The sequence below is a fragment of the Triturus cristatus genome, chromosome 4_2, assembly GCF_964204655.1.
Source record: "Triturus cristatus chromosome 4_2, aTriCri1.1, whole genome shotgun sequence".
NCBI classification, from domain to species: Eukaryota; Metazoa; Chordata; class Amphibia; order Caudata; family Salamandridae; genus Triturus; species Triturus cristatus.
The window spans coordinates 950,678,658-950,750,746 of NC_140586.1; the positions used below are offsets into that span (position 1 = coordinate 950,678,658).

The 72,089-nt window shown below is 46.9% G+C and overlaps 1 protein-coding gene across 1 annotated transcript; it reads left to right on the forward strand.

The window, feature by feature from the left end:
- The first annotated feature begins 3,407 nt into the window (after nucleotides 1-3,407).
- Nucleotides 3,408-59,457, forward strand: LOC146839070 (uncharacterized). The gene is made up of 3 exons (XM_085603071.1): nucleotides 3,408-3,636; nucleotides 26,924-27,065; nucleotides 51,627-59,457. Exon 3 carries the CDS (start codon nucleotides 52,480-52,482, stop codon nucleotides 54,550-54,552), a length of 2,073 nt encoding a protein of 690 aa, XP_085459197.1. The 5' UTR covers nucleotides 3,408-3,636; nucleotides 26,924-27,065; nucleotides 51,627-52,479; the 3' UTR covers nucleotides 54,553-59,457.
- The last annotated feature ends 12,632 nt before the right edge of the window (nucleotides 59,458-72,089 follow it).

Consider the following 72,089-nt stretch of genomic DNA (forward strand, 5'->3'; position numbering starts at 1 on the left):
CATCCGCTCTCGCAAATTTCTCAATATGGCCAGATTAAATGAGCCATGTTCTGGGAAAGCTAAAACTCCGTCTTCCTTTGTGTACTTTACCCAGTTGTCTAACCAAATACAAGTATGATATCCATATTTCGCAAACATGAAGGATGCAGGCGATTTCGCCGGAGGAAGTAACTGTCTTTCCCTTGTCACAATCTCCTTGTCTTTCACAAACCACCCCTTGATTTTACTGAATAAGGATCTTTTCTTCTTTTCGCCTGAATGATAATATATTTTTCTATTCTCCGTGAGTCTCTAGTCTCCTTTTCAACTGTACGATCTTTTAGTCCAATAGCAGCGTGACTCACACTAACGCACCAATCCTGGAGCGTCTACGTCAATGTAACAATTCCCAATCCCAGCGCGACTCACACTAACGCATCAATCCTGGAGCGTCTACGTCACCCTGTACTTCTTCCAATCCGTGCGCGGCACACGCTAACGCACCAATCAGGGCGTCTTTGCTGTTCTAACCCACTGTCCAATCCCAGCGCTGTCTTTCTGACGTCAGTAGTCGCTGCAGCAGCTCCTGCTCCTGACTTCTGTCTCCCGTCTACCCCTCTTTTACAAAACTATTCCTTCGTAGACTTTGTTTCAATTTCCACAATCGTGTTAGTTACAACATATAAACATCTCCATTGTCCGCTTCGCTAACCAAAGAATAGCAATAGACCTTTCTCACGAGAATTCTGCCTTTCCCGAGAGTAGCGCTCACTTCTGCCCTACTACAGAATCGTTACTTCCGTTGATAAAGTAGCACATCCCTCTACTTCACCCTTCTATCAAGCATCAATTAACTGTTTCTCCAGAATTAAGACACATGGTTGGAAACGTAATGCTCCTGAGAAATAAAACCAGAGTTTCGCAATTAACCGGAATGCCTTTTCCATTCACGCATTTTCACACAAGAAAATGTAGTACATTCACACAGAATTCTGTCTTTCCCGAGAACAGCGAACAGTCTGTCCTACTACGGAATTATGACATACGTTAACAAAGCAGCGCTTACCTCTGCCCTGTCCTTCTAACAAGCTCAGAGAGTACCTATTACCTTTCCAGTGATAAGCGTTATCGGAATGCCAAAAGGATCCCTGGTCCCTAAGACCAGAACTTCACAGGTAACCTTCGCTATCAAACACACTTCTCTCATACAGAAAATGTCTCTAATGGCAACACACGGCGATGTCACCGAATCGAACCCAAACAATGCGACGCGCAACTTCAATTGTTACACGTTTTTCCCCGTGTACCTACAGGGCAACAACAATTCCGTCTTTCCGAGAGCAGCGCTTACCTCTGCCCTACTACAGAACTGTTTACCGACTTCCTACATCCCAGAAGCCGCACAGACTACATAGAACTCAACACGACTTCAACATATAGTGTTAGTACACATATCAATACCAATCAATAATCAATAAGCTTACAGGCAAAATCATTAAATCAAAACAATAAAAACCATCATACTGCTACCAGAAAAACTGATGCAGATCGAGCTACTCAATCTCCCTAGGCTTCCACAGACAGGATGATTTCACAGTCACACGCACACACACACACTACACGCTGGTGGGGCCCAGAACACCAACATTCATTCTTATCAAACTATCCGTACTTAACCTGAAGGAGACTCTCTGGGGTTCTCCGATCCACACTTTTCTTTAAGATGGAAATAACACCTTCCCTTAAATTACCTTTCTATTACCTCCATCTATCTTGGGGATAGATCATTTAGTTGGTCGGGTTTAATGACTACTTAACACTCTAATATGTACAAAATACACATTTCAATGAAATAAGAACCCGACACTTGAATTTAAATCAATATTTCATTTTATCTAAATCAAAAGCAGGTTAAATCCTAATAAGTCAAATTCATCTTTGTCATATTTACCTATTCTGGCTATTTGCCGTTTTCTAAGTCAGAACCGTCCTCAATGAAAATCGACAGAGTCCCGTTCTATCATGTAAGTCACCGTCCTCTCCGTCAGCATAACATCAGGATACTGGCATGACGTTCAGTAGTGACGCGTCAGGAAGCTCTCAAATCGACGACCCTCTCCAAACGACTGTCCTAGACCCTCTCTAGTCTACCAATATTTATACTAAAATTTACATACACAATGTTTCATTTGTCATTTTCTTGATTCATGATTGGCTATTCCAAATACATCTAAATTCCTTAGGTTACATGGAGAAATGTTCCCATCTAGGGAAAGTAACTTTTATTTAGGAAAGTTCATATTCAAACTATAGTTCGATACTTTTCTTCCTCATTCAGGGGCCTTGGCATGGTTCCCGGATGACCTTCACACGCATAGATTCTCCGGTCACACAGGGGACACGGTTGCTGAAGTCATTACAGGCACCCTTCTCCATTGTTTCATTGGTGTCGTCATAAATCTAGTTAGGCTTCAGTCGGCAGCCATCTTGTGGCAGGCCCAAATGGTCAACTTAAGCAAAGAAAACACAAAAACGTAATTAATACATTGAAATGATTATAACAGTGTTATTCCCTTGTTAAAACCCATATGTGGATGCTTTTATCTAGCCATATGCGACATCCAAAGCCATTAATACTTGATTATTTAAGCGAAAATCACAAATAACATCACTTTAAGCAACAATTATTATTTTAATATGCGTACAGCTTAGTACACTAATCATTTTAGCCATGCAATTGCATTCCCACGTGTATTCTTCCTGTTGATAAGGTTGGTTAATATCAAACCATAAAATCATTAATCATTATAATTAATCATAAGTAATTTTAATATAGACATACGAAAATGGATTGGGTATATAAAAAGAAAACAAATTACCCGCTCCATCACATGTACAAAAGGTGGTAACTCTAATAAGAGCCTGTATGCAGGAGTCCGACATTTGTTAGTGCTGGAATACCCTCTCCATCCTCAGACCCAGCACCGTTCACTCATTGCCGTGGTACCATCCACTGAGTGATAAATCTGTGTGAGTCAAACCTGATTGTTCTGTCTAATGAATTTATTGATACTGCAATGTACTTTATTGTGTTTTATAAGTGAAACTTTGGGGGGAGTGAGCGGGTAAAGAATTCAGACAAATGCAAAACGTAATGTGGGGCAAATCATTGGAAAGTTGTTTAAATATACACAGCCCTATCAAATATAAAGAATTGAACACACAGAGAGGAAAAATAGAAAAACGCTGTCCAGTTTAATTCTAGCAGTTTCTTACATTTTCATATGTTTAATGAAATACAGGCTGTCATTTCCAATTCACTCTTAGAGACTGGAGGTGGCGGTTCCGTCAGCGGCCATGAGAGGGCGCTCCTCAATGGCTGATGAAACCCACTGAACTGCACATTGGATGAAAGAGAGAAGGGTTTCCTCTTCCGGGTTAGCTGCGGCAGAGACAGCACCAGCAGCGGCTACTGACATCACTTTCGGCCTCACCTCGTGCTTTGAACCTGCTGCAGAGGAGGAAGGCTCCGTGTTTGTCTGTGCAGTAACCTCCATCTTCAGAAACCCCCCCCCCCCAGACCCTAAGCTGCCCCCGACCACCCTATCCCCCCTCACAGCCTCAGGGGGAGGAGAGAGCCTGGACATATCTGCTCAGGTAGGAGATTGTCAGCACCTTCTGCTGTGTTTGTAGAAATAGACTGAATAATCCTGGAGGGAATCTCTGCAGGAGCCGGGCTGAGCTGGGCTCTTCTATCCGGGGTCCTGGGGGGCTTTCCTTCCGCCCTGGGGGTGTTTGTGGGCATCATGGTGTTAAAGAGGGGATCTGTACACTGCACTGCTTCTAACTGCATTGTGAGAGATCTGTGCACACTGCGCTGCATCATACTGCACTGTGAGGGATCTGTGCACTGTATCATACTGCACTATGAGATATCTGTGCACTGCATCTTACTGCACTGTGAGGAGTCTGTGCTCTGCAAATTACTGCACTGTGAGGAATTTGTGCACTGCATCTTACTGCACTATGAGGAATCTGCACTGCATCTTACTGCACTATGAGGAATCTGTACACACTGCATCTACTACACTATGAGGAATTTGCGCACTGCACTGTAACATACTGCACTGTAAGGAATCTTTGTCACTGCACTGCATTTTATGGAACCATGAGAAATTACTGCCAGGAGCTGGGCTGAGCTGGGCTCTTCTATCTGGGGTCCCCTGGGGGGCTTTCCTTCCAGCCCTGGGGGTGTTTGTGGGCATCATTTGAGTTAAAGAGGGGATCTGTGTGCACTGCATCTTACTGCACTATGAGTAATTGTGCACTGCATCTTACTACACTATGAGGAATCTGTGCACTGCATCTTACTGCACTATGAGGAATCTGTACACACTGTACTGCATCTCACTGTACTGTGAGGAATGTGTGCACTGCACTGTATCTTACTACACTGTAAGGTATCTTCGTCACTGCACTGCATCTTACAGAACTATGAGAAATCACTGCCAGGAGCTGGACTGAGTTGGGCTCATCTATCTGAGGACTTGAGGGAGGGGGAGGGGCTTTCCTTCTGGCCCTGGTGGTCTTTGTGGTCATTTGTGTTTAAGGGGGAATCTATGCACACTGCACTGTATCTTACTGCACTATGAGAAACCTGTGCACACCACTGCATCCTACTGCACCATGAGAAACCTGTCCCACTGTACTGCTTTTAACTGCACTGTGAAAAATCTGCACACTGCCCTTTATCTTACTGCTCTCTGATGAATTTGTGCACACTGCACTGCATTTTACTGCACTAAGAAGAATCTGTTCACACTACCCTGCATCGTACTGCACTATGAGTAATCTGTGAACCCTGCCATGCATCGTACCTCACTATGAGGAATCTGTACACATTGCTCATATTTTTACTGCACTTTGTGGGACATTGACATAAGAGGGTGTCTGTGAAAATGGCACTGCTTTTTGCTACTTTGTGAGAAATTTGTGCTCTGCTATATTACTAATCTCTGTGAACCGTTTATCGTACGTTGCATTGCTTTTCCCTGCTCTATGAGGGCTGTTGACAGGAAAGCTAATGCGTGCGCTCTGCATTGCTTTTTATTACACTGTGAGGGGGATTTAAACAAAAGAGGAAATCTGTGTAGACTCCTCTGCCTTTGACTATTCTGTGAAGGGTGTTTAGAGCACATCTGTAGTCTGCAAACGGAATCACTTTTTACAACAGTTCAAGGGGTGTTTAATAAAGAGAAAATCTGGGCTCACTGCACTGCTCCTTACTCTTCACTGGGAAAAAAACAGTCCATTCTGCACTTCCTTTTACTACACCTAGGGGCATATTTATTCAAAAAATCATGCAGCACATTCCTGTTTTTCCCTGCGCAGGCGCACAATGTGCTACATAGCGCCAAAGCAGGCACCTTTGCACCATGGTGCAAGCGTGCGTGCATTGTAAACAGGATTGCTTTTTGTTCAAGAAGGGGTACCTTCCTGCACAAAAGCAATCCCCTGAAGAATTTTCCTCTTTCCATGTGTGCTGCAGAATCCAGCAAACATAGAAAGGAAGGAACAGGGAGAAATAATGATATTTATCCTCGTTACACCTTTCATGGGGATGCATACCATTTTGATGCACTCCCAGGTCTACCAATGTTGGTAAATCTGGGAATGCGCCAAAATCTATGGGGTGATGCTTGGGAACACCCCTGCCCCATGGAACACCTCACTGGGCCAGAGTAACGCAACGCAGCGATTTGCTCTGCCTTGCTTACTGTAGATTTATCAGGCCACACAGGGCCATGCAAGGTGGGCTTGCGTGGCTTGATAAATCTAACTTAAGAGTTGTGTCACTCTTGCGCTTCATTGTGTGGCTCAAGGGCGGTGCAACTCTTTGATATGCCTCTAAGTGTGGTATTTTCAGAAGAGATGATCTGTGTGTATTGCTTTGTTCTTTACTACATCACCAGGGGCGTTTACAGAAGAGGAAATCTGAGCACTGCACTATTTTCTAACTGCACTAGAAGCAGTGTTAGGACTACAGGAAGAAATCTATTTTACAACCGAATGAGGGGTGGTTATAAAATAGTTAATCTCTTCACACTGCACTGCTGTTTACTACATTACGAGGGGGTTTGCAAAAGAGAAAAGTTGCACTATGCTGTCTTTTAACTGCTCTAGAAGCAGTGTTTACTGCTAAAGGATGACATCTATTTTACAACAGAATGAGGGGTGGTTATAAAATAGTTAATCTCTTCACACTGAACTGCTGTTTACTACATTACCAGCGGGTTGTTTACTAACACTTCGAGGTGCCTTTACCGAGAGCATCTGTAAGTACTGCACTGCTTTTACCTATACTATGAGGGGCAGTAACAGGAGGAAAACGTTGAGCAGTGCATTGCATTGCTGTTTATTACACTGCCAGGGACATTTACAGAGGAAAACTCAATGAGGGGTGTTTTCAAAAGAGGAAATCTGTGTTCAAAGCACTGCTTTTCACTATATTACAAGGGGTACTTATCGACCTGTAAGGTGCATGAATGTTTACTTACACTTCGAGAAGTGTTTAGAGTAGAGAATATCTGTGCACTGCTTTTTAATCACAGTACGAGGGGGATTTACTGTGGAAACCTTTATAAACTGCACCACTTATTACTGACACTCATGGGCTTTAAACAAACAAGTGAATCTGTGCACATTGCACTGCATTTTACTCACACTGTAAGGATTGCAGAAGTCAACATTGCTACACTGCACTACTTTTTACTTTACTTCACTTTGAAGAGGCATTTGCAGAATTAATCTTTCCACCTGGTGCTGCTTTTTACTGTGACAGTGGATGAGAAATAAGGACATGAATAATCTCTGTTAGATCTAGATTCATTCTGATATCCAGTCTTTCTGTTACACAGACTATTACCAAACTGCTAGTTTCTGGAGATTCACTTTGTATATATTCCCTTCTATAAACACTAGGCTGATTCACTATAATTCCACCAAAGGTTTCCAGACTCACCTGTGCTGAATGCTTCAATCTGTGTGACTCAGAACCTCGTTTATCTTGTAAACGTCTAAGAGGAAGAGGACATTTGATTAGTTCCCACACATGAGGGTCTGTCTCTGTTCATGTGGCCTGCTTCAGAGCAACCCCTGGTAGCTTCCCTGAGGAACCCCCTTATTGTTTACTAGATGTCTGGCGTAGGGTGTGGAATACACATCCGGCCTCCTGTAGCCTGTTCCAACCCATTTGCCTCCACGTCGGAGCCGAAAGCCCAGCAGAAGTGAAACAAAAATATCCTCTTTTCTTGCTGGCGACTGCTCCAAATTACAAAAAAGCTCCCTAGCTGATTGGAGACTGGTTGAAAGGCAAATTCAAGAAAGGTCCTCTGGTTTAGCTTATTGTAGAATCCTGCCTGTTGCACCTTGTGTGACGATGGGAGAGGGTGTGATGGACATAATTTCACAGAAGAGCTCAGACCGGCAAGTCCAGTGCTTGGTATCTGAAGAACCCATTTGAGCCCTGAGCAGAGGCATCCTTTTTGACCCAGTGAACTAGCGCCACTACAGTCTAGTGGAGCAGAAAACTGGTTGGCTTAAACTATGTAAAGATACCATGACTTGGTTTCGAATCTGTACCTATAATATATAGAGCTAGCCTCTGCACCGGAAATTACATTGTTTGTGTCAGATCCTCCTAGAGCCTGGGCTGTGTTATTTCATTATTTGCATCTTTTTCTCCTAGTACCTGGCCTGTGTTATAGCACTGTTTGCATCAGAGTCTTCTAGTTCCTGGCCTGTGCTATTGCATTATTTGTGTCAGATTCTCCTAGTAAACGGCCTGTGTTTTTGCATTGTTTGCATCAGAGTCTTCTAGTGCCTGGCCTGTGCTATTGCATTGTTTGTGTCAGATTCTCCTAGTAAACGGCCTGTGTTTTTGCATTGTTGCATCAGATTCTCCTACTGTCTGACCTATATTATTGCATTGTTTGAGTCAGATTCTCCTAGTACACGGCCTGTGTTATTGCATTGTTTGTATCAGATTCTCCTAGTACACAGCCTATTTTATTGCATTGGTGGGGTCAGTTTCTTCTAGTTCCTGGCCTGTGTTATTGCATTGTTTGTGGCAGAGTCTTCCAGTGCCTGGCCTGTGTCATTGTATTGTTTGCATCAGATTCTCCTAATACACTGCCTGTGTTATTGCATTGTTTGCATCAGATTCTCCTAGTGTGGCTCTCCGACTCTCATAGGGAATACCTATCAATGCCTATAGATGAGCACGATGTCCGCGACGCTATTATCTCTCTTCCCAACAAAAAGGCCCCCGGGCCTGATGGCCTGTCGGCCGAATTCTACAAGGCTTACGTCGACCTACTTGCCCCACATCTACTGGAACTCTATGCTGAGGCGCATGAGACTGGCGTCTTGCCTCCGTCTCTGCGACAGGCCATGATCATAACCCTCCTCAAAAAGGATAAGCCATCCTCCAGTTGCGACTCCTATCGTCCCCTCTCACTGATTAATCTGGACGCAAAAATACTGGCTAAGATTCTGGCCACAAAACTGCAACCGCTAATGACCCGGCTAGTGCTCCCCGATCAGTCCAGGTTTATACCGGAACGGTCCATCTCTCTCGATCTACGGACTATTTTCTCCATGTTCCATATCCTTAATCCTGAATTGCCGGCGGCTGCTGTCATGCTGTCAAGCCTTCGACTCCGTAGTATGGCACTATATGTTTTACATACTACGTAAGATGGGTTTCCCAGAGGTCATGATGCAGTGGATTCGGCTTTTATATACGGACATATCGGCGTTGGTGCGCGTGGGTAACCATACGTCTGGGCCATTTCGAATTGCGAGAGGTACGAGGCAGGGGTGCCCGCTGTCCCCTTTGCTGTTTGCCCTTGTTCTCGAACCACTGGCTTGTAAGATTCGGCAATGTCATAGGGCATCTGCCCTCAATTTTAATCACCGGCCAGTTGGAATATCAATGTACGCTGACGACATGGTTTTGTTCGTCAGACATCCTCAAACGCATTTAGCTCCGGTCCTTCGGGAATACATTAAATTTGGTCTGTACTCTGGGCTCACAATCAACTGGGACAAGTCAGTGGTCATTGCACTCACGACGATAACGTCCCAGCCCCCAATGGAATACCCCTTGATTTGGACGACAGACCCAGTGAAATATCTCGGGGTGTGGGTCCACCGTGATCCCGAGGTAGTGATCAGGGAAAATTACGGTAGGGCTTACGACACACTGGTGCGGCAGGTGGACGGCTGGCTGCGCCTCCCCTTGTCCCTGGCAGACCGCATCGCTGTGATAAAAATGGTTGTCCTCCCACGCTTTCTATACTTATATTGCAATATACAGGTTAAACTGACTCAACAATTTTTTACACTGCTGCGCACCCAACTACTGCGCTTAATTTGGGGGGGGACGACATCCTAGAATTAGCTGGAAAACACTGACCTTGTCGTACGAAAGAGGAGGATTCGCGGCGCCACACTTTTACGTGTATTATCTCTGCGCGCAAGCGCAATATGCGTACTTTTGGTATGGACCACATAACTTCATTCCGCACGTGGCGGTGGAGGATGGGGACGCCCATCCCACCCCGAGGTATGCTCACGCACACTACCCGACATACGCCACGCACTGAAATTAACTCACTGGACATGACTATTGCGGCCTGGCAGGCGATTGGCCGTAGGACGCAGAGACTGCCGCTATATGCGCCGGCACTACCCTTGGCGCACCACGCTGCCTTGTCGGTCATGCGGGAGGTGGGTCCTCTAACATCGCTTAAAGAAGCTGGTATCACTCATATGCAAGACCTGTACACACAGGGACACTATCTAGAACAGAATGATCTAGCATACATACAAAACCCCACGCCTTTGTTTGTGTACACTTGCCACCGTCTCAAACGGGCCATGAAAGCTCACTACCCCTGTTTCCCTGCTGAATCCCCCACACTCAAGGCCCTGCAATTGCTGTTGGTGGCTCCATCTAGGAAGAAACTAATCACTAACCTATACAGGGCTGTGCAGGAGGAGACGGTTAATGGCCCTGATGCCAGTCTCGCAAAGTGGAATAATATACTAGATCCCCAGCTCACGGGGGCGGAATGGGAGCGGATTTGTCAGCTGACGGGCCGCCTAATCCCCAATGGCAACCTGCGAATTATCCACTTTAAATTCTTGCATCAAATATACTATACCCCGTCCAGGCTGCACAGAATGGGGTTGAGGGAATCGGCTCAGTGTAGGCGATGTGGGCAAGGGGATGCGGATTTTCTGCACCTTGCTTTGAGCTGTGTGCCAGTGTTTGGGTACTGGGGAGAGGTGCTGTCTCACATTCACAAAATGACGGGGGCTCTGCTTCCATGTGTGCCTGCGGTGTGTCTGCTGACTTATGTGCCTCAGCTGAAGGGCGTGGTGGGCAGATTTGCGAGGGTTGCTCTTCTGCTGGCTAAACGGCACACTCTGTTTACATGGGACAGTGTAGCTAAACCAAAATTAAGTAGGTGGCTGTCGGACATGGTATACTGCAGGGAAAACTTAGAACTGTATGCAGAGGAGTTGCCCGCCTCTTCCCAACCGAAGGATATTTGGGGGCCGCTCAGACGTTTCCTTGCTGAGGCTACACCGACTGATGCTGAGTGATTTCTGTCACGCCACATGTGATGCTACGGTTGCCGCTGCGCTGCTGTCATTGCGGCGGGCCCGCTGCGGGGCGCGCGCCGTGTTTCCGATGTGCACTTTGTAATTTGTGAATCTGTCCGGAACTGTAATGTTGTTATAACGTTTTGTTCCTCTGTACGCTGCTCACAGATGATGACAGCGAAATGTACTTTATTTCAAATAATAAACAGATTTAAAAAACAAAAAAAACAAAAAAAAAAGATTCTCCTAGTGCCTGGCCTGTGTTATTGCGTTGTTTGGGTCAGATTCTTCTAGTACCTGGCCTATGTTATTTCATTGTTTGCGGCAGATTCTCCTAGTGCCTGGCCTGTGTTATTCCATAGTTTGCATCAGATTCTTCTAGTGCCTAGCCTGTGTTATTGCATTGTTTGCTTCATATTCTCCTAGTGCCTGGTCTGTGTTATTGCATTGTTTGGGTCAGATTCTTCTAGTTCCTGGCCTGTTTTATTGCATTGTTTGCATCAGATTCTCCTAGTGCCTGGCCTGTGTTATTGCATTATTTGCGTCACACACTCCTAGTGCCTGGCCTGTGTTATTGCATTGTTTGCATCACAGTCTCCTAGTGCCTGGCCTGAGTTATTCCATAGTTTGCATCCGATTCTCCTAGTGCCTGGCCTGTGTTATTGCATTGTTTGCATCAGATTCTTCTAGTGCCTGGCCTGTGTCATTGCATTGTTTGCATCAGATTCTCCTAATACACTGCCTGTGTTATTGCATTGTTTGCATCAGATTCTCCTAGTGCCTGGCCTATGTTATTGCATTGTTTGCGTCACACTCTCCTAGTGCCTGGACTGTGTTATTCCATAGTTTGCGTCAGATTCTTCTAGTGCCTGGCCTGTGTTATTGCATTGTTTGTACCAGATTCTCCTAGTGCCTGGCCTGTGTTATTGAATTGTTTGCGTCACATTCTCCTACTACCTGGCCTGTGTTATTCCATAGTTTGCATCACATTGCCCCCGGCCTGGTTGCCCCCATGCCCCCACGCCCACTGCCTGCTGCCTGTCTCCTTCCAGCTGCCTACCTGCCACCTGCTGACGCCTCCAGCCCGGCGCCCCAGCCGCTGCAGGGCCGCCCGCCTCGATCGCCGATCCAGCCCGGCGCCCCAGCCGCCGCAGGGCCGCCCGACGCCGATTTCGCGCCGGTTTTTGCCGCGACCCCGCCCCCACGCCTGCTGATAGGACCACGCGCTCCCCGCCTCCCAGCTGACCCGCCCTCCCGGCTCCCTTCTTAAGGGGACCCCGACCCAGGTTCCACAGCGACCACTGTGCCCCCGGCCTGGTTGCCCCCACGCCCACTGCCTGCTGCCTGTCTCCTTCCAGCTGCCTACCTGCCACCTGCTGACGCCTCCAGCCCGGCGCCCCAGCCGCTGCAGGGCCGCCCGCCTCGATCGCCGATCCAGCCCGGTGCCCCAGCCGCCGCAGGGCCGCCCGACGCCGATTTCGCGCCGGTTTTTGCCGCGACCCCGCCCCCACGCCTGCTGATAGGACCACGCGCTCCCCGCCTCCCAGCTGACCCGCCCTCCCGGCTCCCTTCTTAAGGGGACCCCGACCCAGGTTCCACAGCGACCACTGTGCCCCCGGCCTGGTTGCCCCCACGCCCACTGCCTGCTGCCTGTCTCCTTCCAGCTGCCTACCTGCCACCTGCTGACGCCTCCAGCCCGGCGCCCCAGCCGCTGCAGGGCCGCCCGCCTCGATCGCCGATCCAGCCCGGCGCCCCAGCCGCCGCAGGGCCGCCCGACGCCGATTTTCGCGCCGGTTTTTGCCGCGACCCCGCCCCCACGCCTGCTGATAGGACCACGCGCTCCCCGCCTCCCAGCTGACCCGCCCTCCCGGCTCCCTTCTTAAGGGGACCCCGACCCAGGTTCCACAGCGACCACTGTGCCCCCGGCCTGGTTGCCCCCACGCCCACTGCCTGCTGCCTGTCTCCTTCCAGCTGCCTACCTGCCACCTGCTGACGCCTCCAGCTCGGCGCCCCAGCCGCTGCAGGGCCGCCCGCCTCGATCGCCGATCCAGCCCGGCGCCCCAGCCGCCGCAGGGCCGCCCGACGCCGATTTCGCGCCGGTTTTTGCCGCGACCCCGCCCCCACGCCTGCTGATAGGACCACACGCTCCCCGCCTCCCAGCTGACCCGCCCTCCCGGCTCCCTTCTTAAGGGGACCCCGACCCAGGTTCCACAGCGACCACTGTGCCCCCGGCCTGGTTGCCCCCACGCCCACTGCCTGCTGCCTGTCTCCTTCCAGCTGCCTACCTGCCACCTGCTGACGCCTCCAGCCCGGCGCCCCAGCCGCTGCAGGGCCGCCCGCCTCGATCGCCGATCCAGCCCGGCGCCCCAGCCGCCGCAGGGCCGCCCGACGCCGATTTCGCGCCGGTTTTTGCCGCGACCCCGCCCCCACGCCTGCTGATAGGACCACGCGCTCCCCGCCTCCCAGCTGACCCGCCCTCCCGGCTCCCTTCTTATGACGCCCCCTCAGCGACCGCGCAGCGGACGCGCGCAGCGGGAGCACCGAATGAGCGCCGAAGGTGCGCCAAAGGTAAGCCCGTCTACGCCCGTCCGCGCCTGGACCGCGCCCAGTGCCAGGACCCTGGCCCCCGCCGGACCTACGACGCCGCCACCCTCATCGCACTCAACGACGGACGAGTCCCGGGATGCTACCGTGCCACCCCGAGACGCACCCACGGACCCTTCAGCTGCCGCACCTGCAAGTTCACCTGCATCCGGACCCGCCCCACACCAGCACCCGCCAAGCCGAACACCAGCAGCAACCACCTCAAGTGCATCCTGCTCAACACCCGCTCAGTCCACAGACACGCCATCGAACTCTGGAACCTCATCGACACCACTGCTCCTGACGTTGCCTTCCTCACGGAGACCTGGATGAACGCCTCTTCAGCGCCCGACATCGCCATCGCCATCCCAGAGGGCTACAAGATCACCCGGAGGGACCGCACCGCCAACCAGATAGGAGGAGGCATCGCCATCATCCACAGGAACACCATCCGCATCACGACCTACACCGACGACATCCTGACTACCGCCGAACACCTACACTTCCGGATCCACACCGACCCGAAGACCACCCTCAGAGGCACCCTGATCTACCGACCCCCGGGACCACGCACACAATTCAGCGAAGACATCGCCGACTTCGTCAGCCCGCATGCCCTCCCCTCCGCTGACTACATCCTCCTGGGGGACCTCAACTTCCACCTGGAGAACAACAACGACCACAACACCACCACCCTGCTCGACAACCTCGCCAACCTCGGACTCAAGCAACTGGTGACCGCCCCCACCCACCTCGCCGGACACACACTCGACGCCGTCTTCTCCTCCAGCAAAGACATCGCCTTCAGCCACGCCACAGGACTCCACTGGACGGACCACAGCTGCGTCCACTTCACCTTCAAAAGAACGACGACCCACCACCACCAGCAACCGGTCGCCCGCAGAAGCTGGAGCAAGATCACAGCCGACCAGCTCGCCGCTTCCCTGAGCCAGCACCCTCCCGCCAGCTCAGCGAACCCCAGCCAGGCCGCCGACAACCTCACGAAGTGGATCAGCAACTGCGCGGACGAACTCGCCCCACTGAGGACCCCGCCCAGCAGACCCGGCAGCAAGAAGGCCCCATGGTTCACCGACGAACTCAAGAGCTCCAAGAAGAACTGCCGAGCCCTCGAGAAAGCCTGGAGAAGGGAGCCAACCCCGGACAACATGACCACCCTCAAGCTTGCCACCCGGAAGCATCACCAACTGATCCGCGACACCAAGAAAACTGCATTCAAGGACCGGTTGGATAACAACGCACACAACAGCAAGGAACTCTTCAACATCGTGAAAGAGCTCTCCAACCCCAACGCCGGAAACAACGACACCACCCCATCGCAAGAACTCTGCAACTCCCTCGCCTCCTACTTCCACAACAAGATCGCGGACATACACAACAGCTTCAACACCCTACCGACGAACGCCACGTCCAACCCGACCGAACCACCGCCCCCCACCTCCACCCGCCGCGCCTGGACCCCGATCTGCACCGAAGAAACCGTCCGCATGATGAACTCCATCCACTCCGGATCTCCGACCGACCCCTGCCCTCACCACGTCTTCAACAAAGCCGACGCCGTCATCGCACCCCACCTGCGGGACATCATCAACACCTCCTTCACCACCGCCACCTTCCCTGAGAGCTGGAAGCATGCCGAACTCAGCGCTCTACTCAAGAAACCAACAGCGGACCCCACCGAACTCAAGAATTACCGCCCCATCTCGCTGCTCCCGTTCCCAGCCAAAGTCATCGAGAAGACCGTCAACAAGCAACTGGCCGCCTTCCTCGAGACGAACGGATCCCTCGACCCCTCACAGTCTGGCTTCCGAGCCAACCACAGCACCGAGACCGCCCTCATCGCTGCCACCGATGACATCCGAACCCTGATGGACAACGGAGAAACAGCGGCCCTCATCCTCCTAGACCTCTCCGCGGCCTTCGACACCGTCTGCCACCGCACCCTAGTGCAGCGCCTCCGCAACGTCGGAATCCAGGAGAAGGCACTGGAATGGATCATCTCCTTCCTCGACGGAAGAACACAGAGAGTCCGTCTACCACCGTACAAGTCAGAGGCCACCAAAGTCATCTGCGGCGTCCCTCAAGGATCCACGCTGAGCCCAACCCTCTTCAACATCTACATGAGCCCCCTCGCGGCCATCGCACGCCAACACAACCTCAACATCATCTCCTACGCCGACGATACCCAGCTGATCCTCTCCCTGACCAACGACCCCGCCGCCGCCAGAGCCAACCTTCACGAAGGAATGAAAGAGGTAGCCGAGTGGATGTCGACCAGCCGCCTGAAGCTGAACTCGGACAAGACGGAAGTCCTCATCCTGGGATCCTCGCCCTCCGCCTGGGACGACTCCTGGTGGCCCCCCGCCCTGGGCACCGCACCCAAACCGACAGACCACGCACGCAACCTGGGCTTCATCCTGGACTCCTCCCTCTCCATGACCAAGCAAGTCAACGCCGTCTCCTCGTCATGCTTCAACACCCTGCGCATGCTACGGAAGATCTTCCGGTGGATCCCCACCGAGACCAGGAAGAATGTCACCCAGGCACTCGTCACCAGCCGACTGGACTACGGCAACGCCCTCTACGCCGGAACCACCGCCAAGCTCCAGAAGAGACTCCAACGGATCCAGAACGCCTCAGCCAGACTCATCCTCGACATCCCACGACACAGCCACATCTCCGGACACCTAAGAGACCTGCACTGGCTCCCGGTCAACAAGAGAATCACCTTCCGTCTCCTCACCCACGCACACAAAGCTCTTCACGACCAAGGCCCGAGCTACCTCAACAACCGCATCAACTTCTACGCTCCCAAACGACACCTCCGATCAGCCAGCCACGCCCTCGCCGCCGTCCCCCGCATCCGAAGAACGACAACAGGAGGAAGATCCTTCTCCTACCAGGCCGCCAAGACCTGGAACTCCCTCCCGACCGACCTGCGCCTGACCCAGGACCACCTCGCCTTCAGGAAGAAGCTCAAGACCTGGCTGTTCGGGCAGTAGCAGCACCCCCCCCCCCCCCCCCCCAGCGCCTTGAGACCCTCCGGGTGAGTAGAGCGCTCTATAAATGCCTATGATTGATTGATTGATTGATTCCTAGTGCCTGGCCTCTGTTATTGCATTGGTTGCATCAGGTTCTCCTAGTACCTGGCCTGTGTTGTTGCATTGTGTGCTCTGCGTTTATTATGTTATTATTCTAGTAGTTGCAGCGTTTCTAACAAAGTACCTTTTATCCCAATAAAGTGTATCTTACTGCAAGGATACTGCATGGTGCCTGCAGCAGTAATCCATGACCTATTTATGTAGCAACAGGCAGCACAACATGTCTACCAGAGATTTCTTAAGGTCAGAAACAGTAAACAGCTAAGTAGGTATGATGTAAAACAAACTGGTGAGTGAGGTTTTAAATGAAGGAGCTGTTGTGATAAACAGACACCAAAACGTCCATGTTGAAACAACAGAAGTAAGATAATGGTACATGTAATGAAAAAATGGTTGATTAATATACAGTTCTGTGCGGTGTGTCATTATTTGTTCTTGTCTTCCAGTCTATTGGGATTTTACGAACTAACTTTGAGCGTGGAGCTTCCACGAATCACAGAGACCGGCAGTTCCAAAGATGGTAACAGAGAACGTTGAAAGATTTGAGTCTAGATGCTGGTAGATGGTTTTAAAGATTGGAGTCTGGATTGGATTACCACGTGCAGGTAGATCGATTGGTAACTCCTGGAGGGTGTTTAGTTGGTCTGTGTGTCGGTACAGCTGTCCAGGGGGTGTAAGAACATTTCAGAATTTTGCAGAGGTCTGGCTGAGGACTAAGACTGCCCAGCTTTATGCAATATGGACTTCAGGGTGTGTGTCTGCGCAGGATTAGGTTCTGATGGCAAAATGTATTACCTTGTCCAAAGAGGATAGATGTTACCAAGGATCACCATCTTCAGTTACAACAGATAGAGAAAGTCAATGTACCTCGAGGTTCTTGAAAAGCTCTCTGCACTGTGCTGGTACAGTCGGCATGGTCACTAGTTGCCATTTTCAAGGGGCTGTTCAAAAAGAGTAGTTGAATTCATCCTTGGAATTGTATTTCTAGCATCAGCTCTCGGAGTCTTGCAGTATGTGGTGGATGCGGTAGAACTGTCTCAATTTTCCACAGAGCTCAGAAAATCCAGATTGCCCTTCATCTCACAGCTTGAGCTCTGAGGCTTGACCAGTAGAATTGCAATAAAGAAGGTGACCTAGACCAGTTGTACCTCACCCCACCTTTGAACTGATCATTGACGAAAGAAGCCCGTGCCTGGAAGGAAGATCTGCACAAGGCACAGCTGACAGAAGTCCTTGCTGGCGGTGGCCTCAAAGCAGTGAGTGACCCACAAACCACAAGATCCTTCAAGCCCAGCTGGCCACAGTCTCCAAAGCAACAACAAACTTGATCCAGGGTCCTGGAGCTGTAGTAACACGTTACCAGCAGAGCGTACCTTTGCCACAGTGGTCATGGCCCTGGGGGACCAAGAATAGACTGAAAGAATTAAAACAGGCAGACAAAGTACAAGCTAACAGAACATCACATCAGCGGAATAAATATGTTGTCAAGTCGTTCCTGAAGCAACTATGACTTTAATGAGGGAAGGGTTGAGTCGAGGGACAAAAAGTAGAACATTCAGTTTGTGATACCAGCTCTCACGGAAGGTCTTCCACCCTCATCCAGTCCTCTGGAAGTGAGGACAATAGTTGAAGCCTCAGGTCACTGAAGGTTCTCCACCCTCATCCAGTCCTCTGTAAGCGAGGACAATAGTTAAAGCCTCAGGTCACTGAAGGTTCTCCACCCTCATCCAGTCCTCTGGAAGTGAGGACAATAGTTGAAGCCTCAGGTCACTGAAGGTTCTCCACCCTCATCCAGTCCTCTGTAAGCGAGGACAATAGTTAAAGCCTCAGGTCACTGAAGGTTCTCCACCCTCATCCAGTCCTCTGGAAGTGAGGACAATAGTTGAAGCCTCAGGTCACTGAAGGTTCTCCACCCTCATCCAGTCCTCTGGAAGTGAGGACAATAGTTGAAGCCTCAGGTCACTGAAGGTTCTCCACCCTCATCCAGTCCTCTGTAAGCGAGGACAATAGTTAAAGCCTCAGGTCACTGAAGGTTCTCCACCCTCATCCAGTCCTCTGGAAGTGAGGACAATAGTTGAAGCCTCAGGTCACTGAAGGTTCTCCACCCTCATCCAGTCCTCTGGAAGTGAGGACAATAGTTGAAGCCTCAGGTCACTGAAGGTCCTCCACACTCATCCAGCCCTCTGGACACGAAGACAATAGGTGACGCCTCAGGTCACTGAAGGTTCTCTACCCACATCCAGCCCTCTGGAAGCGAGGAATATGATTTAGGGCCCAGGCGATGGGTCTTAGAAGTCATGTAGGAGTAGTGTGCGGGCACTAACACATCAGGCCAGGAGGTTGGACCACCTTTGTACTTTGTAAGACGTCTGATGAATAAGACAGAGGAGTTTGAAGTTGACCTGTTTTTCATCAAGGAGGCAGTGATAGGACATGATGATAGTTCTGCACCCTAACTCTGTCATTGCCAGCATATTCTGAACAGCATATTCTGAAAGTGCAGCTGTCTTCCCAGTGCAGCCTTCCACAAGCTGAGGTAGGTAGTCTAGCCAAGAGAGAAAAAGAAGCTCTTACCCCCCTCAACTCTTTTAGGAGTGGGTGGTAGTTTTGTTGAATCATTCCAGTAATCCTGTTGTAAAACTCAAGAAGACCAAACGTTTTTGAATTTGAGGAAGAAACCGAACATCGCGGTCAAATGTACTTCCAAGGTTTTTAACCTATTCAGGCTCAACTGGTGTGGGACAAAGCTCTGGCTTTCCTGTTGAGAGTGCTCCAGCAATGAGTTGAAACTTCCTTTTTAACTCTATTCATCTTTATACATTTAGTAGTCATCAGGAAGTAAATGGCTGTCAAGCACACCCTCAGACGGCTGATGGAAGTCCAGCCTAAGGAACAGCTGTGTGTCATCAGCATAGGATAATACTTTCGAACCAAAGGAGTGAACTGACCCCTCAGTGGTGCCACATCCGGATTAAAGAGAAAGTGTGAGATATTGCATCCCCTGGGTTTCTCCATAAACTATAGCCAACTTTGCTGAGCAGAAGAGCAGCAGAACAACAATGTGGGAACAACCACACTGAAGAAGCAGAACGATTGTAGAGCTGCCCTCAGTGCCTGCCACCGAAGGACATTCAAAACGATAAGTAATTGTTCAACAGTGTCTAAAGTGGTCACCGGATCTAGAAGCAGCAGGCCGGCTTGAAGGTCATCATCTTGAGTCATTTGAAGCTCATCCTGAAAGGCTAAAAGAACTGTCCCCGGGGTATCCTGGGTGTTACCCAAACGAGAGCATAGTCCCCTAGACTTTTAGGACCTGATTTAGAGTTTGGGGGACAGGATACTCCTTTGCAAACATGGAAAAAATAAACTGCCTCCCAAACCCTCTGCCCTCATTTAGAGATGGGCAGACCTTAAGGGTTTCAAGCTTCCTCTGACGGCCAATAGAGTAGGGATCGTCAAAGGAGGGGCATTACACTGCCCACCTTATTTAGGGTGGGTGATGTATTGTACTTTTTTTTTGTTGGTCACCTCCAGGTAAAACCTGGTAGCGATGGACAGAAAAGAAAATGACCCACACTCACTGTGAAAAAACTCCCAGTGTGTTTTTCAGAAACAAACTCCCACTTTGTAAAAATGTGGTGGATGGCCGTCAAAATCGAATGTGGCCGTCCACCACATTTTTGTGTCCTGAAAAGAACCCCTGTCAATGTACAAAAATGACTACTGAGTCAGCGTCTTCTCCAAATTTAAATTTGAAGTTTCAACTGGACTGGTCAAGCCTTTCATTCGGTGGTGAACCAAATACCAAAACTGCCACAGCACTAAAAAAAAAAGTGTAAGTGGTACTGTAAGCTTTCAAGACACTGGCGGCAAAGGCCCACTGAAGTTGACTCAGTGGAGGGCATTGACTCAGTATTAGTTTTGTGCCCCATTGAGTACCATGAAGCTATGAGACCAATTGGGGTCTTAATTAGTCTAATCCTGCACTATCGCTTGATGTGATACTAAACCCTAGGCCTTGATAAACTGGACATAGAGGGAAATAGCATTTACAGTGCACCATTTACCAAGCAATGCCTTTACCACGCATGCCTTTACAACAAATAAATGGCAAGTATATAGCAGGGGAGTGGGGGGGGGTGTGTGTTCATGCGCGCGTGTGTGTGTGTGCGCGCGTGTGTGTGTGTGTGCTCGTTGGTGTGTGTGTGTGTAGCCATCTTGAGACTCGGCTTGAACCGAGTCACAGAAAAAAATATTTAAAAAAAAGAAAAGAGGGCCGGGTAGAAACACACTGACCCCGCTCTGCACAGGGACCCCGCATGGCCTAAAAATCATTTTTTTTAAAACAATTTCAGCGGGATCCACGGACCCTGCTGAAATTCTTTTTAAAACCAAGCACGGTCTCCTGTGCTTCATTAATTATTGGCCCCAGGTGGGCCAGGTCTTGAGGAATTTTTTTTAAATACTAGAGTGACAGACACAAAGGCCCCCCCTCCTGAAGCTGAATATTGCCCCAGGGACCTTCACCTACCCAGGGCTTCTTTAAAAATGAAAGTGGGGGAGGCTTATATGGCCTCCCACCCTGCCCAGGAACCACCACCTCCCCAGTGCTTATTTAATTATAATGGGAGGGCTCTTTGACCCCCCCACCAGCACTGGGGACAGCCACCTCCCTGGGGCTTTCTCTTTACACAAAGCAGGGGCTGCGTGGACCCCCCCCCCCCTTATCAGCCCCGGGAGCCGCCACCTTCCCAGGGCTTTAATTTTAAATAAGGCAGAGGGCCACACAGAACTCCTGCAGCCCCGGGGACCGCCGTCTCCCTGGGGCTTTTGTCAATTTGAATGAGGGGGCCCGCGCTGTCTTCCTGGAGACCCAGGGCCCACCACCTCTCCAGGGCTCTAATTTTAATTGATGCAGGGGGCACACAGACTGCCCTACAGCCCCGGGGACCGCCACCTCTTTTTTGTTAAATGTATTACAGGGGTCACATGGCCCCTCGCAGCCCTGGGGAAAATATGAAGAACCTGCTGCCAATAATGACCCTGGGCACCGCCACCCCCCCCCCCCCCCCAGGGCAGACTCCTGCTATGTCCCGGGGTGCACACCCCTGGGACATCGCTGTTTGTTGTGGCTTGGCGGGAGCTAAACCGCTCCCGCCAAGCCACAGCAAACTGTGTTCCACTTCTAGCTAGCAAGAGCAGAAAAAAATGCTCTTGCTTGCTGAAAGCGGGGCACAGAGAGGGAGCTGCATGTTAGCAGTTGCCTCTCTGTCAAACAAATGCTGGCTCCCGCAGGAGGCGGGGAGCTGGCAGGAACTGCAGGGACCCCCACGGTCCCCAACATATGTAACTGGGTGCCCTGGGTGGGACCAGGGCACCCAGAAGAGAGGTCAGGGGATTGGGTCCCCGGGGCCGAAATCAGCCAGGGAGGGGGGCCCCACAGACCCATTTCCCTATTTATTTATTCTTTAAATAAAATAAAAAGGCCTGGCGGGCCAACAATTCTTCCTGGTACGGCCAGTATGTCAGACACAGTGGGATTGCTGAGAGGTCTTCGGAGGCCATGCTCCGTTTCTCCCCCACTCTGCAAATGCGCCTCCTGTGCACTGCTGGTTAGGGGATGAAGCCCCCTTGGATGCTGAGGGTCCTTGGGGGCCAACAAGCCGTCGTGTTACCTCAAGTAAGTCCCACAGAGTGTGATTGCTGAGAGGATGTGGAGCAGATTATTGTTAATCTGCTGGTGGAGGGTCACCACTTCGCCACGGGTTCCTAATAAGTAAAAAGGAATCGACACTGGAGCGAAGTTCAAACCATAGGTCATTTATTAAGCATTCATGAATGGGGCTCCGTCCGACAAGCACCATCGAGATACTCAAGGAGAGAGCGCGCTGGAAGATGGTTGCATGGGTTTTTATAGCAAAGACCACATACAATGGACGCCCAGAGGTAAATAGAGCTTTGGGAAGAACACACAAATGAGACAATCGGCAAGAATTAACAGCCTTGGTGCCTTGTGTAACTGTTGCGTCTTGAGGTTGCACAACAAGATAGGCTATCTGACCAAAGTTTATCTAAGGCTTTACTGTTTAAAAAACCCAGTGCAGACATCAGCTGTTCTTTTGTGCTGACGTTGCATGTTTACGCAGCTTACGATGTCCCAATTCAGATTCTCTACCAATGTTTATACAAGTGCGGTGTCAAGGATAGAACCAGGCTGAAAACAGGGCAGGGGTGAAAATGAATGAGGTACAGCTTAATTAAAAAACGAAAGAATCAGATTTTACATTTCCACAAGAACTTCGAAGGCTATGCCCCTTTCTCCGCCACCATTTTGCAAACATGCCTCCTGATGGTTCTAGGGGGCCTAGAAGCCCTCATGTTACCTCCAGTAAGCCAGACACAGCAGGATTCCTCAGAGCTGGTCGGATGCCCCGCTCCCTTTCTCCACCACACTGCAAACGCAACTACTAGTTCAAAAACGTAGAAATTTGCTTAAAAAGTAAAAGATTACAAGGACATTACAGGGTCGTTATAGTTAGGAAATCGATTTTTTTTTAAAGTTAGAAATTCATTAGGCTGTGAGTGGTTCTATGGATGTTATTAGTGATGTCACTGACCATGAGTGAAGTAATATGTGAGGTCATAAGCAGAGTATTGTGGGGCGTAATAGTTAGTATAGTTATAGCTCAGGTATCTGAATTATATATATAAAAGGAGAGTGGCTTGATCTTCGACTTTACATTGAAACTGAATGACTCGGCCGTAAATGCAATTGTATCCTGTGAAGGCACGTTATGGGCATGTTGGTTTATTTAACCAAAAATATATTGAGTAACTAATTGTAAGGCATTAAAGGATTTTGGACATTTTACACAGACAATCACAAAATATTATGGTTGTTGTGGTCTCTGAAAAAAATAGCTTAACATGTGAAGTGAATACAGTGGAAAAAACTGTTGAGAGTGAAGAAATATTTTGTCAATGGATTAACAACTGCATAAAATATTGAAAAGTTGCCTCTTTTCACACTGAAATTCATATGTAATATTCTAACAACTTATCCACTACCACTCTACATTGTCGTGGAAAGCTGGAACCTCGAAGTCCTACTTCAATGTTTGATCAAATTACGTTTAAAAATAGCAAACAGATGTACACACTTACTAGCTGTATGTGATTAAGACTCTAGTCGAAACGCGTTATGCCAGGAGACTTGCCCAAATAAAGGATTATCGCTAATGCACGTTTGGATAGGCCTGTTTGCACAGAGGAGTGCGTGTTTTCTTTTGGAATATATGTGTGTGACGTGCCCTACATGCCCCAACCCGAGAGGCTGGGTGTCCCTAACGTTGCTGGCTTTTGGATATAAATGTATATATTTTACCAAGTGGCGGTCACCAGTAAGTAGTATAGTTGGGGCCTAGTTTCCATAAAAAATTCATTTTTTGTTTTACTAATAACTTTGGCTCCATTTGACGAATCTTTATGAAATGTTCAAAACTATTTTGCCACTCACTTCAGCTGCTCACTGGTAAGTTTTGTGGGGTGTCTAGCGTGGGCTAAGAAACAGGGTGTTCCCAAAACGCTTTTTCCCCCATGCAATTTCCCATAGGGATTTTAGACACGACTACAGCCCAAACCGCTGAAGGGATGTCCACCAAATTTAGCAAAAAAGTCGACCTTAGTCCAGAAAGATCTTTTTGTAATTTGGTGTATCTGTTCAGTAGCTATGGAGTTATTAAAGAAAAAAGATTTATCTATATCTAGGGAGGCATAGGGTCTGCAGATCGGACAGATCTCGTACTGCGAATTGATTGGTTGCCACCACTTCAACCTGGAAGTGGTGGCACCCATCTTGGGACTCGACCCGAGTCTAAAAAAACACTATGTAGCAGGGTAGCAATACCACACCACCCTAGGCCTGTTGGTGGGGTCCCATAGGGACCTACCTATAGCCATAAATGATTTTCTTTTTGATTTTGCTGCAAATTTGCAGAGGACCCAGGACAAAATAAAAAAAAGCTTGGGCTCCTGTGCTTGTTTATTTTTATTATGCTCCCGGGTGGGCTACATCCCTCAGGGATTAATGGAGTAATCTATATATTTGGGGGGGAGAGGGTTCGTGTGGCCCCCCCTTCCCCATCCCCCAGGGCCTAGCCTTTAAAATAAACTGGGAGAGGGGCATGCAGGCATTTTGGTCCCGGGGACCCCAGGCCCCAGCTGTAGTTGAAAAGGGAGAAGGGAGCAAGCAGCCCTCCTCCCACTATATTTTTGACAAACAACTTTATTGTTTTTTGAAACGGGAAAAATAACAGCAGAAGTCAGGTACAGCAGTGTACGGCAATTATAAGGTATCAACACGATGCCCATACAGAGAGGTCCCCAAGTTACATCAGTACAAAGAGAAGAGTCAAAACAGAGTCTTGCATATGCCCCACATTCCCACGTGTGAAGTCCGACTAATCTAATGGTCCCAACTTTTTGATATTTCGCCGGGCACCCTCTTGCTTCATACATAGGTCTCTCTTGTGCAGCGCACCAATCTACTCCCCTGCGCCATTTTGTTATAGTAGACGAGACGGTGTTCAACCAGTTGGCCGCAATGTCCCTCTTGGCCACCGTCATGACGGTGTTTAGAAACTATTTGTCAGCACCTGAGAAGATGGCCACCGCTCCCTGAAGCTCCATGGCGGTGCGGCGAACGGAGGTTATTACGGCGCTCCAGACTATCTTGGGGGAGCATTTTGCCTTCTTTTCGAGCTGACTTTGTTCCAGTCAGCTCAGCTCGCGGCCGTCATTTTGTCTTGCAGTTTGAGCGCTGTTATCGCTCGACTCTTGGTTCCACTAACATTGAAGAATGTGCTTTCCCCTTTTTTAATGGCTGGCTATTGCTTTTTTTCTCATTTTTGGCTCCTTTTTGGCTGTTTCTGGTATTTTTGCGGCATAATCTATGCTTTTGGAGTCCTGGAAATATTAACTGTGCCTCAATGTGTAACTTCATGTACTTTCCCATAGAAGTGATGAGTTCTACTGACAATATTGGACTTTTTTGATATTTTTTCTTGGGAAAGAGTGCCTTTATTTTTCACTCTGGTATTCCTCATACATGACAATTTTGGGATGTTACACTGTGAACAGTTATGAACTTGCTCCATCTTTTTAAATGGAACTTCTTTCTTTGAACGCTGTTCTATGCTCAACACTTGTGTACTGTATGAAGCTAGTCCACATAATTTGATTTCTTGGGACTATCGCTGTTTTGTTTAACTTTTAACCAAAAGTTACTTCACCCTTGGCATCATCCAACTCTTTTTCAAACAACTCAACGTTATAAATCAAAGTTTTTAACGAGGTGTTTAATATTCTTGGTGTACGATTTTTATGGCAAAGACACAAGTCACCCGTGGTGCATCCTCTTCCCTCGATCCTGCTACTTTGGTGGGCTACAATGCTTTCAATATTCTACAGGACAACATGGAAGAGTCTGATCCCACCTCAGTTTCCTCCGCCATAAGTGGAACTACTCCTGTTACTACTCGAGTATGCCTAAACCAGTCTCTAAGCTACCATCTGCTTCATCATCAGCAACACGGAAACTGGTCAAGAAAGAGCCCCCTTCTCCTTCCAGCTCTCCAACATCTATATCCATGGAACTACTTTTGGATGAATTTCGTGCTCTCAAGCCCTATATGTCAGAAACAAATGCTCGTCTCCAAAGTATCGAAGATAATTGGTCCCTTACCAATCAAAAAGTTATTCATTTGGAAAATAGAGTTGACTCTGTTCAAGTGATTGTCAACCAAGTACCTTCCATGCATCAGGAAAGCTTGGAAAATAGAAACAGATGTAATAACGTACGCATTTATGGCCTTGTGGAAGGTATTGAAGGCTCTGACCCTCTTCTTTGCTTTCGGTCTTTTCTCCCAAAGCTTCTCAATATTTCAGATTCTCCACCTCTGAATATCCAAAGAGGACCTCGTTTGGGTCGTGTCCGGCAAAATTCTTCCTCATCATCTAGACCAAGAGGCGTTATTTAGTACTTTTTGGAATATACTGATTTACTTAAGGTGTTACAGGCAGCCAAACATAAAGGTAAAAATTCTTGGCAAGGGTCTAACCTGTTTTTTGCTCAGGATTATGCAAAAGCGACAGCAGATCATTGGAAGCAGTTTTTGGATATGAGGCCTGCACTTCGAAATTTGAATGCCAGATATGTTTCATCTTTGCCTCTTTAAGGTGACTTATAAAAACAAAACTACTAACTATGAAGATCCTGCTCTACTACAACGCTTTTTGGATACTTGCAGGGAAGAAGATATGGACATTCCTCGCTCTTCATTGCCTTGAACGTTGTTGCGTGGATATCGTTGTTTCCATTTCTCGCCTCTACTTTTCAAATCTTTCTAGTCTACTTGTTTGTAGATGATGTGATTAAGTAGTTTTACTAGTTCTTTTTCCTTGGATCTGATTGTTCTGTTTTAACCTGTTGTCATTTGTTTCCCTCTACATGTTATATGTTTCGGATTATATGGTTATTATAATGTACTCTTTTTCTTTTTTATCACCAGGTATGATCCCCATGATCCCCTGATTTTGTGAACGTTCTTCAGTCTAGTTGTCCACCTCCTTTCCCCGTCCTGGAGTTTTTCGAGTGGCTGTGCCGTCTTCCTTATGGCTCCACCACCCCCATTTTCTTATTGTATGTTCATGGTATGTCTTTTTATTTTATTTTTCCTTCCTCCTATCCTCTTTTGGTCTTTCTTTTTTACTATATTTATCTCCTGGTTCTTTTTCCTACTATCATGTTCTTCCTTTCTCCTTACTTTTCTATCTTTTGTTTACATCTCTTTTCTCACAGTTTCTACACTCTCCCTGTCATCCATTTCTCTCTCACAGTTTTATTTGCTGGTCTTCTCCTTCTTTTCTCATCATTACTCATTTCTTATTTACCTATGATATTCCTTCCTACTTTTTATCTCTTCTCTGCATAATATTTTTCTTCTTGAATTCTTCTTATTGGACATGTATTTATGATGTGCTATGTTATTTTACTAGTTGCATTTCATATTAAGTTTTATTTAAAGTTTTTGCTTGTATAATTGTCGTTAAAAGTTGTATCCTGGAATGTTAAAGGTTTGGGGTCCCCCATCAAGCACCAAGCGTCAAGTTATCGCATATTGTTGGTCTAAAAGGTGATATAGTTTTACTACAAGAAATTCATGTAACAAGCAAATAAATTTCCAAACTTCAACGTCAATGGGGTGGGTCACATTTATGCATCACAGGGTTCAGGTAAACGGAATGGTGTAGCTATTCTTTGTCATAAGTGTTTAGATATTCTACTTTTGCATCAAGAGGATGATTCTGAAGGCAGATGGGTTTCAGTTTCGTTACTTGTTAATAAAATCCCTCTGATCATTTTTAATCTATATGCACCCATCACCCCAGACAAACTCTTCTGGCCTCAGATGTTCTCTAAATTGAAGTTATGTACTGATGATTACTTAGTATTGGGTGGAGATTGTAATATGGTTGTAGACCCCTTTCTAGATAGACATTCCAAATCTAAATTTATACCCTCTTCCATGCATACTCAATTTACGTCTACTATATCTCAAAGATCCCTAGTTGATTCTTGGAGGTTATGTCACCCTACTCTCCAAGAATACTCATTTTATTTGCACGTTCATTCCTCACAATCTCGTATAGACTATCTATTAATCTCAAAAGTCCTTACTCAGCATATTTCCCAATCCGACATAGGATCTATATTAATCTCCGATCATGCTCCTATATCCTTAGATTTACATTTAATCCCTCCCACTGCAGGTACTAGGAGATGGAGATTTAATGATGCCCTTCTATTAGATCCTTAATTTACTTCTGCTTTCCAGAAATTCGCAGACACTTCCTTTTTAGAAAATTAATCTCCTCTTACCTCTCTCCCTCTCATCTGGGACACCTTCAAAGCTTCTTGTAGAGATTTCATTATTTCATTTGTAGCTCAAACGAGGAAAGCATCCGCCCAGGTCATGAATTCGCTTACTTCGCGTATTAAACAACTAGAGCACTCTTATTATGCCACAAAAACCCCATCTGACTTGACTGAACTTATCAAAGCCAAGTTTACCTTTAACAAACTCTCTACTGAATCTGCCAATTTATATTTACTTAAATCTAGTGCTAAATATTATAGCGCGGAAAATAAAGATGGCAATCTTCTTGCCAATTATCTTAAAATCAAAAAAGAGTGCAATAAGATTGAATCTATTTTAACTTTAACCAACACTACAGTCCACAAAAACGAAGATATTCTTTTAGAATTTTCCAATTTATATCAACATCTTTATACCCCTGAATCTCCTTCTCGGCAGGCTGACATTTCTCGTTATCTATCCTCTATCCCTCCACCTTCATCCCTCAATGTAGATTTTTCCTCTTTGGATGAAGATATTCAAACTAGTGACATTCTTACTGCTATTCAAGCTTTTAAGAAAGGCAAAGGTCCTGGCCCGGAAGGGTTTACCATTGAATTCTATTGGCACTACTCCCCCTTTCTTCTTCCCAAATTACATCAGTTATTTACATATTTCATTTCCATTCAGAAATCTGAAGGATCTTTTCAAGAAGCGCTGATTCGCCTACTCCCAAAAGAAAACAAGGATCACACACTCTGTAAGAATTACAGGCCCATTTCTTTAGTTAATTTAGACTACAAAATCTTTGCAAAAATCCTTGCCCTTCGTTTAGATTCTTTTTTGCCTCAGTTGATTGGAAAGGAACAATGTGGTTTCATTAAAGGACGTAATTTATCAGATAATACTAGATTGTTTTTTAATGTTCTAATCAAATCTAAATCATATAAACAATCCTTAGCAACAATCTCATTAGATGCGGAAAAAGCCTTTGACAGGATCAGTTGGTCTTTTATCTTTTCTACCCTTGCTTGGTTTGGTTTTGGACCAAAATTCATTAATTATGTCTCTTTGCTTTATTCCTCTCCCAGGTCCTTTATATTAGCTAATGGACTTATATCTCCTTCCTTTCCCCTTCTTCGAGGAGTTCAGGGTTGTCCTTTATCTACACTTTTATTTGTCCTTTCCCTAAAGCCTTTTTTAATAAAAATTAGGTCGAACACAAGCATTACTGGTTTCTCTTATGTCAGTTAAAACTTTCAGCATATGCAGATGACATTTTATCATTCATTTAAAATCCAAAATCCTCTTTACCAGCCTTCTTATCAGAGGTAACTGACTTTGCCCTTGTTTCAGGTTATAAACTCAATGATGATAAGTGTGAGATCCTCCCTCTGAACAAGCTTTATTTTCACACTGACTTCTTATCTTCTTCTTTTTATTGGAACCCAGTTAAAATAAAATATCTTGGAATTTGGTTTACTTCCTCTATTAAAGATATTGTTGCTTTAAACTTAAAAGAATCACAAACTACTTTACCCTCTTCTACTTCTCGCTGGCATCCTTTATTTGTATCCTGGTGGGGTGGATTTGATTCTATAAAAATTATGCTGGTTCCAGTGATATTGTTTTACCTATCAAATATACCCAATAATATTCCTAAGTCTTTTTTACAAAACTGTATATACCATTCTTTCTAAATTTTTGTGGCATAATAACCCCTCTACGATATCTCTTAGTAAGCTTAAAAAAACCTAAGCACAAAGGTGGGGTTAATTTTCCGGATTTTTACTCATATCACTCCTCTTTTTTTTTTCTTAGAAATTCCTCTTTCTTATTGTCTGAGAGTGAGACTGATTCTCACCTTTCCCCATTGTGGGTTGACATTGAAAGCCTTTTTTCATCCTTTCTCCTTTGAAGAATTTGTTTCTCTTTCTCATGTCCCTTTGTCTTTTTCCCTCCCTATTCTTAAAAATGCTCGGAAACTGTTCCAACCACTTTTTTCATCTGTTTTAGATGAACGTGCACAGTTTATGAACTCATCAATCTGGTACACTACACAATAAACTCAACAATAAAATATTTTTTGGAAAGAATGGTTATCCTATGGTCTCAAATGGACTTACCAACTTTTTCAAGATGGCACTTGTATGCCATTTTCGGTATTGCAACCTCTCTTTTCTCTTCCCTCCTCATTTCACTCTAAATGTATATCTTTAACGGCGGTTGCTCAGGCCTCTTATAATTCTTTCTCCTCTTCTCCTCCTCCTATTCCTTCAACTCCTATTACCACATAGTTATTTAAATAACTCTCCTTCGGCATCCCTAATATACAAAACATTAATGGATATTCCAGTTTCTCATAATAAATCTGACGTTGAATGTAGTTGGGAATCTGATTTGAGTGCATCTTTCGCTATTCCATTGTGAAATAAAATCTGGGCTAAAGTAAGGAGATCTAGTGCAGCTAATACTCCTCAAATTGTATTCTTTATTTACAACAGATTCCTCATCACTCCAGCTAAACTACATAAGATTGAAACTAACATTTCCTCTTCCTGTTGGTCATGTAAACCCCCGTCTGCAGATCTCAAACATATGCTTTTTGAATGTCCAGCAATCCATACTTTTTGGACCCAGGTCTGGCGGCACATCATTTGTCATTCCCACATTCCTTTTTCTTTTTCACATATTTTCCTAGGTAGTGTCTCTGAAGTTTGCCCCCCCCCCTTTCATATTATTGACTTACTCATAGCTGTCGCATTTCAACATATCACTAAATCTTGGAAATATGCCTCTGCAGTATCTTTTCAAGCATGGTGGTATGGCGTTTGCTACAATCATAGGTTAGATAGAGCTTATGTACACCCAGTCTCGCTTGCTATTAAAAGAGAGGCTCTTTGGATGCCCGTTACTGAATTCTTAAATACTTCAGCTAAAAAATTACCACCGCATAACCCCTGCATTGGAGAAGTACCCAAACTCCCTTGAATTTACGCTTACTGTTGTTTTAATTAAAAATGTTATCATATGGTCATAAGAATATTTCGATGTTTGTAGGAATATATATGCATAATTGTTGCTTTTTTGATATATCAAGCATAACATGGATGTTTCTCCCCCATTTCTCTTATTTTCTACCTTTCTCTCCCTCTGTTTTTCCTTCCCCTTCCTGTTTTTACACTGTTATTCTATGCGCAAGTGTAATTTTTGTTTATTGCATAATATCTTATGTTTAGATCAAATAAACTTCCTTTAAACTAAAAAAAAAAACAATTTGTCAGCTCTAGACCCATCCGCCCCATCAGTGATTCTCAGGAGCGCAGCTAACGGCCTATGCGGGATTCCCAGCCCAGACCTCTGTGAGCTCCTTCTCTATGGAGTCCCAGCATCGTGCCATAACGGAGCAACTCCATACCATGTGAAAGAAATCTGCTTGGTTGTGAGTGCATCGCGAGCATGAAGCGTTGGGTCGCAGCCTTGCACTATGGATGCGTTGTGGTGTTAGCTATGCAGTGTGTAAGTTGTATAGTTGAACTAGGCGGAGTCTAGCAGAAGTGGTGACTGTTTTGGGTGCCATCTGTGTGTCTCCCCAGTCATCTTCCTCGTGGGGTCCAAACCATCCCTCCCATTGATCCCGGAGTCGGCCCAACGCGTTGGGGGTATTATTTGTTAGGGATCGATAGATACGGGAGACCCTGCCCTTCCCCAAGTTACCTGTCATGGTCTGTGCCTTGAGTGGACTATATTCCGGCAGTAGGGTGCCGTCTCTTATATGATTGTGGAGGGCGTGTCGTAGCTTCAGGCATCTGTAAAACTGAGAGGGGTGCAGGGAGTATCGGGTTTGTAGGTCTTGAAAGGTGCGCATGTGTTCACCTCCCCATACATCTCCGAGTTGTTAGATGCTGATGAGGTCCCAAGCCCTGAACCCTGAAGTCAGGAGCCCTGCCAGAGCGGCGTGTATTGGGTTAGTTTTTTGTCTATTGGGTGTGACTCAAGGTGGCACGCCAAGCCAAAAGAACCCCTCGTGTCTCCACAGGCAACGATCTAGGAACCGGCCCCCCGTTCATCATCCCCCGGATCCCAGGCAGGCCCAAGATACACAGTTGCACCTGGTATGCCAGATCCGGACAGCCTCCATTGAACCAATCATGTTTCGTAAGTAGGCGGGTCGCCAGGTAAAACAAGCATAGATTAGTCATCCCCATTCCGCCATCGAAGGATGGGATCTGACATTGGGACAGGGCCAAACGAGGTCTCTGACCATTCCACAGGAACTTGGTGGCCAGGCTGTCGAGTTCCTTAAACCAAGTTCTTGGGAAACAAAAAGGTGTATTTTGACTTATGTATAAAAACCTGGGTAGTATCATCATTTTGAAGATGGATTGCCTCCTGATAGGTATTGTGGATTGGCAATCAAAGCATTCTCTCGAGACATGGAGAGGAACCAAGACTTATTTGGTGGGGTTCACATGGAGGCTGGAGGCTTGTCCAAGGAGATGTAGCACTCAAAGACAACGGGGTCCAGATTGGGCTGGGTCAGCCAGAAAAAGCAGGACATTGTCCGCGTAGAGGGCGATTTTGTCTGCGTCCAAACCTGGCCATTTCCATCCCTTAGTTCGATCGCCAGACAGTATGAGACATGCTAAGGGCTCCATCGCTAACGCGAACAGGAACGGTGAGAGGCGACATTCCCTGTCTTGTCCTCCCTCTAATGGGAAACGGCCCGACAAAGCACCGTTAACAAGGACACACGCCTGCTGTTCGGAATATATCTTAATTAAAATTCGGAAGTGTGGCCCCAGACCCATCTCGAGCAGCACCTCCTTCAGGTATCGGCAGTCTACAGAATCAAAAGCCTTCTCAAAATCAATGAGGAGAAGCGCTAAATAAGGGGTCAGTGACTGGCGGTGTGTGCGTGCTAAGTAGAGGAGTTTGAGGCAATGTCTGGTGTTTCGAGATGGCATAAATCCACATTGGTCAGGGTGGACCAGTTTGGCGAGGTAGGGCCTCAGTCGATTGGCCAGAACTGATGCAAATATTTTAACTTCCGCGTTAATGAGAGAGATGGGGCGATAGTCGGAGCATAGCACTGAGGGGGGTTGAGACTTGGGGATTACCACTATGGTGGCGGCATCTGTTTCCGGTCGAAACGACCCACTCTCGACTGCCTCAGCGTGTACGTCTAGAAGACGGGGAACAAGTGTATCACGAAAGGCCGCGCAGAACTCCTGGGGGAGCCCATCGGGGCCTGAAGTTTTACCTGAGGCGGTGCGGGGGATGGCATTGCTGATCTCTTCTCGAGTGATGGGCAGGTCTAGGACAGCACTCTCCGCCTCATAAAGACAAGGCAAAGAGATGCGCTCCTGGCGGAGCAACTCAGGGAGTAAAGCCCAGAGTAGTAAGCCGTGACACTCTGGGCCATCACCACCGGTGAGCAGTGGATAGTGCCGTCCAGGTCCCTGATCTCTGGGATTATGTGATTGGATGTAGGGTACATGGCCAGTCAATGCAGAATCTTGCCATTTTTGTCCCCCACCCATACACCTGGTGTAGGAAGGTGGAATCTGACTGCATGGTTACCCCCATTTTTTTCCTGGTGTTTTGCTAGTTTTTGACTAGTCTGGCTGGAATCCTGCTATCCATGACCCCAGTCTATCTGCTTTCGCCCTTAAATTGATTGCGTGTTCTTTAGGTACACTCCAGATTGGATACTGGCGAACCCTTATCAGTCCCTAGTATATGGTACACCATGTACCCAGGGCATAGGTACCCCAGAGGCCTCCCAGGGGCTTCAGCATGTATTATGCCACCCCTGAGAGACCATTCAAAATGGCACCACAGGTCTACTACTGCAGCCTGTGTAAGGTGGTGCATGCACCCCTTACTTAGATATAGGTTACCTATATCTATTCTAAATCACTGCACATATAAACCTATCAGTCACCGTTATGGCAGGCCTTATCAATCCTGAAGGCAGGGTGCTGGGTTTTATGTGAGAGGGGGCCCCTGCATGAGCAGAGCCCCTCTGAAGCCTTCGGAACCTATTCTCCGGGGTTGTCTGTGATGCAGTCAAACCATATATACTTAAGTGCATTCAATCCTCGCAGTAAATGCTATCTTTAAAACGGCTGCTTAGAAACATGTCGTGTTTGGTGTCAAACACCTTGAAGTCATACCTCCACACCAGTAACTGGTGTGGGAGTTATGATTCCTGCCTTCTAGAACCACTGCTGTGGGTCACCGGTCTACCTGGTACCAGGTTTCTCGACCTGGACAGCACAAAATGGATGCTGCCAGCCACAGACATGAGTCTGCCCTCCTGCTGCTGAGCTGAGCTCGAGCAGGGGAAGGCCTGACAATAGGTTCCCTGTCACAGGGAGGTGTGACCACCTCCCAGAGGATTTAGTGTATTCGGGAGTGCCTGAAAGTCTGCACTTGCGGCACATTTGGCATTTGTGCATAGTCCAGCTTAAACCAGTTGCAGGAGCCATTTGCTCCTGCTCTGGTGCGAAACTGGACAAAGGACATGGGTGCAACCACCCCTCTGTCCTGTCCCTCCCCTAGGAGGGTCCCCAGAGTTTTTCCAACTCCTTCCTTGGGTATAAAGTAGGAAACCTGACTACAGGAGTTTAGATTTTACCTGAACTAAACTCTGCAAGCAGAAACCAAGTACTTTGACGGTCTACACTTCGCTGGACGACAGAAGAATCTCCCTAGGAGTAAAGGAGTTACTCCCCTGCAGCAGCAGGCACCTTAACGCATCTGACTGGTTTGCATCTCCCGAGCTCCTGAGGACTCCGAAGATTTCTGCAACACAGGAGGTGGGTTCCCGAGCGTATCTGAGGTCGATCTGCTCTCTCAGCAATCCTGAGACCAGTAGCCCTCGTGGGCACCATGCAACCCGAACCCCTGTGCACCGTGTACTTTTGCACAAGCATATGCTTTTTGGCAATCCCTGAGGCTGTGCTTTGGGCTACGTGTAGTCCTGACCCAGAGCAGAATTTCCACTGAAGATTTCCGGCCTCCACTCCACGAGTGCTCCATGGGCCTGTACTTTGTGATTCAGCTCGAGGCCCCCTCGCGTTCCCTGGTCCGTTGGCCTGTGGGTCTCTGCGAGGGTAAGTTTGATTTCCCATGGGCTTTCCTGGTTGCTCCAGACGTGCCCTGACTCCCCATAGCTTGGAGAGTCTCCAGGACCTTAATGGTCCTCACCGTAACTTGTTTCCTCTGCCTGTGTGGGTTGCATTTGCCAAGGCTTGATGGTGTTCAATCCGGACACTGACCCCTCAGCACTCGACATCCTTCGTGGGACAGCTCACCACTGGACTTTGGTCGTCGTCGACGTCTCCTGGTCCTCGTGGCTGCAAAGTCAAGCATCCAATCTTCACACCTGAAGCACCCGACATCAGTGGGCATTCGTCTACCGAGCCCCTGGTCACCCTGAAGTGACCCAGACTCTGTCCCCTCTGCTTTCAGGTTCTCACCTCAGATCCAGGCTTGGATTCCACCGGACACTTTTCATCTTCCCGGCAGCAGCACTTCTTCGCATCACGCCATTGATAACGACAAGGGTTTCCAACACCACTTGACCCCTATGCACCCGGCTCCTCTGGGATAGGTAACACGGGTACCTCAGTACTCAAAAGGGTGCTGGCCTTAGAACCTTCTATGTTCCAAAGGGTTTGCTTGAAGTCCTCTCCGAAGTGTCTTTAAACTAATTTTCCAACCGCGACTTTCCCATAGAGATGTACGGAACACGCGTCTGTGGGTGGTTTCTTGGAGTCCCACCGATTCTACGTGCTCTAGGCACTGTGTCTAGTGAAGCCGTTGTTGTTATACCATTTTTTAGGTCTCGCCTAGACAGTGCTTGCACTGTCTCTCCGAGACATGCAGTATACACTTTAGTGGGGAAGCTTCTTGGAAGCTCCGCCCACTGGCTTAGGTCAGTAAATGCTGCTCTCCGATTTGTTTACGGCTTGGTAGTCCCGCCTCATGACGATTATGTCGTCATTTGTAACCTTCCAAGGCTACTGCCCCCTTTACTCACCGCACTTTCTTCTGGCGCCCAGCCTAATCACCTCACAACGGTGCGCACGCGATGTCGTTTCCAGCTCCCGGTCTGTAAGCGCTCCCCCTGCATGTTCGCGCATGCCCATCAAGCCGCATCGGCATGTTTTCACTCCGGGAAACAGTGGACTTGTATAGATATATATAGCGCAAACTCTCAAACTCGACCCGAAGGTATTGAAGTGCTTTACATAAGCACCGATTACATTACGCAATGACACATTCAGGCACTGAGAGATAAAGTGATTTGCCGAAAATCACAGAATGTGAACCGACCCCGAGGCTCGAACCCTGGTCTCCAGCACCAAAGTCGGCAAATTAGCCATCAGACCACAGCCGCTCACTTTGTCTAACGAGAGTGAAAAGGAATATAGCCAAAAACAACATAAAAGAAAGCACCACTGAACCTCTCTGTCTGCTTGGATTTAAATCGTTTCCAAGTTAAGTAAAAAATGTTTTTTTCTAATAATAACGATTTTGTATTCTTTTCATACACATGTGTTAGTTTAATTTTAACAGTCATCGTATTAACGATGGTTCATAAGAAAATGCAAGCCGCATCGGCGTGTTTTCACTCGGGGAAACAGTGGACTTGTATAGATATATAGCGCAAACTCACATACTCGACCCGAAGGTATTGAAGTGCTTTACATGAGCACCGATTACATTACGCAATGACACATTCAGGCACTGGGAGATAAAGTGATTTGCCGAAAATCACAGAATGTGGACCAACCCCGAGGCTCGAACCCTGGTCTCCTGCACCAAAGTCGGCAAACTACCCGCCAATCCGGTCACTTTGTCTAACGGGAATGAAAAGGAATATAGCCAAAAACAACATAAAAGAAAGCACCACTGAACCTCTCTGTCTGCTTCGATTCAAAATCGTTTCCAAGTTACATAAAAAATGTTTTTTTCTAATAATAACGATTTTGTATTCTTTTCATACACATGTGTTTGTTTAATTTTAACAGTCATCGCGTTAACGATGGTTCATAGGGAAATGCAAGCCGCATCGGCGTATTTTCACTCGGGGAAACAGTGGACTTGTATAGATATATACCGCAAACTCGACCCGAAGGTATTGAAGTGCTTTACATGAGCACCGATTACATTACGCAATGACACATTCAGGCACTGGGAGATAAAGTGATTTGCCGAAAATCACAGAATGTGGACCGACCCCGAGGCTCGAACCCTGGTCTCCAGCACCAAAGTCGGCAAACTAGCCGCCAATCCGGTCACTTTGTCTAACGGGAATGAAAAGGAATATAGCCAAAAACAACATAAAAGAAAGCACCACTGAACCTCTCTGTCTGCTTCGATTTAAATCGTTTCCAAGTTACATAAAAAATGTTTTTTTCTAATAATAACGATTTTGTATTCTTTTCATACACATGTGTTTGTTTAATTTTAACAGTCATCCCGTTAACAATGGTTCATAGGAAAATGCAAGCCGCATCGGCGTGTTTTCACTCGGGGAAACAGTGGACTTGTATAGATATATAGCGCAAACTCGCAAACTCGACCCGAAGGTATTGAAGTGCTTTACATGAGCACCGATTACATTACGCAATGACATATTCAGGCACTGGGAGATAAAGTGATTTGCCGAAAATCACAGAATGTGGACCGACCCCGAGGCTCGAACCCTGGTCTCCAGCACCAAAGTCGGCAAACTAGCCGCCAATCCGGTCACTTTGTCTAACGGGAATGAAAAGGAATATAGCGAAAAACAACATAAAAGAAGGCACCAAAGCAACAAGATATGTTGCTTTGTATTTGTGGTATAAAAATAACTATGTATATAAAAAAATATGTTCCTTGCTGCTGGGTATGCTTTAAAATGATAATCGCTGCCCATGAATGTTGAGCTACCTAATTGATTGACTATCTTATTTTAGCACTAACATGTTACACTGCTGTTCAGCTTGCACTTTCCCTGCGCGCATCAGTTGGCTGAGCAGTGACCTTTAATGAGTTCACGTGAGTGCACTTATTGCTGTAACAGCAGATGTTGAAATGGAAGACGGGATAAGCTGAAGTTGAATAAACAGCTGCACTTCATTTATCCCGAACGTGATTACATCATATTGGCACGGGCTGTGGAATACTGCAAGCGTCTTCCCGCCTGCTCACGACAGCAGATATCTTTAGTGTTGGGGGAATCTGTGAGACTCTTTGAGGGCTATCAATCATCACCTAACTGATGGCTTCTGTTATTTCTGCCATTATTTATCTTCCCTGTAACGATAATGTATTTTGTCACACACCATTGATCGTGTCTCCATTCGTAGGTTTTGAATGTAATGGATAAGGTGGGAATGTATCATAAAAAAAAGTCTGAAGTCATTCTTAAATAGATGGGAAAATACACTGGGCAAAGTTTGAAGTTGTAAACAATAACAGGCATTTGCAATGCATTAGGTCTCGCATTTAGGCATGTTTAAGCTACTGATATTACAAATAACAATGCTTTTTTCTTTTCTTCCTTTTTTAAAACATAAATAAAACTCTATGAGAGTTTTTTTAAACTGTTTATATTGCCCACGCGCTCTCAACAATTGGCAGAGATTCATTATCTTAACGGCTGCGCTTGTTAAACTTGAGCACGGCCGTTATTTCACCTTCAGCTACCTTTTGGAAGAGTGTATGCACGGTTATCATTGCTGTGGGTCACACTTTCTTGCTAATCACAGCTTGTGTCTGTTGGTGTGCCTTCGCTGATAGGCACAGCTTGAGTTAAACCTTTATGCTGGTCACTGCCTAGAGTTTCCTGTCGTCTTTCTTTCAGTGAATGTATAGAGATCAGTTGGTAGTTTCCTGCTTGTACGCTGCACTGTTTTACAAAAAAATAAAACTACTACCCGCATCCCACTGTACCCGCTTCATTTGTTGGAATCGTATATTTCTTCAATGCTCGTGAGCGGCTACCGTGGTGGTGGTTGAAATCCACTGAATATGGTGAGATATATGTGTGCGTGTATCTCTATGTAGAGGATCCATGTTTTTATGTATTTCATACCTTGCCACATAATTCCAATCTGCCCTAATTTTACTCAACGCCACACACTTCCACTTCCCATAATTCAACTCTATACATTTCCATTCCACACCACATAATTAGACAACAAATCACATATTTCAACTCAACAACACAATTATGCAACACACCATATACGTCCAATTAACACCACAGAATTCCACATCATGATACAAAATTCACACCACATAGTTAAACTCCACAACACAAAATGCAATTCCAAATAATTACTCTCACACACAATCCCACTCCACATAATTCCAGTACGTCAATACCACATAAATACTATCCACATTTTTCCACTACTCACCATATCACATAATTCCACTACACAAATCCACTCCACACATTCCACCATACACAATTCCACAACTAACAATTCCAATCCGACCCACAGAATTCCACTGCACAGCACATACATCCACTCCAATCCAAAACACATAGGTAAAAGACATTGTCATTTACATCGCCAATACCTCTAACTCTGACAAATGCGAGACCAATTTGCATTGCAAATGCTTGTTTAGTATATGGTTCGGTCTCCCCCTGGATCCCGCTGTGTATTGTGCGATTTACTGTCCTTCTATTGATTAGGTATTTTGTGGCTTGTGCTCTAATCTCATAAAGAGTTTAGTAGAGAATGTTTAGTAATAAATACATATATTTTATATAACTCTTGTGTGGTTCTCCTTTCATTTGATTATTCAGGAGGTTCTGATCTGGTAAAACAAGCTTCTTTACATTCCTTCAAGACTTAGCCTGAAGGGTGCTCTCCATAGCTACCACTAGGATAGCTTTCATAAAGATTATCTTAAACCAAATCACTGTAAGGGTTGTTTGGACTGGTACAGGGTGCCCACTTTAATTAGTGGACAGCATATACCAGGCCAACTTCTCACACCTGGGATACAGAGGATCGCTATAGTAGTTTGGCGGCTTCCATTAAAGTCTGCCTGATCTTGTCCCTTAGGAATGCCAGTTGCCTATTGTGTGAGTCGTCCCACTGCTCTGGCGCACGGTTTTCAAGGAGGGTCGCCTGGGCCTCCAGGAAAGTGACCCAGGAATTCTAAGCTAGCTGTTTGAACTTAAGCTGACCTTTGGCAAAGCCGCGAACAGTGGCCTTGTCAGCTTCCCACAGGGTGCCCGGGGAGGCGACCGAGTCTTGTTTAGTGAGGAAGTATTGCTGGAGTTCTTGTCCTACAGATTTCTTAAAATCCTTGTCTTGGAGGACCCAGGCGTACATCCTCCATATTGGGCGCAGCGTGTCCGGGGGATCTCCCACTGCTATAGATATAGGCGAGTGATCAGATATACCTCAGTGAAGGATGGTGATGTCTCTAATTTTCTGACAATCGAAGGCGGGCATAAAGATATAATCAAATTCTGCATGTGTGTGGTGCGAGGTACATGTGTGAGTGAACTGTTTGCTCTGGTGTGCCAGACCCTCCAGGCATCACAAACTCCCAGGGCGCCTGCCCAGTTTGCCAGAAGCTTAGCGTGGGTGGGTCTTGTGGTAGATGGACTACTGGGGGCGTCAAGGGCCGATTGAATGACTGCATTAAAGTCCCCTCCAATTATTGTAATTTCGGAGGGTATAGAGGCGATGAGGTCTGCGGTGCAGTCGAGAGTAGGAGCAAGCAGTGATGGCTGGGAGTATACAGATATTAGATTGAGGGCAGTGCCTCCTATGGTTCGTCTTAGGGTGACAAAGTATCCCAAAGGATCTTTAGTGGCTTTAGTACATACAAAAGGCAGATTGGACCGCATAAGGATTGCCACGGCCCTATACCCCCGGCTGAATCCGGAATGCCAGACTCTGTAATACGCATATTGCGCCAGAAAGGGGCAGGTGGGTCTCTTGAAGTAGTAGTATATCGGCTGTGTGGCGTTGCTCGTACCGCAAGACCACTTTCCGTTTGACTTTGTCCAATAACCCATTGACATTTCCACGACTTCATATGGAGTAGGTTCCTGCTGTTACGTGTGTCAGTCATGGTGGGTGGAGGTGTTGATGGGGACCCTTGGGCGGTGAACGTAGCGCGGAACGCATTGCTTAACGGGCAAGCGATGGACTACAGGTGCATCTCTGCAACTTGGGCTGTGTGCTCGAGTGTTGTGCTGCTAAAGAAGAGTGCTGGTGTGGTCAACAAGGTGTACTAATAAGAAATTGGGACACCGGTCCACCCCCTTCCCTACCCCCACCATCCTATACTTCAGGAACGGAAGCATCTGTCGGCCCTAACAGACAACGCAGGGAAAAACCAAACTAAAACGCTTGGGTGTGGAGATTCGTGGAGGACCTGTCCTCACATAAAGGATATTGTGCCATAGCAATCAGGAGAAATGGAATTGCAATAGACACGGCCAACAAGAATGAGCCAGGTCTTGTGTTTCAAGCAGTCTGCCCCTGTGCAAAGTTAAGTTAGTGTTGGGCTTCGAGAATGTTCTGAATCGGGCAAGTCCACCAGAGAGGGTCGGGCGAGACACTTCCAGGGTCTGAATGGCCTGTGGAGCCAGCTCACTGTGAAGGGTGGGAGTCGCGTGAAGGCTCCTGTGTGTGCAGAAACAGTCCAGGACCCAGGGGCGATTCCAATCTGGCCCGTGGTGTTCCTCGACCTTTGCACGAGCGTGTGCATCTGCTGCTTGGCTTGGGTGACCTAGCCTGGGACTTCGGGGAGTGAGCCAGGGCGTTTAGTCCGTCAACCACGTCCAGGCCGCCTCAGGAGAGTCCAAGAAGAGGGTTTCGTTTTGGAACCCCACTCGGATGCAGGCTGGAAAGAGGAGCCGATATTGGAGAGCCAGAGCACAGAGCTTTTGTTTAACCTCTACAAATGATCATCTTTGGGTTTGAACCTCTTGTGTGTAGTCGGGGAAGATTATTGAGGGACTCTGGTACGTTAGAGATTCGACCTTACGTGCTTCGGCTAGGATGGAGTCTGTCTTTAAAATTGAGGATTCAGGCAATTATCGGCCTGTGTGGTGCTCCCGGCTGAGGTTTTGGAGCCAGAGAGCGATGCACCCGTTCAATTGCAAACCACGGGGAGAGAACGTCTTTGGGCATCCATGAATGTATCCAGTGTTCGATGAAGTTGCACATCTGCACCTGTTCTGAGCCCTCCGGAAATACTACCAAATGGAGGTTATTGCGTCTTGATCTGTTTTCAGCATCCTCTGCTCGTCTATGAAGTTCTTTAGTGTAGGTCTGCAGACACACAAATAAGTCTTTTAGCTGGTAGACGTCGTCCTCCACGGTGGAGATACGGGACTCAGTCTCTTTGATCCGGGCCATCTCATTGTGGAGCTCCTGCCGAATGAGGGCCATGTCAACTCGGACCTCGCCGATCTTGCTCTCCACCGAGGCTTGCGAGGTATTAATTGCTTGAAGGATGGTGCCAAGATCGGTGACGTTGGGGGCATTCTGTTCTGTGGGGCCGTTCGTCACTCCAATCTCTGTGGTTGTGTATTGGTCCATTTTAGTTTGTGTTGTGGGAGGCTTCGGGCCTCTGTCCCTTCCCATGGTGGCGGGCAGATCTCAGTCCCCTCAAGGAAGGCGGCACTTCCAGTTGCACCCTCGGCAACCAGGGGCGGGGAGGGCGGTTCAGGCCACGAGACGTGGGCAGGGCAGGGGGGACTGACCGGGTCCGGTATTCAGGTGCTACTTTTCTTGTGACTGTAGGTGGCAGGTGAACGTGGGACAGGTGGCCCCTCTACGGTCCCTAAGGTTTGCCCCACTACTGCGTGATTCTGTAGATGGCTCCTCCGTCATCAGATAACCAAGCGTTGATGCGTCTGGATGGTCCGAGCTGCCTGCTGGAGGATCACCCCAGCATGCTGCCACCACCCGCACCTGCCAGGCCGCAGGTGGGGGGTTTCCTGCCCCCTATCAAATGTTGGATCAGTAGATCTCACCGGGTTACCTTGTGGAATCAGGTGGAAGGAGGGGACACAGTTCCCAAGCCCCCTCGCCACCTGGAATGGCAGCTGACTCCTCAGCCACCTTGCACCAGTCTGTCGGGCATGTTCGCTGCAGGTTCAGACTGCCCTTGAGGCCAGCCAGCCCATCCCAAGGCCCAGGAACTGGGTCTCGCCTTGGTGACGGTGAGAATCTCCGAGAGGCCCGCTCAGGCCGGTGGGGGGGCCCAGTTCTAATGTCGCGGCGATGACAGACAGGATTATATCCTGGCCAATGGGTCCTTGGGTCACAGAATGCCAAGGCAATCTACAGCCAGGGGGTGGAGGTACAGACTCTCGCTGCCCAGTAGAGACAGCCGAACCGTTACAGATGGATCCCCTTCCCCGCCGCAGCCCGGCCAGCCGCAGGCCGTTGAAGTCGCGGCTGTGGTAGTTCCCGGTCCAAGGGTTATTCTCAGGGCAGGCCTTCTCCACCCCTCGCATGGCTCACTCACTCACCAGGCCATGGAACGATGGGTTCACTGATGGTCTTCTGTATATCAGCAGGGGGGCCCAGGGTTGTAGCAACAACAGGCCGGAGGGTGCCAGAGCGACCCACAGCCACGGGGAGGGCAAAGATTCCCGCTGCCTGGTGAGACAGCCGATTTGACACAGGTTAGGCCCCTTCCCCTGCTGTGGGCATGGTCGAGTGTGACCTGAGGGGTATGTTCAGGGCAGGCCTCCTCCTCCCCTCGCGCGGCTCTCTCACCCGGCCGTGGGAGGATCAATTTGTCGATGGTCGTCCATGTGCTAGTGGGATCCCAAGGACGCAGAGAATCACAGTCCAGCACCTCAGGTGGGGTCCAGCAGCCTAGGCCGGAGCTCGAAGACGCTCCCGGTCACAGGATCTCGGCGTGTAGAGAGGGGTGGAGGGCCCAGTCAGCAGGCCTTTGTCAGCCCGCTGCCCAAATTGGCAGCCAATCCCTCCCATGTATTCCACCCAGCAGCCAGATGCAGTAGTCACAGGCCCAGACCGCGCCCCAGCTCCAGAGGGGGGATGGAAGGTCTCGGCGACATGTGCAGGGCCGGACCGTACTGCAGCTCCGCTCCTCGCCCACAGCGTGCAGGTCGCCGGATGTCCGGCTCGTCAGGTGGCCGTGCTGGAGGGAACCGGAGTCTGAGGCAGGGAACCTCCGTGCCGGTTTCAGCACCCAGTCGTGGGCCACAGTGGTGAGGAGCTAGGGGTGAGTGCCGCCATCTTGAGCATGGCGCGGCCCGAGGAACCAGGTGCAGGGCCAGCCGCTGTGTCTCAGGCTGCTGTCTTTTGCCTCCACTGACCGGTATGAGCTGTGGCAGGGTGCAGGCAGCGGGTTAGGGCGGATTGGGTGCTGATTGCGGTGGATGGAGGAGCGGATGACAGAGGGGTCTGGAACACTCTTAGACTGCGACCACCATCTTGACGTTCCAAGCCACGCCGCCATCCCACTATATTTATGGAAGAGGGGGGCACACAGCCCCTCTCCCTGGGATGAGTTTGGCCCTGGGGACCCCATCACCTGTAGCTTGACCATATTAGTAAAGGGGAGGGGTGCCCAAAGGGGGCTGCATGCCCCCTCTCAATTTTAAAAGGTGCTGGGCCCCGGGATGGGATCCACAGGGCCGAAAACAGAGCAGAGAGGTGTGTTGCCTGCCTCTCTCCCCCTTTAGAATATGAAGGGGGGCCAGGAGATGGGGTACCAGAGGCCAAAATTGGCCCAGTGAGGGGGCTGTGTACCCCCTCCTCCATTAATATAGTGTTGGGCCACCAGGGATGGGGTCTCTAGGGGCATAAGAGGCCCAGGCAGGGGTCCACGTAACCATCTCCCCTTCTAAAAAAAACACTGGGTCCTGGGGGATGGGGTCCCTAGGGCCAAAATCAGCCCAAGGAGAGGAGCATGTGCCACCCCTTCCTCAAAAAATGTGTTAGGCTCCGGGTGATGGGTTTCCGGGCCCAATTTAGGCTCAGGCTGGGGGGCTGCTTGCCTCCTCCCCATTAAATATAGTGCCGGGCCCAAGTGAATGGACCCCTTGGCAAAAATCAACCTGGGGTAGCGGGTCGTTTGCACACACACTTTTCCCATTCTATTTTGAAAGTCTTCAACAACGTTGGTTGTATCACAAAATAATGTGTTTTCTCTCACTCTGTATTTGTCTCCCTTTCCATTGCCCCTTTAGCTCCTCTCATGCGCCCTCCTTGTCGTATAATGTGTTTTAACATATGCCAGCGCCATGCTTGGAAAATCTGCAGCTCAGCCCCCCCAATCTTACTGACCAAGCTACGATCCTGCATGCCAGTGTCTCATTAATACCTATTTACTTCAGTGTCAATGAGGTGTGTGCTGGTTTACGTGTGTGAGTGTCTCTTAGCCTGTGTGTTTGCTTATGTACGTATGTTTGTGTGCGTCTATTTGAATATCTGTTAGTGGTTGTGTGTTTTTTCTATTTGTAGTTATGTGTTTATATGCACCATTGTGGGCGGTTAGTTGTCTGTGTGTTCATATTTTGTGTGTGTGTTTGTATGTGTTTTTGAATCTGTGCATCTCTTCGTATGTGTATTTCTTTGTGGGTACACTCCTTTCTGCCTTAGAAGATAGAAAGCCTCTTTTAATTAGGTATTCTCCGAGCCTGCCCTTCAAATTAAAACACATATTAAATGACAATAGCACGCACTATTTTCTATGTATTCGCAATCACATTTATCCCAAACGCGGATTGCCTATCCTCCACTCCTACTTTCAAACACAAAGTGTAAACCAGAGGCGTAGCTTCCATTGGTGCAGCAGGTGCAGTGGCACCAGGGCCCACTGAACTCTAATTATTGCTGTATTTCATAGTTTAACACGGGCCAAAGAGGGAATTTCTTTCTTGGACTAGAGCCCCTGACACACTGGCTACTGCTGTAACCTAGCCTTGCTGGAGAACAAATGCTATTTGAGAGAGGGATGCTGTATGAAAGGGTAAAGACTCGTTGGATATTGTTCTACTCGTGAAATACATCTACTTTAGAGATAGAAATGATTATCAGCCCGTCAGTGGCGGGAAGTTCCACCGGGGAGCATGGCAGTGCTTAACAGGACTGAATGTGAACACAGCTAAGTACGGGAAGTTGCCCAGCACATTACCTTGGCTTGTGTTCTAGGCCTTGTCATAAAGTTTGGCCAACTTAATTAGATATGGTGATCCCCTGTATGTGCTGCAAGCAAGTACACCACCCCACCGAAATATTAAGACATTATTTGCCCTGTTCGTTGGGAAAGGTTACTTGCGAACCACAGAGACTTGAAGGTGGAGCAGCCATAAAGACAAGCTCCAGGGCACTCTTTAGGTCAGCCAGCGTGTAATCCTTGTTACGTATAATCTCTTTAGTTCGGATGGGGCTGGTAAAAGCAGTTATCTGCCCCACCATAAATATGAAATCTGGAAATGCAGAGAATCTATTTACTTTAACACTGAAAAATGCCAACATTTCTGTGTGAAAATGTGGGCGAAATGAGGAATTACAAGGGGAATTGGAACAGTATATCACAAAACGTGTAAGAGGTGATTAGGTGACCATAAATGTGTAACGATAATGTGATGATTGTTTTAAAAACACTGTGGTTGTGGGACACTGGGTAGCTCGGTTGAAGGCGTGAACCTAAAACGCGTAGGCATTCTGTGTTGGGTGTTGCTGCATTATAGAATTAATAAAACAGTAGTGTGTCGTCTTTGTGGTACACGGAGTGAGAGTGCGGCTGATCTTCTTTTGAATGAAAGCGCTTTGAGGTGGAATATATATTTATATATATATATATATATATATATAGAGAGAGAGAGAAAGACAGCGATATTGTCACTGAAAAAAATAAAGGTTACGGGTACGTGGTAGGAAATAGCATTTAAAAAACGTAGAAATTTACTGAAAAAACTAGGGTTATAGGGACGTTATACTTAGGAAATAGAATTACAAAACAAACTTACAAATTCACTGAAAAAAACAAAGGTTACTGGGACGTTTAATAGGTCCAGGTTTTGCACACACAAAACCATAGAAACTTAGCAGGTGTAATTCCCTTCGCTATCTATAACTTACACCCCCCACAATGCACTGCCTTTCAAATGGGCGTGAAAACTGATGAAAAATTGCTCCCACCCGCAGAGAGCAGCATTTTAAGCTGCTCCTTACAGGCAAGAGCAATGCCGGCTAACGCTAGAGGCGGTGAGCCAGCTGCCGCCGTGGGGGCTTTGGGACCCCCGCAGCACCCTACAATGATGATGTGGCTGCTCTGGGTGGGCTCCAGGGCATAATCATAAACCAAAAGTATCCCACCCTGTATACGTATGATATGCAGGGCACTAGTCTCCTTAGGTGGTACCCCATCTGTTTAAAGACGGGAAAGGAAAGACTTCGTTTTCTTTATATAACCCTCACACACACACTAGTTGTGCCATGCTTCATCATCAGGTTCACCCTGACTCCTAAAGGTCAGGGTGGGGTCGACAATATTTCAGGGAACACAAAGAAGTAGACCAGGGGGCATAAAGATTAAAAATCCTCCAATTTCTTCTTGGTATCCCTTTATTCACTGAGTATTTGTGGATGTTAAAAGGGAAATTTGTTGGGTATTGAGGATATGATGGTCCTATGACTCTAAAGCCAACATGTTTCAGCCCTATACTGTGGCCTTACGGGGTCCTGTGCTTTCATCAGGGTGACAAGTTTCTCCTCCCTGGTGTGTTAAGTTCAAGAGGCTTCCCAAACTTCAAATAAAGTGAAGTGCAGGTGTCTGCTTGCACCTAGGCGGACAAGCTTATACTTGCCTCGTATTCTGTTGTTTCTTCTTAGGTCCAACCCATTATTTATGGACCTCTTGCTCCACGAGTGTTCGCTGCTGGAGGGGTCGCCCTGTAGTCACACTTGCATCAAGGTTCCACCCATCCCATGCACCTACCTGGTCCCGCGACTCTCGGCTCTGTGTGTTCTTTCCTTTCCCGTCTTTAAACGGACGGTGTACCACCTGAGGAGACTAGTGCCCTGCGTATCATACGTATACAGAGTGGGATACTGTTGGTTTATGATTATTGAATTGGGAGGACGTTTCCCTCTAGCACCCCTTCCGTATAGTGGAAAATCCTTTCTACCCTCTTGACTTGAGCTAGGGTGTACCTCCCCTTTCCCAGTCTTTAGATGTTAGTATTTGGGCTCCAGGGCACCCACCCTTTACTGGCAGGGACATAGTTGTAAATCATTATGCGTGGTTAAGGCATATGCATGGTAAAGACTTGCGTGGTATAGTTGGTTCATGGTAAAGGGATATGTGGTAAAGGCATTTGTTGTAATGTATGACATTATAATTAGTCTAATCCTGTACTATCGCTTGACTTGAAACTAAAACCTGGGCCTTGATAAACTGGACACAGACAGCCCAAACAAAAAGTGTAAAAGCATGTGTAGTGGGAATGTCATGTCACATTGTCATCACATGCCATTTTCCCAGTGCATTGTACCATTTCCCCAGTTTTGCCTGGAGAAATGGTGCTATGTACCGTATAGCACTACTCTCCACCACGTTTAGAGGGTGATCCATTTCTCTTCCTACCCTGGAAAGAGAGTTACTCCCACATTTTGTTGAAGTACAGCTCTGTTTCCAGTGTCAGAAAGTGTCAGATTAGAGTCTGTGAATCCTCACTTACTAACAAGTAAGCAGTCATTCACAAACTGACAAGGTGAAGTATGCGTACGCTGCATTTACTAGTGTGTGATTCTACACATGCAAAACATTTACACCTGGCAGCTATCATCTGAATAGTTTTGTTTTCAAACCTTGTTGAAAGAGATGCTTAGTCCTAAAAACTCCAACTCTTTGTGCATAAATAAGATAAGCTGTAAACAATTCTTCTGGGGACACAGACAAGCTCCAAAACAACAAAATAGGGAGTAGAGAGGTTCCACTTTGCATGATTGGTGGGGTGGATACGTCCTCCCAAGCTTTAATCAATAAACAAAGTGATCAACCCACAGATATATGTGTATGCCAGAATCTCCCAGAAAAAGGTATAAGTCCCCACAGTCCTGGAGAATATACACTAGTTGTTAAAATACCCCTCACACACCAAAAGGGCCCTTGGTGTCATGCTTCATCATAGGGGTCTTCCCGCCCCTCTACGGGACGGGGCGTGCTACGACCTACGTGTGCGTGGGAGCACTGTTGTTATGAGACAACTATGTATTATGTAGGGGTGTGAGAGGAAGGGTCTGGAGTGAATGGAAAAGGTGAGATAAAAAATACCTGGCTCGTTGGTCTAAAAAAACTTTAATATACCTTTGAGCTGGTATTCGTAAAAAAGTGGGGGGGAGGAGGTGTATATGCCTCAATGAGCTGTGCCTCCTATGTCTGCCGACATGTTTCGAAGCTCCCTAGGCTTCTTCTTCAGGACCTTAAGGATCCCTCCCTATACTCACAGTGGCGTGTAATGACGTGAAAGACTAGATATAAGAAAATGTGTGTGGCAGGAAAAATGCCTTCCTGAAAATATAAATGCCTCAATAGGTCATTTCATGGCCAATATACGACTCCCGGGTACACTGCCCTGCTGATACAACCTCCTCGATCGGCTCCGTTGGTTTCCAGCAAGTGTTGAAGGAGCGAGAACCAGCATTATAGGAAGAGGGCCTAGAAGCAGATATAGTCCCCTAGTCACTAAAGAACCTACCTGTTCACTTCCTCTGTTTATACCTCATAAGCACCGAACTGTGCACCTGCTGTTTGTACCTCATATGTGCCTATATGTGCACCTCCTCTGTTTATACCTCACAAGCACCCACCTGTGCACCTTTCCTGTTTATAGCTCATAGGTACCTTCCTGTGCACCTCCTCAGTTAGTACCTCCCAGGCAAGCTTCTGAAATGAAGCTTGTGAGCCCCGTACTGCCAACCATGGCCTCTTCACTAGCAGGCCATTATCTGACATCTGCTGTGTGCATGCCTCAAGTGTGTCCCCCTGCCACAGCTAACAGTGAACCCTGTAGAGTGAGTACACAGACAGAGGGGCGTAGGGGAGCTGAAGGACATGAAACGAGATAAACCTGGATAAAATAAATATGGGAAAGCAGAAATGTAACCTCACCTGTGGACAGCAGACACCTCCTCCTGCTCTACCAAAGCCCTGTTTAGGAAGAACTAAAGTCTTACTTTTTTAAGTTGTCATTCAGTTCAGAATCAGGCACTAGTTTAAGGGAGATGAATATATATCATGTCGATAGAAAATCCACCTCAACTCAGGATAATGCTCCAGTCTTCCAGGTTAGAAGGATCCAGAAATGCTGGAACCAAGAGGGCTGTGGAAAGTGTTGAAGGTGACTTACGGCCTTATTACAAGTTTGGCGGCCTTCCAACGGGACCAGGAAGATTGCCAAGCTCTTGTTGATCCCGCCCACCAGATAATGACTTTAATCCAGGGCGGGCGGTGCAGCGGCAGTCTCATGGCAGCGGATGTGTTAGGTTCATAGGCAAGCCTAAACAGCATACCACCGCTGTGAGAGTGCCTGCAGCACGTTCCTGCTCTTTGTGGCATGCACCATGTTGTACAGGAACGAGGGCGCAGTTCCAGGGAGGCACAACATGTGCACCCCGCATTCAGCCCCAGACTCAGAATTGTCAGGAGGCCCTGCCAGGGCCCCTTTACCTGCATGTCTACCACTCTTTTCAAGGCGGTGTCCCCACCATGAAAAGGGCAGTGGATATGCAGGTTGTAATAGGCTCAGCAGTGCTGGCATCTGTACTGCCCGCATATTCAGGTCATTTGCAGACCACCGCGGATGCAGGATACTCGATTCAGGCAGAGGTGGGGGTCTCGTTGCGGTTCCACCACCACACTCATGTTACGGCAGTCAGGCCGCCAGGGTGGTGTCAGTCAGACCGCCACCGTGAGTAAGGCAGTCCTGAGGAACCTTTGGTAGATACTTCCTGAAACTGACATAACTGCAATGCTTCCTGCTTCCTCTCTCTTTCACAATCTGTTCTTGCTTAAATGAAATGTTGTCCATGTGTATCTAGCTAAAACTGCATCTGTAACACGTGAGTGCTCAGCGGCTGCCCTTTCTTTAGTAAGTTACTCTGTCAAGAATGGTAAATCACTACCTTTTCAGAAGTAAATAAGCTGTGACCTGCTCATCAGAACTTTTAGTGAAATATCCATGTATGGTGAATTTTCCTTGCTAAGTTTCAAATATGGTAAAGAAGAGATGTCTTTCTTCTACAGCCAGATACATATTGTGTATTCACATTCCATTACATATGCATTTAGTAATTTTTTATTTCTTTACATCCAACAGAAAATAAGCCTTAAATGCACAGATTGACTATGAATAATGAAGATATCACAGCAAATGAGCAAAAATAGTCAAAAATAAGGAGCTCATAAAACATCAGTGAAATCAGAGACAGAGGACAGATCCAGGAAGAAACAGTCCAAGGCAATTCCGTAAATGTATGAGTCTGAGCTCTGCTCTTCCTCACCACAAGACGAAGAATTGCCCTCCACAAAATTAAGGCAACAACGCTGACAAACCCCCTCCGGTATAAACAAGCATCCTACACCAGCTTTGATCATGAGGTCGGAATGAGAGTTGGAGGAAGGTCTTGTGTCTATTTGGGATCCATAGCTTGGGACAAATTCCCTCTTGAGCTTTGTGCTGTTGGCAACATGACAATCTTTAAAAAAAGATTGAAAACTTGGCTATTTGTCCAGTTTGAAACAACCAGATTTACTTTCTCTTCAGACCTGTGCTTCGCCCCGGGACACTCTTCGGAGTAGCTGTACACATTACAAGTTGCTTCATCACCATGATATGGCTAGAGCAGTGCTCCGCTATTTCAACTGGGTACAGACCACCATTCAGTGCTCTTGGTGTATTGTAAACTCTTTCTAGCCAAACCACAGGAACAAGGGAGAAGCACAACGAAGTGAAACCAAACAATTTAAGGCTAAAGGAGAGGGGTTCTGCTCTCTAAAGCAGAGTATTGTCCCAATTTGAAGGAAGACAAATCTTTACCCACAAGCACGCAAAGCCATTATCCAATGTAAGGGCGAAATCACCCAGAAAGGCACCTTACTTATCTTATGAATATGATAGGTATTTAGTGAGTCTTGTATTTTATTGTTAAATCAGAAATCAAGCATCCACAATGCCACACACATACAGGGAATGTGAGAATAACGCAAGTGGTTTATCAACCATGTTGGCCCTTCAGGAGACACGGGCATGTGATGTAGACAAATATATATCCATCCCAAAGACACTAAGCAAGAAAAAAGAATCGTACACATACAGCGAAAGCTTTAGTTTGTCATCACTACTAAAGCACCATCAGCAATCGCACACAGGAGAAAATTCATGCAATTGCACTGAATGTGTGAAGAACTTTGATCAGTTAGCAATCCTAAAAGAGCATCAGCGAACACACACAGGGGAAAAACCATACCATTGCACTGAATGTGTGAAGAGCTTTAGTCAATCATCAATCCTACATAGACATCAGCGAACACACACGGGGGAAAAACCATATCAATGCACTGAATGTGTTACTAGCTTCAGTCAATTATCAAATCTCCAAATACATCAGAAAACACATACAGGGGAAAAACCATACCGTTGCACTGTATGTGTGAAGAGCTTCAGTCGGTTATCACACCTTCAAACACATCAGCGAACACACACAGGGGAAAAACCATACGATTGCAGTGAATGTGTAGAGAGCTTCAGTCAATTATCACAGCTCCACAGACATCAGAGAATACACACAGGGGAAAAACCATACGATTGCAGTGAATGTGTAGAGAGCTTCAGTCAATTATCACAGCTCCAAAGACATCAGCGAACCCACACAGGGGAAAAACCATACCATTGCGGTGTATGTGTGAAGAGCTTCAGTCAGTTAGCAGACCTGCAAACACATCAGCGAACACACACTGGGGAAAAAACATTCCATTGCAATGAATGTGTAGAGAGCTTCAGTCAATTATCACACCTCCGCAGACATCAGAGAATACACACAGGGGAAAAACCATACCATTGTAGTGAATGTGTGAAGAGCTTCAATCGGTTAGCAGACCTCCAAACACATCAGCAAACACACACAGGGGAAAAACTATACCATTGCAGTGAATGTGTGAAGAGCTTCAGTCGGTTAGCAGACCTCCAAAGACATCAGCGAACACACACAGGGGAAAAACCATACCATTGCAGTGAATGTGTGAAGAGCTTCAGTCGGTTATCAGACCTCCGAAGACATCAGCGAACACACACAGGGGAAAAACCATACCATTGCAGTGAATGTGTCAAGAGCTTCATTCGGTTATCAAATCTCCAAACACATCAGCGAATACACACAGGGGAAAAACCATACCATTGTAGTGAATGTGTGAAGAGCTTCAGTCGGTTAGCAGACCTCCGAAGACATCAGCGAACACACACCGGGGAAAAACCATACCATTGCAATGAATGTGTGAAGAGCTTCAGTCAATTATCACACTTCCACAGACATCAGAGAATACACATAGGGGAAAAAACATACCATTTTAGTGAATGTGTGAAGAGCTTCAGTCAGTTAGCAGACCTCCAAACACATCAGCGAACACACACAGGGGAGAAAACATACCATTGTGGTGAATGTGTGAAGAGCTTCAGTCGGTTAGCAGACCTCCAAACCCATCAAGGAACACACACAGGGGAAAAAGTATACCATTGCAGTGAATGTGTGAAGAGCTTCAGTCGGTTATCACATCTCCAAACACATCATCAAATACACACAGGGGAAAAACCATACCATTGCAGTGAATGTGTGAAGAGCTTCAGCTGGTTATCACACCTCCAAACACATCAGCGAACACACACAGGGGAAAAACCGTACCATTGCAGTGAATGTGTGAAGAGCTTCAGTCAATTATCACACTTCCACAGACATCAGAGAATACACACAGGAGAAAAACCATACCATTGTAGTGAATGTGTGAAGAGCTTCAGTCGGTTAGCAGACCTCCAAAGACATCAGCGAATACACACTGGGGAAAAACCATACAATTGCAGTGAATGTGGAAGTAGATTTAGTGATTCTTCAAATCTCATGATTCATCAACGAACACACACAGGGGAAAAACCATTCAAGTGCAATGAATGTGGGAAGAGCTTTAGTCAATTATCAAATCTCCGAAGACATCAGCAAAAAATCACAAGGGGAAAAAACATACAAGTGCAGTGAATGGGGAAATAGTTTTAGGCTATTATCAAATCTACAAAGCCACCAGCGAACACACACAGGGGAAAAACCATTTAAGTGCAGTGAATGTGGAAGTAGATTTAGTGATTCCTCAAATCTCATGATTCATCAACGAACACACACAGGTGCAAAACCATTCAAGTGCAGTGAATGTGTGAAGAGCTTTAGACTATTATCAAACCTACAAAGACATCAGCGAACACATAATGGGGGAAAAACATTTTTGCAGTGAATGTGGCAGGGTTTTTTAGAGTCTTCAACATTAAGGATTCATCAGCTAACTCACACAGGGGAAAAGCCATTCAAGTGCAGTGAATGCATGAAGAGCTTTAGGCAAATCTCATACCTACAAAGACATCAGAGAACACATACAGCGAATGTGGGAAGAGCTTTTGTGATTCAGCAAACCTAAAAAACCATCATAGAACACACACAGGGGAAAATCCATTCAAGTGCAGCGAATGCGTGAAGAGCTTTAGTCAATTATCAGACCTATAAAGACATCAGCGAATGCACACGGGAGAAAAACCATACCATGGCAGTAGTTTTACTGACTCTTCAACATTAAGAAATCCGCGAGCTCAGAAGGGGAAACACCTTTTCAATGCACTGCATGTGTGAAAAGCTTTAGTCAATTATCAATCATACACTCCATCATTGAACACACAAAGGACAAAAGCCATTCAAGTGCAGTGAATGTGTGAAGAGCTTTAGTCGATTATCAAGCCTATATAGACATCAGCGTACACACGATCGGTAAAAACCATACAACTGTAGTGAATGTAGGAGAACCTTAAGTGCATCTTCCGCATTAAGGATTCATCAGTTAACACATTCAGAGGAAAAGCCTTTCAGTTGCTGTGAATGTGTGAATATCTTCTGTCAGTTATTAAACCTACGAATACATCAACTAACACACACAGAGGAAAAATTATATTGCAATAAATGTCTTAACAGATTTTGTCAATTATCAGGTCTCCAGGGTCATCAGTGAAAACACAAGGGGAAAACCTTACAAGTACACTGAAAGTGTGAAGAGCTTTTGTCAATTTTCGATCCTACACAGCCCTCCGTGAACACACACCTTCATTTAACTCACTTAGAAATAATCCTAGAGATGCAGTGAATCCTGATAGTACTTAATTAAATTAACAATAATAGTGATCCATCTAAGGACATAGACAGCAGCAGAACATTGCAGTTATTGTGAGATGAAAGAATTACAGAAAAAAGATAATTATAATTATGAGGAATATTCAAATTCCTGCTGAGCGAAGACTCGACTAAAAGGACAGAAGAAAAACAAATAATGATATTTGTAGAATTATAAAACTGTCTGTTCCCAGTGATTGCTCACTTTTGTACACACAGCAAAACAATATGATATACTTGGAAATCCACTGGGAGACTAGCACAATGTGAAATATGCTGAATATTCACTGCTGATTGTGGTGTGTGGTCGTTTCATACAACAGTGATGATTCAGTGACAGCGGTCAGAAAACAGTGTTCAAAAGCGCAGAAGTGAAAGGAGCTGAATGTGAGCTGTAGCTCTCAGGGTTAATGCTTGCAGTGCAGGACTTTCACCACCCAAGCCCTGATGCAGAATAAGTGAAAGGAGCCAAATGTGAGCTTTAACTCCTGGGGTTACTGCTTGCAGTGCACAACATTTACCACCCAAGTCCTGAGGTGGTAGAAATGAAATGAGCCCTAATGTGAGCTGTAACTCCCAGGATTAATGATTGCAGTGCACGACATTCACCACCCAAGCCCTGACGCGGGAGAAGTGAAAGGAACAGAATGCGAGCTGTAACTACCGGGGTTACTGCTTGCAGTGTACGACATTTACCACCCAAGCCCTGATGCGGAAGTACTGAGAGGAGCACAACGTGAGCAGTGTCTCTCAGGGTTAAAGCTTGTAGTGCACGACATTTAAAACCCAAACCCTGATGCAGAAGAAGTGAAAGGAGCAGAATGTGAGCTGCGACTCTCCACGTTACTGCTTGCAGTGCACGACATTTACCACCCAAGCCCTGATGCACAAGAAGTGAATGGGATCAGAATGGGATCTGTGACTCTTGGGGTTAATGCTTCCAGTGCATGACATTTACCACCCAAATCCTGATGCGGAAGAAGTAAGAGGAGCAGAATGTAAGCTGCAACTCTCCGCGTTACTGCCTGCAGTGCACGACATTTACCACCCAAGCCCTGATACGGAAGAAGTGAATGGGATCAGAATGGGATCTGTGACTCTCAGGGTTAATGCTTCCAGTGCACACCATTTACCACCCAAACCCTGATGCGGAAGAAGTGAAAGGATCGGAATGAGAGCTGTGACTCTCAGGGTTAATGCTCGCAGTGCACGACATTTACCACCCAAGCCCTGATGTGGAAGAAGTGAAAGGAGCGGAATGTGAGCGGTGACTCTCAGGGTTAATGCTTTCAGTGCACTGCATTTACCACCCAAGCCCTGATGCGGAAGAAGTGAATGGGATCAGAATGGGACCTGTGACTCTCAGGGTTAATGCTTCCAGTGCACGACATTTACCACCCAAAGCCTGATGCGGAAGAAGTGATAGGAGCAGAATGTGAGCTGTGACTCTCAGCGTTAATGCTTGCAGTGAACGACATTTACCACCCAAGCCCTGATGTGGAAGAAGTGAAAGGAGCGGAATGTGAGCGGTGACTCTCAGGGTTAATGCTTGCAGTGCACTGCATTTACCACCCAAGCCCTAACGTGGAAGAAGTGATGCTTATGTTCATCATCGCATACATCTGTAAATGAAGCCATCATAGTGGCACTTCCCAGAGGTGTTTATCATCGAGCTGGATCTTGGCTCATCGCTGACTATGTAAACGATTCACAGTTGGATTAATTGTATAAATATATGTTATGAGTTTCTTTTTTACAGAGAATCATTAAACCAAATCCTAAGTGGTCATAGAACAGATTCAGTGCATGATAGCAAATTTATTGATAGAAATTATTGTGGAATGGAGGAGCCTATTACAAAGTGTTTGTCATAAAACTACAAGCATCATGTAAGGTTGATGGGTCAGCAGTTATAAAGTTGTGGGTGTTTGAGGCTTTGATTTGTGTTGAAACGCTCCTACAAAGGTCATATCCATAAGGTTGCTCTAACTAAGTCTCAGACTAACTCAGCGTTTACCTTTTTTCTCATAATATGCAAGGCTGTTCTTCTGAGCCCCTGTATATACGTACAGTGCTAAAAGTCTAGCAAAGGCTATCTATGGAGCTACTGTACTGGCATACTGAGTAGGGCCTGCTTAAGCTGTTGCCATTTGTTACCTGTAAAAGAGAATTTTTTGGGTTAGTCTGCAGGATAGTAATTCCATAGTCCTATAGGTGCTTAACTATAAATATTCTCTCTCTCTCTCTCTCTATATATATATATATATATATATATATATATATATATATATATATATATAGAGAGAGAGAGAGAGAATATCTATATATATATATATATGGATTCTGTGACTACCTCCACTCCACAGAGAGGAGGTACTCGGAACAGCAACTCACATCAGGTAGCTAATTGCAAAAATCCTTTTTATTTTTTCATTCTCCTTGATGCAAAGTGCAAACAGTGCAAAATAAGTGACAAAAAGACGACCTATGCGTTTCGGCCAATGGCCTTCATCTGGGTCAAAGTGTGTGTGGTGACATTGGTGTTTATAGAGGGGTTGGTTGGACCCTCCCCTTGTTAAAAAAAACATTTATTACAAGTGTTCTAGTTTTGCGGTTAAAGGAACCTAACCCATTTTTCTAAGTAGACTCTTTATTTTTTACTTTTTTTGTGTGTCCTCTTTTTTACTTTCAAATCCCAGCATTATGCACCGATATTTACATTCATGTTAAATAGTGAAAAAGATTTTCCTACAAACATGAGTGGGAGAAGAATAATCGTTTACAACCAATAATGTCATTAGCCTAGAAACAAAATTTAGGTAAAGTACCCGTTTGAAGCAAAACTTTATCTTTAACTACATTGGATTCTATGCTCTACTATTTATAAAATAGATTGACAATGGACAAAATGGGGGAAATAAACCTAATGTTTAGATTAGTTTTCACACATTTAGACATTCCCCATATTTTAAGGTTCCTAAAAACATGTTTTGACAAGTTTGTCGATGTCTGAAGCCGTGTTAACAGAGCACTACATATATGTTCCTGTCAGCACCAAAAGATGCAATATACATTGAAGTGCAAGTTCAAGAATGTCATGACTTTCAAAGAGTCCAGCTGCCAAATCCTTGATTGTGCAAAATGTAAACATGTGTATGGTTATGACACAGTTAAAGTACATCTCGGTCCTATAAATCTATTGATTGTTTTGATCCTGTTGAGACTCTATATCGGACTTTAGACAGATTAAAACCATGTGCAAAAGCGCAAATGCGACTAAAGTACATACTTGTAAACATATTGCTATACATGCCGTTTGTATACTGTCAAAGTGCATCTCATTGATGGTAAAGTACCCATTTTATGATTGTTCTATTTTATTACAGAAGTGCACCTAAAAACCAATTCAAGTGCAAAAGTGCCAAGTGTAAGTAAACGGCATCATATATGAATCAAGTTCACAGTTGTCCATTTTTATGTTATCAAAGTGCATCTCATTGAAGGTAAAGTACCCATTTTATAATGGTCCTGTCTCATTCCATTAATGCACTTCTTCCTCATTCAAGTGCAAAAATGCAATAAAGTGCCGAGTGCAGGTAAACAAAAAGATATTCAAGCATGTCTACAGTTGACCAACTCATTCTAAAATTCGGAGAGTTCCTCAATGTCACATTACCAAACCACGTTTACTCTGAAGTATATTGGACATCAGTTGACTTGTCAAATTTGTTCTAAACCACATTGCCTTTAGATGTATATTACAGAACCCAAGATTTCCCTCTAATTCAATGTCGTGGCAATTCCATTATGCTTCCTATACTGCAGTTAAGTCTTTATTGGTCAGTTTTCATAAAAACGATTAATGGTAAAATTCTGCCACCTTCTCCATTTATAAAGTGCAAATGCTGGACCTATGCAGTATTGAGTCATCCCCAACCAATAAAATATATATATATATATGTGTACAATGTATAATACAACAACATGGTGACCAGAATTAGGAAAAGATTGACCGATTTCTTTTTACAGGATAGTCTCATAAAAAAGCGTGAAGTTCCGAATCGGCATTGGTCCCCATTGTATTTCAGTTCCCATCAATGCTATCCATTTGGATTCCAGTTTTCTGACTGTCAAGTCTCCGTCTCCACCTCTGATGTTAAGAGGGATGTGCTCAATGCCATAGAATGATAGGTTCTCAAACAGGCCTTCATGGTCTTTCCACACATGTTTAGAGATTGCATAAGTAAAATCCTTATTTTTAATTGACCTAAGATGTTGTAGGATACTTAATTTCAATTTGTTCACTGTACTTCCAATGTACTGCTTCCCGCACTCACACTGGAGGGCATAAAGAACACCTGTAATTTCCCACGTGATTCTTTCTTTAATTTTGAATTTCTCTCCTATCAGGTTGTTGACTTTGTGAGAAGGTGGCCTGATATATGCTGTCCACTAGTTCTAGTGGGCACCTTGTATCAGTCCAAACAACCCCTTATGGTGAATGGTTAAAGACAACCTTTATTGAAAGCTATCCTAGTGGTAGCTATGGAGTGCAGCCTTCAGGCTAAGTCTTGAAGGAATGTAAAGCAGCTTGTTTTACCAGTCTATAATCTCTTGAATGATCAAATGAAAAGACAACCACACCATGTATATATTCAAAATATATGTATTTAGGATAAAACACACCCCTCTAGTCTCTTTATGAGACTGGAGTTCGAAGTACTTTGTTTACAAGTCAGCAATTATCAGTAATAGCACAAATACACGTTTAGGCCCTAGGGGCGAACCAAACCATATACCAAAAAAGTGGTATAAGAACCACGACTGGAATAGTCACTAGGCCTATAGCCTATAGAATCGCTGGGACCCCAAGGAACCACCTAAGGTAGTGACATAGGGGACCCACGGGGACTGTATGCAGTGTGAAAACACAACCGCGGGTTCCCGTTATCTTCTATGGGTAATGACGCGGTTGGAAATTTAAAGATTAGGGACACTTCTAATCGAGTCAGGACTAAGCCCGGAGTACTCGAGTTACCTCACCCACGGAAGCTGGGTGCATAGGTGTCTTTTGGTGTCGGATCGCATGGTCGATTTCAATGGAAGCCTGCAAAGAACTGCTGCTGCCGTGAAGAGAAGTGTACGAAGAGATCCAAGCCTGGATCTAGGATGGAAGGAACCTGAAAGCAGAGGGGACAGAGTCTGGGTCACTAGCCAGTGACCAAGGGCAGGATGGACCAATGCCCACAGATGTCGGGTGCTTCAGGTGAGTTGATGGGTGTCTTGACTCTTCAGCCACGAGGTCCAGGAGGCGTCGACGAAGTCCACGAGCCGGATTCGAGCTGTCCCACGAAGTCTGTTGAGTGCTGCGGTGACGGCGACCAGAATGGACCCAACAAACCTTGGCAACGGCAAGTCACTGGAATTCAGAGAAAGGACTGCGGTGCAGACCAGCAAGGTCTGAGGGACTCACCCAGCGAGGGTATGTCAGGGCATGTCTGGAGCAACCAGGTAAGCCCAATTAGAAAAGGAGTTGCCTTCATGGGGTCCTGCTAGCCAACGGGCTAGTGATCGCGAAGGAGCCTCGAGCGGTCGCACTCGATGCTGGCCCACGGGTCACTCGTGGAGTGGAGGCCAACAATCTTTGGTGCAGGAGGTGCTCAAGGCTGGGGCTACTCGGAGCCCAAACCACAACTTCGAGGAAGCCCAGGAAGATAGTGTTGCTGCCAAAGTTCCACGGTGTCCAGGGGTCATGGTTCCACGTCACCCACGATAGCCACGGGCCTCAGCTTTGCTGTGGACTCGGGGAAGTCTGGAAATCCACCTCTGGTGATGCAAAGACTTCGGCGTCCGGCGGGAGCTTCAGCGATGCAGACCAGTCAGTTGCTTCTTTGGTGCCTGCCAAGCAGGATAGTCACTCTTTGACTGCAAGGGAGATTTCTTCAGTCTTCTGGTCAGGATAGAACGTCAAAGATCCAGGATATATGTAGCAGAGTTTCGTCCAGGGTAATCTAAAGTCCTAGGGACTGGATTCCTATACTTATAGTAAGTTTAGGGGATGGACTAACTCTAAGGCCCCACCTATGGATGGACTTGGAAAGAGGGGTGGTTACACCCATTTCCTTTGTCCAGTTTCGCGTAAGAGCAGGGGCAGGTAGCCCCTGCAACCGGTTTGAACTGGGCTATGCACAGGGAAAGCAAACGTGCCCCCAGTGCAGGAATTCAAAGCACCATAGAGTGCTCCCGCCCAGCCCCAATACACATCTGCCTGTCTGGGGAGGTGGCCACACCTCCCTTCGACAGGAAACCTATTGTCTAGGCCTCCCCTGCTGGAGTTTCGGTCAGCAGCAGGAGGCCAGACCCATGTCTGTGGCAGAGGCATCCATTTTGTGATGCCAGGGCTCAGGAAAGTCCTACCGGGTTTGACCAGTGTGAACATATCTTTCCCTCTAGAAGGGTGAAATGCTACCCCCGCCGCCAGAACTGGGGGGGGGGGGTAGTATTCCAAAGTGTTTGACACCAAACATGACATGTTTTGATGCAGCCATTCCAAAGTTAGCATTTACTGCGAGGTTATAATGCACCTAACAGTATATGGTATGGCTGTATCACAGAACAGCCATAAGGAAGTATTTCCGAAAGCTGCAGAGGGGTTCAGCTCATGCTTGGGCACCCTCTCACACAAAACCAAGCACTCTGCTTTCAGGATTGTCAAGGCCTGCCATAAGAGTGGCTTATAGGCTTATATGTGTCTGTATATATATGTGGATATAGGTAGCCTATACCACTGTAAGGGGTGCAAGCACACCCTTACCCAGGCTGCAGTAGCAGACCTGTGGTGGCATTTTGGAGTGCTTCCCAGGGGTGGCATAATACATGCTTCAGCCCCTGGTAGGCCTCTGAGGTACCTATGCCCTAGGTACATAGCATACCATATACTAGGGGCTTATAAGGCACTCCAGAATCCAATTAGATATGTACCTAATGTACATGGAAACCATTTTACAGAGACAGCAGATAGACTTGGGCCCTGAATAGCAGGGTCCCAGTCCAACAAAGTCATAAACCAGCAAAGCACCAGGCAAAAAGTGGGGGCAACCATATAGTCAGATTCCACCTGCCTACAGACTTCCTGACGGTTTTGGCCATGGTTGCATGCCTTACATTTACGGCATTTGTAAAAGCCACTCATTCTTAACCACTGGCTCTTGCTCCCACTATTATCTGTTTTCTGATAGTGGCTGAGCGTCAGAATGTCCCCAAGTGACGGTGCCTTTTGTAGGAGATGCTGAGATGGTTGGATGTGCATGCCTTTAGACCTTCATCTGTGGATAGTATCTTCCAATGATTTCGCAGAGCATCTCTTATCACATTACAGGAGATATATATATATATATATATATATATATATATATACACACACACACATATATATGATACTGACGTCGTAGGCTGCCAATATAAAACTGCTCCTAAAAAATGTCCTAGAGATGGCACTCCCATGGTGCGGAAACAAGGCTGGTGTAGCCAAAATGCATAAACGTCTGCTTTATGCGTTTTTTGTAATTTTGAATACATTTTCCGCACCAAGCAGTGCCGTCTCTGGGACATTTTTTCAGGAGCAGTATATACATATATATATTCACAGAAAAAAACAAAGGCTACATTCATGTTTTAGGTAGGAAATAAAATTTAAAAAACCTGAGAAATTCACTAAAAATAACAACGGTTACAGGGGCGTTATAGTTAGGTTCACAATTTACAGACAAACCCATAGAAATTCAGCAGTTCTAGTTAGAATTATCTCAAGAAACTATAACTTGTGGCCTACTATAACTTGCGCGCCCACCATGCATAGTTTTCCCATCAATAATTTCACTGCAAATTATATCATCAATGATGTCATAGAAGATGTCATGAGTGATGTAATATGTGGGGTAATTAGCAGTTCATGCCCAGGGCGCGAGTTATAGTTACTGTGGGGCACAGCCCCAGCTGACTCGCTGCCTCCAGCATGAACTGGCATTGCTCCCGCTCACAGGGAGCAGCTAAAAATGCTGCTCCTTGCATGAGGGAGCAATTATTTCATCTGTTTCTCTACCTGCTATGCATTTTTAATGCACCCGCCTGCTGGAAGCGGATGTTTTGTTTGCTCTTGCTTGGCAGGAGCTTTTAAATTGCTTGAGCCAAGCGAGTGCAAACGCAGGTTTCACTGTCCTCACCAGTGCGGACAGGGAAACTGCTATGCCCTTGGGGGGCACCCTAGGGCATAACTGAGCCTGCCATGGGGGTGGCCAGCATAACTGAGCTGGGCCTGGGTGATGCGGTCCCCGATTAATGGCTCTGGGAGGGGGCAGTGTGGGCCCCTTTCCATTTACGGATGGCTCCAAGGATGGGGTCCACGGTGTCAAAAAGTACCTGGGGAGCGGGACTACATGCACCCCTCCCTCATGTTTTCGCTTTGTGCCCCGAATATGAGGCCCCCCAGAGCTGAAATTGGCCCGGAGAGGCCCCCCTCCTCATTACAGTTACAGCTGGGCCGTGGGTTATGGGGTCCCCGAGGCTGAAATAGGCCCGGAATGTGGGCATCATGTGTAGGAGACTAGGATCTGCTTCACATGGGTACCCCCACTTTTTGCTGGTGTTTCACTGTTTTTCGACCTTAGTCTGGCTGTGGCCCTGCTAATCAGGACCATCTTCCTCTCTAAAATGGTTTGCATGTACATTAGGTACATATCTAATTGGATTCTGGAGTGCCTTATAAGCCCCTAGTATATGGTATACTATGTACCTCGGGCATAGGTACCTCAGAGGCCTACCAGGGGCTGAAGCATGTATTATGCCACCCCTGGGAAGCACTTCAAAATGTCACCACAGGTCTGCTACTGCATCCTGGGTAAGGGTGTGCATGCACCCCTTACAGTGGTATAGGCTACCTATATCACTACCATTGCACACACAAATAAAACCTATAAGTCACTCCTATGGCAGGCCTTAACAATCCTGAAGGCAGAGTGCTTGGTTTTGTGTGAGAGGACCCCTCTGCAGCGTTCGGAGTACCTCCTCTGATGCTGTTTGTGGTGCAGCCTGACCATATACTCTTAAGTGCATTATAACCTCGCGGTAAATGCTAACTTTGGGATGGCTGCACGGAAACATGTCATGTTTGGTGTCAAACGCCTTGGAATACTACCCCCCCCACCAGTTCTGGCAGTGGGGGTAGCATTCTACCATTCTAGAGGGAGAGACATGTTCACACTGGTCTAATCCGGTAGGACTTTCTTGAGCCCTGGCATCACAAAATGGATGCCTCTGCCACAGACACAGGTCTGGCCTCTTGCTGCTGACCGAAACTCCAGCAGGGGAGGCCTGGACAATAGATTTCCTGTGCCAGGGAGGTGTAGCCACCTCCCCAGACAGGCAGATGTGTATTGGGGCTGGGCGGGAACACTCTGGTGCTTTGAAGTCCTGCACTGGGGGCACATTTGGTGTTCCTGTGCATAGTCCAGTTCAAACCGGTTGCAGGGGCTACCTGCCCCTCCTCTGGCGCGAAACTGGACAAAGGAAATGGGTGTAACCACCCCTCTTTCCAAGCCCTCCCATAGGTGGGTCCCCAGAGTATGTCCAACCCCCAAACTTTGTATAAGTATGGGAACCCAGTCCTTGCGACTTTAGATAACCCTGGATGAAACTCTGCAACATATATCCTGGACCTTCGACTTTCTATTTTGACTAGAAGACGGAAGAAATCTCCCCTGGGGTCAAGGAGTGACTCCCCTGCTTGGCAGGCACCAAAGAAGCAACTGTCCGGTCTGCAATTCCGAAGCTCCCGTTGGACGCCGAAGTCTCTGCATCACCAGAGGTGGATTTCCTGACTTCCCCAAGGCCACCCTGAGTCCACAGCAAAGCTGAGGCCCGTGACTTCCGTGGGTGATGAGGAATTGCTGGTACATCGACTTCCTGTTCATCCTTGAAGTTCTGCTTTGGGCTCCGTGTAGCCTCAGCCTTGAGCACAGACTGCACCGAAGATCTCTGGCCTCCACTCCACGTGAGACCTGTGGGCCAGGTTCCAGTGCGACCGCTCGAGGCTCCTTCACGATCGCTAGCCCGTTGACTAGTGGGTCCCCACGAAGGCAACTCCTCTCATGCTTGGGCTTCCCTGGTTGCTCCAGACGTGCCCTGACTTACCCTCGCTGGGTGAGTCCCTCAGACCTTGCTGGTCTGCACCAACATCCTTCTTCTCTTTCCATGAGACTTGCCGTTGCCAAGGCTTGTTGGGTCCAATCTGGTCGCCGACACTGCAGCACTCGACAGACTTCGTGGGACAGCTGGTCGTAATAGGTGCCTCCTGGACCTCGTGGCTGAAGAGTCAAGACACCTGTCAACTCACCTGAAGCACCCAACATCTGTGGGCATTGGTCCATCCTGCCCTCGGTCACTGGCTAGTGACCCAGACTCTGTTCCCTCTGCTTTCAGGTTCCTTCCATCCTAGATCCAGGCTTGGATCTCTTCGGACACTTCTCCTCTTCACGGCAGCAGCAGTTCTTCGCCAGCTTCCATTCTACTCGACGATGCGATGGTCCCCAAGGCCAAAGCTGGTCTGGGAGAGGGATCATGCGCGCCCCCTCTCCTAATTATGAAGCTAATTATCCCCCGGAACCTGGCCCACACAGGGGGCATTATAAAAAACAAGCAGGCCTCTCATTTCAGCTCCTTCCTGGAAAGTTTTGAGGTGATCCATCAAGCCGGGCTGACAAAAATAGGGCATTTTCCATAAACTTCTTTAAACAAGGCTGTAGCAAAAACTGCTGAAAGCCATTGCACCAAATGTGGCAGGAAGCTAGATCTTGGACCGCAGATTTTGCTTTTTGTGATTTGGTGTAAATCCGAACAGTAGTTTTTTAGAAATGAAGTGTCAAAAATAATTGTATATTTAGACAGTTGGTGTCAATATATGCTCTGATTGGCCAATTTAGGAGGTAGTAGTCAATCCTGATTGGTTGGTTCGGCCATGTTTTGGTAGCCTTTCTCAGACTAATGGACATAATCCCAGAGTACTGTAAATACATTAAAAAAAATATGTAAAGGGGCAGAGTGGGCACACCCAAAAGGAATCCCCTTCCCCTTTATTGGATGCCCACAACATGGACAACTTGCCGTGGCAGCCGTTACAGGACTCTTGGACATGGACCCAAATGAAATGAAAAGATGATAACAGTTACAAAATAAATTATTTGTGGATGGTACCCTACTAATTTTAGGAATTGTTGGCTGTTCTAAGGTGATTTTACCCTGTGAAAAATGCTGACCCTCTCCTGGTATTTAACAAATCATGTTTGAGAGAAAACAGTTTTCTCATGCTTTTCTCACAGGGATTATAGAAGGTGCTGCAAAAGCTAAAATGAGAGCATATTTCCTGTAAATCCACACAGTCTTTCTCAGGTATGTGAGAATAAAGTCTGACATTCTCAGTAGATCATGTACTTCCAGCAGGAGCAGCGAATGTCAACTGATACCCAGTGTTCTACTGCAGCCTCCAAGAACAACTTGAGAGCTAACAGTGTTACTAATGGCAAACCTGAAGCCATCTTGATTGAATCAAACTGATAAAACTAAAAATATTTCTTGTAGAAAGGAACAAAAAGAGGCAGTTCATGTTGTCATAGAAATTATGGTTAGTGCTACAGAAAACAGAATTAGGAAACGTTTTAGATGAGCTCTCAAATATCGTCTTCTATTTCATTAATACTTTTTGACATGCACTTTCAACACCAGCAGCAGACCACTAGTTAACTCCTGGTGATCAGCAGCTTTACCACAGTGTTCTAATGAGCAACTAAAGTGCTGACATTCTGAATTTATTCCAAAAGTGTGGCACAGCTGAAATTCATCTTGATGGAATTGAAGTGGAAAACTGAAAGCAGGTTCTACTGAGGATACTGCAGTAAATTAAAGATTTGCTAGCTAACGATAAGGAAAGTTTAGATTCTATTAAGCACACAGAGGTGAAGAATATGCATATCTTTCGTCACTTTATTAACCAATTATTTAAAAAACAGCATTAACTACATTTCCCATAAACCACCAGGGAAAGTGTCTCCGTAACAACCATTGTCCAAACACATACCAGTCCTTTGTGTATATATAATTGTGACATCCCTTCCTGTTCCCCTTCTTCTCTGGATGAAGTTAACCCTTACTGCATGCTCTACTTGAGTTTCTGATTGTTACCTACATAATAGAAAGGTGACCCACATTATCCTGTTCTTTACAATGACTTCTCACACCAACAGTTGAATCTTTGCATGAATTTATCCATTATCATGTTTGCAGCCGACAACTATGAATGATAAACATTAGACCAAGGCAAAATTACGTTTCCAAAATCAATGAAACCATTTATCATCATTACTTGCTGTCAAACGAATCATCTTAGGGAGGGCAAGGAGGTCTCTCCTTGATGTCTCCACGTGCGATAATCCTTGCCTCCGAGTCCTTAATAGAATCAAAACTCTCCTTCCCGTTAGCTAGGAAATATTTCATTCTATGTCACAACCGGATCCGAGGATTATGCATGTTTAAAGCTCACTTGACACCAAAACTGCAGCATCTGAAATAGGTTTGAAATAAAACTTCTACAAAATCGATTCCGATGACCAATCCGCAGCAATCATAATGTCTTTTAGTCTACCAGCTACTTGGATGGCCTTAGACGCCATGGCCTCTCTCGTGGAGTGGACCCCAAACCTTTGTACATCGATTCCGTGTTCCGCCATGATCCACTTTCTGATTCAAGTGTGCCTGTCCCTGAAAGCTGGGAAGATGATGATTTTTAGCACCGCAAACCCTTTGTTGCTGCTATTTGCATTACAACAACCAAATGATGGACGGAATGCTGACAATGCAGACATTCTCCCCCAGTCAAAAGATCTGGGTTAAATCCATCGTTCTTTTGCCCACTACGCCACCCCAGTTTAGACATGGCCATATGCAAATCAGTCTTGACCCTGTGCCTCATAGGAACAGTCCAGCCCGAACTGCCAAGCCATGTCTTCCCTGGACCGGAATCAAGCATCCTAGGACCGGTTTCTGGCTATCAGCCGTCATCAGCCAGGATAGCTTGAATCCAGTGGCGTAGTGAGCACGGGTCCCACGTCTGGGAATACCCATCCCACTTAGGGCGAAAAGCGTTACAACAACCAAATGATGGACGGAATGCTGACAATGCAGACATTCTCCCCCAGTCAAAAGATCTGGGTTAAATCCATCGTTCTTTTGCCCACTACGCCACCCCAGTTTAGACATGGCCATATGCAAATCAGTCTTGACCCTGTGCCTCATAGGAACAGTCCAGCCCGAACTGCCAAGCCATGTCTTCCCTGGACCGGAATCAAGCATCCTAGGACCGGTTTCTGGCTATCAGCCGTCATCAGCCAGGATAGCTTGAATCCAGTGGCGTAGTGAGCACGGGTCCCACGTCTGGGAATACCCATCCCACTTAGGGCGAAAAGCGTTACAACAACCAAATGATGGACGGAATGCTGACAATGCAGACATTCTCCCCCAGTCAAAAGATCTGGGTTAAATCCATCGTTCTTTTGCCCACTACGCCACCCCAGTTTAGACATGGCCATATGCAAATCAGTCTTGACCCTGTGCCTCATAGGAACAGTCCAGCCCGAACTGCCAAGCCATGTCTTCCCTGGACCGGAATCAAGCATCCTAGAACCGGTTTCTGGCTATCAGCCGTCATCAGCCAGGATAGCTTGAATCCAGTGGCGTAGTGAGCACGGGTCCCACGTCTGGGAATACCCATCCCACTTAGGGCGAAAAGCGTTACAACAACCAAATGATGGACGGAATGCTGACAATGCAGACATTCTCCCCCAGTCAAAAGATCTGGGTTAAATCCATCGTTCTTTTGCCCACTACGCCACCCCAGTTTAGACATGGCCATATGCAAATCAGTCTTGACCCTGTGCCTCATAGGAACAGTCCAGCCCGAACTGCCAAGCCATGTCTTCCCTGGACCGGAATCAAGCATCCTAGGACCGGTTTCTGGCTATCAGCCGTCATCAGCCAGGATAGCTTGAATCCAGTGGCGTAGTGAGCACGGGTCCCACGTCTGGGAATACCCATCCCACTTAGGGCGAAAAGCGTTACAACAACCAAATGATGGACGGAATGCTGACAATGCAGACATTCTCCCCCAGTCAAAAGATCTGGGTTAAATCCATCGTTCTTTTGCCCACTACGCCACCCCAGTTTAGACATGGCCATATGCAAATCAGTCTTGACCCTGTGCCTCATAGGAACAGTCCAGCCCGAACTGCCAAGCCATGTCTTCCCTGGACCGGAATCAAGCATCCTAGGACCGGTTTCTGGCTATCAGCCGTCATCAGCCAGGATAGCTTGAATCCAGTGGCGTAGTGAGCACGGGTCCCACGTCTGGGAATACCCATCCCACTTAGGGCGAAAAGCGTTACAACAACCAAATGATGGACGGAATGCTGACAATGCAGACATTCTCCCCCAGTCAAAAGATCTGGGTTAAATCCATCGTTCTTTTGCCCACTACGCCACCCCAGTTTAGACATGGCCATATGCAAATCAGTCTTGACCCTGTGCCTCATAGGAACAGTCCAGCCCGAACTGCCAAGCCATGTCTTCCCTGGACCGGAATCAAGCATCCTAGGACCGGTTTCTGGCTATCAGCCGTCATCAGCCAGGATAGCTTGAATCCAGTGGCGTAGTGAGCACGGGTCCCACGTCTGGGAATACCCATCCCACTTAGGGCGAAAAGCGTTACAACAACCAAATGATGGACGGAATGCTGACAATGCAGACATTCTCCCCCAGTCAAAAGATCTGGGTTAAATCCATCGTTCTTTTGCCCACTACGCCACCCCAGTTTAGACATGGCCATATGCAAATCAGTCTTGACCCTGTGCCTCATAGGAACAGTCCAGCCCGAACTGCCAAGCCATGTCTTCCCTGGACCGGAATCAAGCATCCTAGGACCGGTTTCTGGCTATCAGCCGTCATCAGCCAGGATAGCTTGAATCCAGTGGCGTAGTGAGCACGGGTCCCACGTCTGGGAATACCCATCCCACTTAGGGCGAAAAGCGTTACAACAACCAAATGATGGACGGAATGCTGACAATGCAGACATTCTCCCCCAGTCAAAAGATCTGGGTTAAATCCATCGTTCTTTTGCCCACTACGCCACCCCAGTTTAGACATGGCCATATGCAAATCAGTCTTGACCCTGTGCCTCATAGGAACAGTCCAGCCCGAACTGCCAAGCCATGTCTTCCCTGGACCGGAATCAAGCATCCTAGGACCGGTTTCTGGCTATCAGCCGTCATCAGCCAGGATAGCTTGAATCCAGTGGCGTAGTGAGCACGGGTCCCACGTCTGGGAATACCCATCCCACTTAGGGCGAAAAGCGTTACAACAACCAAATGATGGACGGAATGCTGACAATGCAGACATTCTCCCCCAGTCAAAAGATCTGAGTTAAATCCATCGTTCTTTTGCCCACTACGCCACCCCAGTTTAGACATGGCCATATGCAAATCAGTCTTGACCCTGTGCCTCATAGGAACAGTCCAGCCCGAACTGCCAAGCCATGTCTTCCCTGGACCGGAATCAAGCATCCTAGGACCGGTTTCTGGCTATCAGCCGTCATCAGCCAGGATAGCTTGAATCCAGTGGCGTAGTGAGCACGGGTCCCACGTCTGGGAATACCCATCCCACTTAGGGCGAAAAGTGTTACAACAACCAAATGATGGACGGGATGCTGACAATGCAGACATTCTCCCCCAGTCAAAAGATCTGGGTTAAATCCATCGTTCTTTTGCCCACTACGCCACCCCAGTTTAGACATGGCCATATGCAAATCAGTCTTGACCCTGTGCCTCATAGGAACAGTCCAGCCCGAACTGCCAAGCCATGTCTTCCCTGGACCGGAATCAAGCATCCTAGGACCGGTTTCTGGCTATCAGCCGTCATCAGCCAGGATAGCTTGAATCCAGTGGCGTAGTGAGCACGGGTCCCACGTCTGGGAATACCCATCCCACTTAGGGCGAAAAGCGTTACAACAACCAAATGATGGACGGAATGCTGACAATGCAGACATTCTCCCCCAGTCAAAAGATCTGGGTTAAATCCATCGTTCTTTTGCCCACTACGCCACCCCAGTTTAGACATGGCCATATGCAAATCAGTCTTGACCCTGTGCCTCATAGGAACAGTCCAGCCCGAACTGCCAAGCCATGTCTTCCCTGGACCGGAATCAAGCATCCTAGGACCGGTTTCTGGCTATCAGCCGTCATCAGCCAGGATAGCTTGAATCCAGTGGCGTA

Coding starts and splice junctions, on each gene's coding strand:
- LOC146839070 (XM_085603071.1), top strand. CDS start 52,480: ATGCCACACACATACAGGGAATGTGAGAATAACGCAAGTGGTTTATCA.